The following is a 53,243-nucleotide window of genomic DNA, read 5'->3' on the forward strand; positions in this document are numbered from 1 at the left end:
TTCAAGATGTGAGTGCTAATCAAATGAATTAAGTAGTATTAGGTTAGAATGCATGTATAATTTGCAATGGCAATTAGGATAAGTTAAATAAAAAATTCATTGGAATGTGGAAGAAGATGATTGTCCTTGTTTAGAATCCCTCCATCAAGAGATAGGCAAGCATGACAGAACAGTGTAGAGAGAGGTCTAGCAAAATCAAAAATTGGAATTTTGTCAACTGAGCTGGTCCCGCCTTACAATATGAATCAGTTTCACCACGTATCATGCTAACAACAACTAACTGTCCCAAGCTGCTAGCGAACATTCAGCCCTAGTGGAAAAATTTACTCCAACTAACCAAAACTTTGATGGCTATATTTGATTGTATATGATTTTTCATATATCCCGTGGAGGAGCCAAAAAAATTATCTTTGGGGGGCCAAAAAAAAAAATATATATTTTTGTATGAAATTTAAAATAGTAATGTACAATACTATATAACTCAATATGTGCTATAAATGACAACTAAATACATGTTAATTTTTTTTTGAAGTGCTAAATACATGTTAATAAAGTAATATATATTGTATATTTTAATCAAACTAATCAAGTACATTTATAAATTATAATGCCATACGGTATATAATATATTGATTATTATAATAAAAAATAGTATATTATAAGGAAAATAAAAAAGAAAGCAAATGAAAAGTAAAGTAAAGAAATTAAAAGAAAGCAAATAAAAAGTAAAGTAACATAGGAGCACTGGATAGGGTGAGGGGCTTATGGAAGTTTCAAGCTTGTCTTTCACTTTTTCTTGTTTAGTCTAGTCACACAGAACTTTTATTTTATATTGTAAACACAAAACTGCAGTGGGAAAAGGAAATAACTAAAAAGAAAAAGAAGAAGAAGGCAAATGCCAATGGAGAGAGAGAGAGAGAGAGAGAGAGAGAGAGAGAGAGAGAGAGAGAGAGAGAGAGAGAGAGAGAGAGAGAGAGAGAGAGAGAGAGAGAGAGAGAGAGAGAGAGAGAGAGAGAGAGAGAGAGAGAGAGCACTGTGAGCAAAATTTTCTACATTTGTATGGGGACTTGGTGGTGCAGTGAATCAACAAAGCTGCTGACCTTTAAATTTTTTTACTGTTGTGGTATAAATAAGCCCTAAATGTGTTGGGATGAAAATTAGAATTTTTTTTCCTTTTATTTGTTGAGGTAATTGTTAAAATTCCTATGTGTTCATTTTAAAGATATTGAATGTTTAATTATTATAATTTTTTTGACATATATATATATATATTTGTGGATTGTATTCTATTTTACAATATTTTTATAAAATGTTGATGTGGTCAATCTCTTATTAGTTTTCATCTAGACCCACCATTAATATTATTTTTTCATTTACCAATAATCATTTACCACATAAGCAGTGTGTAATATTTTTTGTAAAATAATTAGTATCTCTAGCATTATTCTTTTATTTAAATGAAAGTTACGTTTTTATATATATATATATATATGTATGTATATTATCGGATATGGGAGCCAAAATGATAAGATTCTTTTAAAAAAACTTCAAATTATTTAGGATAATTCAAAAAAAAAAATTTCCTTAATTTTTTTGAAAATTTTGGGGGGGCCAAGGTCCCCTCAGTCATAATGATGGTTCACCACTGCATATATCTGTATTGAATTTAAATTTTTTTTTTTTGGAAAAGTTAAAATTATTTGTATTTTATTGATCATTACAATCAAATATTTGAATTTAATTGAAAATTTTAATGTATTGCTTCTAAGATGATTTACCAAAGTTTTGCCTAGTAGATCAAATTTGACTATGATTTCTTTGGCAAACACTCGCGCACACATATTTTATTTTAAGTAACATGATTATTTCACATAAAAAAATTTGACACTCCATACACATTATTATGCGTAAAATGTAGACATTAATTTTACATTTTACACAAGTGTGAATAGGTTTGAAATAATAATTTTCTTTTATTGAGAAAAATGCCTACACACCCTCTGAACTTTTTTTTTTTTTGAGAGAGCACCCCCTGAACTTTTAGGCAGTAGCCTTGACACCCCTTAAACTTTTATTTTAGCCAATTTAACACCTAAACTTTACACATTAGCCAAATTGGTACTTCCGTTAGTGAGCTATTTGTTAAGCTAACATTCTAGTCACTTGACAAGCAAGTGGACAAAAAAATTCCATGCCAATTGCAAACGATTGAGAGGAGAGAGAAACTAGACTGGGTTTAGAGAACAAGGAGAGAATAACGGAATAGATGGCATTGTTCGTAATCTCACTTAAGACTGAGTTCATGGTTCAACTGCTTATCACGCCATTCATGATGTTGTCAGAAGGCTGGAGTTGGAGTTGGAGTTGGAGTTGGAGTCAGTTTTCTCTCATTTGTGCAAGAGATAGAAATAAGTTGATTTCTACACAAACAATGATAAGGGATTTTCTGTATCCTAATTTTAATTTTAGCTGATTTCTAACAATGATAAAAACACAAATTTTCATTGGCTTCATCTAATCAGAGATTAGTGATCAACTTGATTTTTGTCCTCCGTTGAGCAATACAAGGCTAGATTAAAATTTTCAATGTTTAATGCTCCATTTTTCAAAATTACTGGTATTGGCATGTCCTGAAACTTATGAAGTTAGAAATTTAATTTCTTTATGGTTCATTCTAGGATAAACCTGTTGTTTATATGTTTGACAAAAGAGCAATATATGATTGACCTGGTCTGGAAAAATTGATCTTCATGGATACCAAGAAAGGATGTGATTAGATCACCTAGAAGCTTCGCGTGGATGTTTGGCCAGCTCTTTCAATTCATGGGGATAAAATCCAAGCAAAAGGAGCTATCCTTAACTCAAGTTCCAAAACACAATCTCCAATACCACAGACCCATATCCTTTCTCCCTAAACTTCCTCTGTATCTCTAATCCTCCTTCAAGTTCCCATTCATAACCACTTGCATATTAAAATCAAATGCCTTTTGAAAATCCGTGTTCATCCCCACTCTCACGAAGACACAAGACTCAAGAAATCAAACTGTTTCTCTCTCTTGCACGAAAAAGATAAACATTGATCACCCATAACCTGGTCGCCAACGAGACCATGAACAACTTGATCGGCGGCAGGACCATGAACTCCGGTACCAACAAGACCACGAACAGTGCCATCTAATCCAATCCTCAATCCCCTAGGTCTTTCTCTAAACTCAACCCAGGTTTGTCTCACTCTCGGCCGAAATAGCCAAATGGCACCTTTTCGCAAATTATGTTGCAATCTACCACTGTTTCAGAAATATATAGGAATCTACCACTTTTTGAATACTTGACTTTGGCGAAATCAAGTTTTTCATAGTACTCGAGTACCATGAAAAAATTTTGAAAATTTTTTCAGAGTATATTTTTTCAAAGAACTTGAGTTTTTGGAATTCGAGTTTCAAAAAAGTGGTAAATTCCTACATATTTCCAAAACAGTGGTAAATTGCTAATTTTTTTGTTAAATAGTGGTAGTTGGCTATTTTTGCCCTCACCTCTCAATTGTCTCTATATCGTTTTCAATTGGCTTTGGGAATATATTTTTTTCCACACGCGTGTCGCATTACTAAAACACTAACTTGTAATCCTATGCATATGCATGAGTATACTTAAAAGATAAATATTAAAATGCATAGTATAATTCTTAAATATATAATTTAAATATTATTGATAGTTATTCTTATATTTTTTTTCAACTCTTTAAAATCTTGTAAGAATGTTATTAGGTAGAATGTAAATTGTCTATTTTTTAAAATATTTTTATGTTCATTAATTCTAGACTCTTTGATTTTTGTTACAATAACTCACTTGAATAGAGGTTGATGATATGGTCCCACATTTAATTTCAAAATTAAGAAATAAAATCCTTTCTAAAAATAAATAATTTAGGACACATGACGCAAAATTGAATTTCAATTGTAGAATCTAATTCGATTTTCTCTAAACTTTACCTATTAATATATATATATATATATATATATGACTTATAAATTTGAATTGTTTTTAATTATACAAAAAAAGGCTCATAAATATAAAATCATTCAAACTCTTTCTTAATTTTATATATAATGTTAGGTATATAATTATGGTTCTTATGATTTATTATGGTTATATATATAATTTTATATATAACTCCTTGTTTTCTACACTAAATTAACTCATTTGACATAAAAATTAAAAAAATATGAGGACATGAAATATATATATATATATATATATATAGATGAGTTCAAGTTACATCTGGTGTAACTCTAAATAGTTACACATTTTTTAAACCATTGAATTTAAGTAGATCTAATGGTTTAAAAAAGACTATAATTATTACAAATATTCTAATTAATTACTCTTGTTTATTACCTTCTAAACCTATCTTTAAACCAAAAAAAAGTTTGACTTCTAACTCTTTCTCTCTTTCTCTTTGCGTCTCTCTCTCTTTCTCCTTCACCACCTCCACAGGAAAAAAAAAAAAGAAAAAAAACACCCAAGCTGAACACTAACAAGAGGTACGTGAGGTGCTCTGTTTCTAGTTTTCCTTTCTTTTCTGGTTTGTGTGATCTATGTTTTTTATTTGGTCTGACTCTTTGTCTCTCCGTTTTTCTCTCTCTCTTAATCCTCCACCATTGCTCCACCTCCACAGTTAGATATTCTGTTAGTAATAATTAGTGAGGTGCTCCGTTGAGTGGGTTTTGTGTGGTATTAGAAGAACCTGAACATACCTTTCAGTATTGGAAGAAAATGCCTCATATAATCACGACTGGGGTTGTGCATCTTTCCATCATAATTCGCTAGAAACATTCACATGAAGACGTGGAAAGCCAGAAAAGATGATCCAATTATCCAAAGCAAGCGTGATGGTTTGTTCTGGCATTCAAAGCCACATAGGTTCCTTTTACATTTGACTTCCACTGCAAACATGAATCACTCATCTAGTTGCGATTATAAAAACTGACCTCTCATTGATAGCAACACGCCAACACCAGCTTCCAATGTTGCTTATCACACGTTATAAGATATGCAAATAGAGTAGCCAAATTGCATGATCAAAATGTCAATATATTGTTAATTGAAATTATAGTCAACTTCATGATTTTAGGAATTTATATTTAATTTTGTGATGCCATTTATATATTGTTAATTGAAATTATCACAAAAACTTGGAAAGTAATCAGAATTACCCAAAAATGAAAGGTATAGCTCATAATCAGAATTACAGAGCACTCTGATACTAATCCGAATCCAATATCACATCAAGAGTCATAAGTGATAAGAGTCATGATAAACATCTAGGCGACAAACAGAGGGCGCATGGCTCTGAACGGAGACCTAACAATGTAGAATAAAAAGGTGAAAGGCAGGAAAAACAGCGAAGCCATGGGTTTGAACAAGCGCCACCACAAGCATAAGGCGGCCACAATTGCGCTCCCTTTTTCCCTAATAAATTAAAAAAGAAGGATGGATTTGGATTTGGAAGTTGGAACCTGTTGAAGCAATTGTGGTAGGCAGCTCTGAGATGGGTTGAGAATATGGCTGTACGCCAGCAACAGCATCATTTTTTGGGTTTTTTTTTTCTTTTTTGCCGGCAACCTGTGGAGAGAGAGAGAGAGAGAGAGAGAGAGAGAGAGAGAGAGAGAGAGAGAGAGAGAGAGAGAGAGAGAGAGAGAGAGAGAGAGAGTCAGAAGTCAAACTTTTTTTTGGGTTTACAGATAGGTTTAGAACGTAATAAATGAGGGTAATTAATTAGATTTTAATTAGAATATTTGTAATAATTATAGTCCGTTGGATCTACTTAAATTGAATTTTTTAAACTATTGGATCTAATTTTTAAATCAAGTGTAACTTGAACCTATCTCATATATATATATAGATATATAGATAAATGACTTATAAATTTGAATTATTTTTAGTTCTATAAAAAAAAAGGATTATAATATAAAATCATTCAATTTTATTTTTATTTTTTATAGTTTACTTATATTAGACTCCTCTTCTTTTACACTGAATTAACTCATTTGACACAAAAATTAAAAAACTTAAATTAAATGGGACACATGTCGCAAAATAAAACTCTAATTGAAGTCCAATTTTTACATTGAATTAACTCACTTGTCATAAAAATTTAAAAACTTAGATTAAATGGAACACGTGGCACAAAATTAGACTCTAATTAAATTTCAATTTAAAATCTAATTGGAATTTCTCTCAGCTTTACTTATTATTATATATATATAGATTAGCTTAACAAACAGCTAACTAACGAAAGTACCAATTTGGCTAATGTGTTAAGAGCAGGCATTAAATTGGCTAAAATAAAAGTTTAATGGATGTCATGGCCACTACCTAAAAGTTCAGGGGGTGTGAGGAAATTTTTCTCTCTTTTATCTAAAGGAAAAATTTTGTTACACACTCGCTAATACACATAATCTTGCAGATGTATAAAAAGAAATGAACTAAAATGGTGACTTAAAAATCGATTGTGACTTCATACTTCAAGTTATGATTTTAGTTCAATTTTGATATGTGTGCAAGAGTGTGTAATACTCACTTGACACCGCTCTTTTCTGGCGCAAAATGGCTCTGGAGACTGTTGAACTCGAACATCTTGCTGACCCTCAGCCTTGAAATTCAATGTATTATTTTGCACAGGGTGTATTCACAATTTCAAATCACCTAGAAATGGAATTGGGGGTATGGACAATTTAGGGCCTGTTTGGTTGGAGATTTCTAGTACCGTTATTTAAAGTGATGTGAAAACTATGGTTTAAAAAATGCTGTGAAAACATGTGTTTAAAGTATTTATAAAGCAAAAAATATGTTTGGTACCATGTTTCAAATAACATGTTTTAGTGTGTGAAAAAACATAATTGTATGTTTGGTATGTGTGTGTGTTTTTTTTTTAAAAAGCTGACAAGTGGACACCTTTGGTTGGAATTGAAGAATGAAGTTTTATGTGTTGTCTAATCAAGTGGGCTCCATGATTTTCAACATATTTACAAAAGTGCTCTTGAGTAATGTTGTTTGAAAACTGGGAAGAGGAGTTTTCTAAATTTAGCAGTTTAAACATCCTAAAATGAGCAACGTAACTCAAAAATTTCTAAAAAAAGCACAATTACCAAATGCGTTGCTAGATTCTAACTGAACTACTTTTCCTTGTGCTGTAAAAGTCCCCAACTAACCTTTGTAACAAGAAGTAAAACCATCGAAACAATGGAATGGATCTCGACTAACAGTTGCCTTGGACAAGATATCACTGTTCTCAAAATTCCTTCTGCTTGCTTGCCTGAATTGGTTTCTTTTTCGTTGGGCTGAAGTTTTTTTTTTTGGAGAAATAAACACACACACATAAGGGAGAGGAAAATGAGTTTTAATACAAGAGCACACCATAACTCTATTCAAAAGCCATGAAACTCTTAAGGGATCGTTGGGCTGAAGCTGATGTACATCATTATGACTTTGTTGTAAATAACAAACCCACTGTTTTAGTCTTAAACATTGTTTCATTACGCTTTCCACATTTTTCCTTTCAATTTCTGGTATGTATAAACTGTTGTTCTTATATGTAATTTACCCAAATTTTAAACAAGTACACCAATTTCTTAAGAAGAATATAGCTACTTGTCACAACTACAATTTCAGAAATTTAAATTATATATATATATATACATATATATATTACTAAAAAAATATCTAAAAGTAGTTAATGGTTACAATTTTCTTACATTCAAGATGTGAGTGCTAATCAAATTAATTAAGTAGTGTTAGGTTAGAATGCATGTATAATTTGCAATGGCAATTAGGATAAGTTAAATAATAAATTCTTTGGAATGTGGAAGAAGATAGGCAAGCATGACAGAACAATGTAGAGAGAGGTCCAGCAAAATCAAAAATTGGAATTTTGTAAAACTGAGCGGGTCCCGCCTTACAATATGAATCAGATCCAAAAGTCTCCGTCAATGCATCACCCCACCACTGACCATGCTAGCAAACAACTAACTGTCTCAGGCTACTAGCGAACATTCAGCCCTAGTAAAACAAATTAACCAAAAATTTGTTGGCTATATATATATATTTTAAAATGCGAACTTTGACAATATTATTAAGAAGAAGAAAACAATACATCATGAGCCACTAACTGCTCAACAAAAGGGGGACAAACTCCTAACCAAATAAAAGAATCTGATAAGGCTTTAGCGTGTTGGGCTAACCCATGCGCTACTTTATTACCACACCGTGGCACAACAGAAAACAATCACTCCTTAAATCTTGTAGCTTGAAGTAATGATCTGAGATCAAGTTGCAAATACTAACAGGAGGGGTGACTGAGCCCGTGAGTGTTGGCTATATTTGATTGTAAATCTATACTACTATTTAAGAAGTTTCTTCTGTTTGAATCGAATATTTTTTGTTTCAAAATACCCTACACTTGGACAAAATTGGAGGACAATTAAGTAAAATTATATTTCTAACTTTTAAACAACCCACTTCAGAATAACTTCACATCCACTAAACTACTACTAAAATTCAAATTTGCTACAATTACTCCTATCAAAATAGGACAACCAACTCTCCTCTTCTTCTTCTTCTTTTTTCTCTACTTTTTAAAAAAAAGAAAAAAAAAAATCTCTTTTGCAAGATCTCCTTTCCCCCCCCCCCTTTTTTTTAAATTTATTATTATCCTAATTCCATCATTAAAAAAAAAAAAAATCTTTTTTACAAGATCTCTTTTTTTTCCCCCTCTCCTTCACGATAAATTGGTTAAAAAAAAAAAAACCTTACTTTTTTTTTCCTTATCCTTATCTCGAAAAACAAAAAATACTCACTCCCTACTTACACAATCAATTTCAATTTCCTCAAGCACCGTATTTTGCTATTGAAATTTTAATAAAATTCTTTTTATTAAAAAATAATAATAAATAAAAACATTAACAATTATCCTTATCCCCTTTTCTCTCACCTTTAAATTAGGACTCAAGGTTTTAGCTTTAAAATCCTTGATTTTAAATAAACTTATCTCCCACTCCTACAATTCAAAATAAACAGTTTTAGGTCAAATAGTTCCCACGTTCACCACTTCCAAATCTCACTTTTTTTTAATAAAAAAAATATCTTTTCTTCTTTGTGGGGTCATGGATTTTGGGATTTGGCCGAGAGCATGTGGTTTTGGCCGAGAAGCATGGGTGGTCCGAGTCCGAGGAGTACTATCTCCTCGGATAAAACTAAACGCAAATTTGGTATAGATCCTAATGATCAAGGATGACCTTTCAGGAAGTTCTAATAATAGCAACGAGCATCATGAACGTACAAGAGGGATAAGAACTCAAAAATATCTAAGGGAAAGCTGCTACCACTGCATTGTTGAGGAAGTGACCCCTGAACAGTATTATGGCAGCCTTACAGCCACCCTAGAAGACTTTTAGAGGGGCTGATGGGACAAGTATCAGCATAAACCATCAACTGTCCACATGTAGTCCACGTGTAGGGTAAGGATGAAGGGAGAGATGTAATATAAATAAGGGTAGAGATTCCAGAGAAATGTGGGATGAAAAAAGGAGAAGAGAAAGAACTATAGCAATCTCAACAACTCCTGTAACCATGGTCATCCAATATATACTAGAACAGAGCTCCTCGGACTGTGCTGAGGACAAACTTTCTCTCACAAACTGGGTTCAATTCTTGTTGGCTCATCATCCACAACTATATTAACTGTTATCCATGCATTAAAACCTAGCTCTTTGACCCACTCTCTACAAATTTATTGTTCTAGGTTCACTAGGCCAAGATTCCTTACATTTTGGGCTTGGTCTAAAAATCGTGTCCTTACAATTGGTGCCGTCTGTGGGAAGAGCTTGTGGGATAGTGAGTACAACGGTTAGATATGATAGGATTAGACCCCCATCAGTAAGAGTCCCTGGGGAAAGCCATTATGGTAGCCAGTTTACTATGTGAGCAAGTCACTACATGAGGCACACAGCTGTTGTCCTAACTTAGCTACCGCTCAGGTCTATACTACAAAGTGCAGATTATACGGGGAGGATTGCTGAATGGGGCACAGTTCTAGGGGCTTTTGACATCAAGTACATGCCTCGTACCTTTGTCAAGGGCCAGGTCCTCGCGAATTTGGTGGTCGAGTTCGTTGAACCTTCATTAGAGGAAGTGGCAGAAACATATGAGCAATATAAAGGGGCTTTGCAGCGGGGCTAGTTCTTGAAGGTATATATTGATATCATCTAATCTTTAGAAGTGGTTAAACAGAACCTTAGCTATGCCGGGTCCTCGGACCTCCTACTTTGGGGAAATTAACACACACTGACATCTATTAAAGTGGTTAAACAGAACCTTAACTATGCCAGGTCCTCGGACTTCCTGCTGTGGGGAAATTAACACACACTGACATCTTTTGAAGTGGTTAAACAGAACCTTAGCTATGCCAGGTTCTCGGACCTCCTGCTTTGGAGAAATTAACACACATTGGCATCTTTTGAAGTGGTTAAATAGAACTTTAGCTATGTTGGGTCCTCAGACCTCCTACTTTGAGGAAATTAACACACACTAGCATCTTTTGAAGTGGTTAAACAGAACCTTAGCTATGCCGGGTCCTTGGACCTCCTATTTTGGGGAAATTAACACACACTGGCATCTTTTGAAGTGGTTAAACAAAACCTTAGCTATGCCGGGTCCTCGGACCTCCTGCTTTCGGGAAATTAACACACACTGGCATCTTTTGAAGTGGTTAAATGGAACCTTAGCTATGCCAGGTCCTCGGACCTTCTGCTTTGGGGAAATTAACACACACTGGCATCTTTAGAAGTGGTTAAATAGAACCTTAGCTATGCCGGGTCCTCGGACCTCCTGTTGTGGGGAAATTAACACACACTCGCATCTTTTGAAGTGGTTAAACAGAACCTTAGCTATGCCGAGTCCTCGGACCTCCTGCTTTGGGGAAATTAACACACACTGACATCTTTTAAAGTGGTTAAACAGAACCTTAGCTATGACGGGTCCTCGGACCTCCTGCTTTGGGGAAATTAACACACACTAGCATCTTTTGAAGTGGTTAAACAGAACCTTAGATATGCCGGGTCCTCGGGCCTCCTGCTTTAGGGAAATTAACACACACTGACATCTTTTGAAGTGGTTAAACGGAACCTTAGCTATGCCAAGTCCTCGGACCTCTTGCTTTGGGGAAATTAACATACACTAGAATCTTTAGAAGTGGTTAAACAGAACCTTAGCTATGCTGGGTCCTCGGACCTCCTACTGTGGGGAAATTAACACACACTGGCATCTTTTGAAGTGGTTAAACAGAACCTTAGCTATGCCGGGTCCTCAGACCTCCTGCTTTGGGGAAATTAACACACACTGGCATCTTTTGGGAAAATTAACACACACTGGCATCTTTTGAAGTGGTTAAACGGAACCTTAGCTATGCCGGGTCCTCAGACCTTCTGCTTTGGGGAAATTAACACACACTGGCATCTTTTGAAGTGGTTAAACGGAACCTTAGCTATGCCAGGTCCTCAGACCTCCTGCTTTGAGGAAATTAACACACACTAGCATCTTTAGAAGTGGTTAAACAGAATCTTAGCTATGCCGGGTCCTCGGACCTCCTGCTTTGGAGAAATTAACACACATAAGCATCTTATGAAGTGGTTAAACAGAGCCTTAGCTATGTCGGGTCCTCGGACCTCCTGCTTTGGGGAAATTAACACACATTGGCATCTTTTGAAGTGGTTAAATAGAACCTTAGCTATGCCGGGTCCTCAGACCTCCTACTTTGGGAAAATTAACACACACTGGCATCTTTAGAAGTGGTTAAACGGAACCTTAGCTATGCCAGGTCGTCGGACCTCCTGCTTTGGGGAAATTAACTCACACTGGCATCTTTTGAAGTGGTTAAAGAGAACCTTAGCTATGCCGGGTCCTCGGACCTCTTGCTTTGGGGAAATTAACACACATTGACATCGTTTGAAGTGGTTAAACAGAACCTTAGTTATGCCGGGTCCTCAGACCTTCTACTTTGGGAAAATTAACACACACTAGCATCTTTAGAAGTGGTTAAACAGAATCTTAGCTATGCCGGGTCCTCGGACCTCCTGCTTTGGGGAAATTAACACAGACTAGCATCTTTAGAAGTGGTTAAACAGAACCTTAGCTATGCCGGGTCCTCGGACCTTCTGCTTTGGGGAAACTAACACACACTGACATCTTTAGAAGTGGTTAAACAAAACCTTAGCTATGCCGGGTCCTCGGACCTCCTGCTTTGGGGAAATTAACAAACACTGGCTTCTTTAGAAGTGGTTAAACGGAACCTTAGCTATGCCGGGTCCTTGGACCTCCTGTTTTGGGGAAATTAACACACACTGGCATCTTTTGAAGTGGTGAAACGGAACCTTAGCTATGCCAGGTCCTCGGACCTCCTGCTTTGGGGAAATTAACACACACTGGCATCTTTAGAAGTGGTTAAACAGAACCTTAGCTATGCCGGGTTTTCGGACCTCCTGCTAAGAAGAACCTTAGCTATGTCAGGTCCCACAAACCTCCTGCTAAGTGTTAAAAAGAGTCTTAGATATGCCGGGTTCTCGGACCTCCTGCTAAGAAGAGCCTTAGCTACGTCAAGTCCCACAGACCTCCTGCTTAGAAGAGCCTTAGCTACGTTAGGTCCCACAGACCTCCTGCTAAGTGTTAAAAAGAGCTTTAGCTATGCGGGGTTCTCAGACCTCCTGCTTTGAGGAAATTAACACATAATGGTATCTCTCTTCAAAGTGTTTAAACTATAACTCAATCATGCCTCGGTCCTCGGACCAGATGATGTGAGAAAATTAACACTTCATGACATCTCTCTTCAAGGTATTGAAACTATAAACTTGATTATGCCTCGGTCCTCGGACCACATACTTTGGGGAATTATCATTCCACAACATCTATTTGTTTCTCACTAAGTGTCAAGATGGGCCTAAGATTATAACCAAATCCTTTAATTGGTAGCTTTGAAAGGAGCAATTCATAGTATAAATATGGGGCACGTGAAACGACACTTCCACAGGTGTAAATTAAAGGATCAAAGCAAAATCAACTCTTAAGAATTCAAAACCCCACTTTTCTCCTCGGACGTGAGGAGAAAACCAGAGTTTGGAGGGGCTATTGTGGGGTCATGGATTTTGGGATTTGGCCGAGAGCATGTGGTTTTGGCAGAGAAGCATGGGTGGTCCGAGTTCGAGGAGTACTATCTCCTCGGATAAAACTAAACGCAAATTTGGTATAGATCCTAATGATCAAGGATGACCTTTCAGGAAGTTCTAATGATAGCAACGAGCATCATGAACATACAAAAGGGATAAGGACTAAAAAATATCTAAGGGAAATTTGCTACTACCGCATTAATGAGGAAGTGACCTCTGAACAGTATTATGGCAGCCTTACAGCCACCCCATAAGACTTTTAGAGGGGGCTGATGGGACAAGTATCAACATAAACCATCAACTGTCCACATGTAGTCCACGTGTAGGGTAAGGATGAAGGGAGAGATGTAATATAAATAAAGGTAGAGATTCCAGAGAAAGGGGGGATGAAAAACGGAGAAAAGAAAGCACTATAGCAATCTCAACAACTCCTGTAACCATTGTCATCCAATATATACTAGAACAGAGCTCCTTGGACTGTGCTGAGGACAAACTTTCTCGCACAAACCGGGTTCAATTCTTGTTGGCTCATTATCCACAACCATATTAACTGTTATCCATGCATTAAAGCCTAGCTCTTTGACCCACTCTCTACAAATTTATTGTTCTAGGTTCACTAGGCTAAGATTCCTTACATTTTGGGCTTGGTCTAAAAATCGTGTCCTTACATTCTTTATCTTATTCTCATTATATAAGCACACACTATCTCTATTTATATATATTTCACGTCTCTTTTTAGGTTCTTTTCATAGATTTCAGGATTTCATCACTTTTTTGCTCACTTAATTTTCATCTCCAATTTTAGAAAGGTTTGTTTCCTTTGACGATGTTAAAATTATTAATTTATTAGTTTGTGTATTTTTGTTTTCATAATTTTTTTTTACTAATCTTAACCCCCCCCCCCTTTTTTTTATCTCTTCTTCTTTATCTCTTTCTCAAGTCTCTTTTCCAATTTATTTCCACAATTTATTGTTTTGATACTCTCAGTCTTAGGAACAGAAATCAACACTTATATCATTCCAAATTTGCACATATCCAATAGAGTAAATTTATTATTCAAAAAAAAAAATCCCGCATGATGTATTATTATAATTTTTTTTTGTGAGGGTTTTTTTTTTTACTATATAAAAATTCAAGTTGTACATATTTGATGCTTTCTTTTCATGTCATTTTTTTATGAACATTTTTTTTCCTATTTTTCAATTAGGTTTGTTTTCGGAAATTTTTTGTAATGATCATTGCTCTTTTTGAGGTTGTGACTTTGAGTTTGGCTGATTATGTAACGGACCAAGTAACTGCCCAAAGTATCGATAATGGAACACCACTTCAATAGCAAATGGAGTATGTTTGGCTATGTATTCATTTATAGAGAGATGTGTGAAAGAATGTTTTGGAGTAGGATTCTCACACTTCTTCTTAGGATGATAGAGTTCTAACTTTATTCAAAATGGTGGATTTTGTTGTATTATCAATAATTTAAATAAATATCGAAATGGTCGTAGTAAAAAAAAATTTGTTTAAATATTGATCTATTCATTTCAAAATGGACGGGGATATGATTGTAAAAAGTTTAGCTCTTCTATCTTTTGGGTAAAATTTAATAATGTGAATCTATTATAATTTGGGATTACTACATTTTCCAATCACAAAATACCCAAGAGTGTGATAAAAAAAAAATATTTCATCTACAAATGCATAACACTCATCACACCCTTATGTATTTTGTGATTGGAAAGTGTAGTAATCTTAAATTATAATAAATTCAAATTATTAAATTTTACCAAAAAATAGAAGAGTTTCAACGTAGAGTTTTTCACAGGGTGTATCCACATTTCAAATCACATCCACTATACCTTTTAATGGAATTGGGAGTTTGGACAATCTGGATTCTACCAGGACCACTTTTCCTTGTGCTCTAGATCTAAAAGTCCCCAACTAACCTTTGTAACAAGAAGTCATACCATCTAAACAATGGAATGGATCCCGACAAACAGCTGCCAATGTCAATTCAGGGTACTTTGTTTTAAAAAGGAAGACCACGGCCCAAGATTATTCAATTCCAGATAGGCAGGAATGGAAAACAACACAGGAATAAGGTTGAACAGGAGATCTCTGTTCTCAAAATTCCTATTGCTTGCTTGCCTGAATTGGTTTTTCTTTCGTTGGGCTGAAGCTGATGTACATTATTACGATTTTGTTGTAAGTCCCAAACCCACTGTTTTAGTGTTAAACATTGTTTCATTATGCTTACCATATTTTTCCATTGAATTTCTGGTATATATAAACTGTTGTTCTTATTCTGGTTTTTCTTCTTCCTATATTTTTTTTCCTCTTGAAGCTGAGGGAGAAAAATTTTACTAGACTATGTAGCACAAAAAGCATATTGGTTGTAAATGAAAGCTTTCCGGGACCTGTGATTCGTGTTCACAGAGGGGATACTGTATTTGTCAATGTTCACAATCAAGGATACTATGGTGTCACAATTCATTGGTTCGCTCTCTCTCTCTCTCTCTCTTTCCTAATTTTCAAGTATAATTTAATTTTGTTAAGAATAGCATTTTGCTTTATTTCTAGATATTTATAACGCTTATAAGAATTTCTCTAGTATACAATAGCCAACAAGAAATTCGCTAGTCTGTTTTTTTTTTTTTTTTTTGAATCAATGAGTCATAAACAAATCAAAGCCTGTCTTCGGACTAGTAGATTATAAAATTTTCATTATATAAAATGTGGGAGAAATTTCCACATCATAATCACATGATGAAATCATAACAGACTAATTTGAATGTATTTAATTTTACTTGTTGGGATTAGCTTTAAGTTAGCCCACTCTCAAATAAACAAAAAATAGGTCACCTAATATTTTATGGGTAAACTACAAAGTTAGTCTCTATTCTTTACATCATATGTTAATTTGATTCCTATCACTTACATCATATGTTAATTTGATTCATAAATTTTTAATTGCATCAATTTAGCCCTTAACATTTTTAGTATTGTATCAATTTGATTTCTGCCATTAAATTTTTAAATAGAAAATACTGATATGACTAATGGCCCAAATAAAATATGTTTTTGCTACGTCAACTAAGACCTAACTGCCATGTCGTATTATATTATATTAAAATTAAAAAAAAACAAACAATATTACTCAGCACGTGATGATCAAAATCAAACACACAAATTCCTCCTTTTTTTTTTTTTTTTGAGAAGCGGTAACTGAATTTCATTAATCAAAAGAATAAGAAAACTTTACAAAGACTCTTTAAGAATAATATCGAAAATGCAGGCAGTTTCTTCTAGTAGGACAAAGGACATTAAAATTACATTTCGAGCTTACAAACTAATAATGAATCGTCCATCAATTTCTTAAATTCAAATGGGTAACTATAAAACAAATCCAATCTTTATCCCATTTATAGTTTCCAAAATTTTTAAAACAAAAAATCCCAGGTCAGCAACAACAATGAAGACTTGGATGAAGAACAAAAAAGGGAGGTTTTTTTTTTTCCTTTTATTTTTATTATTATTATTTTTTAAAGTTTCTTTTCAAGGTCCATCTTAGCCACTCCCTAGCTAGCCACCAAAACCAATCTTAGCCTTATTCTCAAGAAATGGTATTTTACATGGTGGAGTTTGATTCGCTTCAAACTGCCATAGAACTCAACCCACCATTAAATTTCAAGAAGAAATGGCTATGGAACCCACCATTCGACATGGACTTGGTCGTCGATGAAATATGAGCAAAGGGAGAAGAGAGAGAGAGAGAGGGACGTACCTGGTTTTTTTATTTTTATTTTTTTTTTTCAGATTTAATTTAAAATTTTTTTAATGAATATTTTAACTACATGTAATGTATAATTAAAATTTTTTTTTTTAAGTTTATGCTGAGATGGTAGTAGAGGTGAAATGAAGGTAATATTTTATTTTGATCATTAACCACATTAATATTTTCCATCCATCACTTAATGGTAATGACTATTTTGATACAATATTAAAATGTTAGGAACTAAATTGATATATTTAAAAAGTTGAAGACCAAATTGATACTTAACCTAAAAAGTTAGGGACCGAATAAATAATTTACCCTTTATTTATTTGTCAATATCACACCACCTCATACCTTTTAATTGGTAAAATATTTGATCAAATCCAATATTGAACGTCATTTCCGATTTAACCATTGTGCTTATTCAGGGGGCGTAATTAGGACTAGACGCACGCTGGGACAATTCACACTCAGACATGCATATATACTTAAGGGGTAGAATATATATACTTAAGGGGTAATTCTACCGTACTCCTCATTTTTTTTTTTGGGTATGGTAACCATTAGTAGACAACCTGCTATAAAAACATTAAATTTAATAGTTTCATCCTCACATTGCACAGTTTCAATATCACATGTGACAGTTCTTTTGTCACGTTTGGTGGTTCTCTTATTCTTTTATCACATTTGACGGTTTTATCCTCACATTGTGCAATTCCAACATCACATGTAGTAGTTCTTTTGTCACATTTGGTGGTTCCTTTTTTTTTTTCTCACATTTGACGATTTCATCCTCACATTGTCCAGTTTTAACATTACATGTGACAGTTCTTTTGTCACATTTGATGGTTTTTTTCTCACATTTGAGGGTTTTATCCTCATATTGTGCAGTTCCAACATTACATGTGATAGTTCTTTTGTCATATTTGGTGGTTTCCTTATTTTAAGAGTATTTTTTCTACTTTTGAGATTTTAGGGGTGGTTTGGCCATTTTAAGGTTAAGGTTAGGGGTATTTTGGCCAATTTGATGGTTTCATGGGTATTTTAAGCATTTTGGAGGTTTCATGTGGATTTCATTTTGGAGGCTTTATGGGTATTTTTGGAGGTTTTGGAGGTATTTTGGTCATTTGGACATGGTTAGAGTATTAAGAAAGTATTTTAGCCAATTAGGTTGTGTTGAGGTTGTTTTAGTCATTTTAAAATTTTATAGGGTATTTTGGTTGGCTCCACCAACTACTAGAAAGATGACATGTAACCTATCATGTGTAATGCACATGACTCACTTAGTTGGTTAGATTAAGTGAGTCATGTGCGGTGCACATGATAATGACAAATGTCGTTTTCCTATTGGTAGTGGGAACCTAAAATTTTTAACATGTTTGGAGTCAAGCTTTGTCATTTTCTTAATATCCTTTAATAATAAATATCACATCCACAAACACATCACACGCACAAGGGCCATCATTGTGAATTTTAAAGCGCCCACAAGGTATCAAATTCACCTTACATTTATTTTTTTAATTCCTTCTTTCTTTAATCTAATTAAAAGAGGAGGAGGCTCAACGACATCAATATTAAATAATAACAAATTATTGCTATCTGCAGGCATGGAGTAAAACAACCAGGAAATCCATGGTCTGATGGTCCGGAGTACATCACACAATGTCCTATAGAACCAGGTTCAAACTTTACATATGAAGTCAATTTTTCTACTGAAGAAGGAACTCTCTGGTGGCATGCTCACAGTGACTGGACACGATCAAGCATCCATGGTGCCATAGTTATTTATCCCATTGAAGGAACAACTTCTCCATATCCGATGCCTGACGGTGAAGAAATTATCATACTAGGTACATCAATTTTAAATTCTTCCCTATTTAGCACGTTTGAAAATCAAATTAAGATCTTAGGGAGCCCTTTGTGAAGAGTTAGTACTGTAAGGTAACTAACGTGTGACTTGACCATTTGACCAATGACACCATTCACATTTTAAAATTCCAATAGAGATTTCGATTTTGTTATATTTTGTTAAGGGCTTGGGGTAGAATGTATTTTATTAGGGTGAGTCTCATTTTTGTTTAATGTTAAATACATTAAGTATCAAGAAAAAAAAAAAACAAAAAAGTATATCATTATTTTAATTAATCTAAAATCTAATAATGAATAAAATTCAAAATTCACAAAACAAATGAATGCAATGGAACAACCCAAATCCAAAGGCACCATAAATAGTGTGTAGTCAAAAAACTCCATACCCATATTATTTTCCCTAGGTTTTATGTCCCTAATGTAATAAGACTTGTCCATCAGAATTTTCCTTGACCCCTCTCTTGTGCCCTAAGGATTGGTCCTTAAGCTATACATTTATAGCCCGTTGGTTCTTAAGGTACTCTTTTTGTCCATCAGAATTTTCCTCATAGCCCATTAATGTACCTAGAGTAATTCTAGTACTACATATAAAGACATAAGTTTTGCTACAACTATCTTATATGGCAACTATTATCAAAAAATTATTTTATATGGCAACCGTTGACTGCCTATTATTTTTGTTGGGAAATTTAGATCCTAGTTGATAGAATTAATAAGTTTTAAACCCAAGTTGTTAATTAGATTTATTATGAGTCAACCTTGTTAAAATAAACAAACATCAATATCATGCACAGCGGAATAATAAATAAAACAAGATATGATAACCCAGGAAAACCAATGAAACAAACTAGTTTCATAGTAAAAACCTGGGGAAAAACTTTCCCGAAAAGCAATTCACTATAGTATATAGAAGTTTCATTTATAGTACAAAACCTTTGTCCCTAGACTCTACAATCCCCGTAGATAAACTTACAGCAGAAACCTTCTACCGCTTCAGAACCTCTAAACTCTTCAATATATGAACGCCACCAATGATGCACGGATTCCAGTACGTGACTAACTCCTTTGCACGAATCCTAGTATGTGACTAACCCCAACAACTTAAAGAAGATGTTGTTGGCTGCAAAGTTCTTCACTTCATCAACAATGAAGATTAAGAAGCACTTGGTTACGAAACTTTAAGGCACAAAGACGCAGTAACTTCTTACAGAGAGAATAAGGCACAAGGTCACTTTTTGCTTGTATTCTCCTTGTATATTCACACAATGCATATGTGACGGCTTTTAAAATAAGTCTTATATATGTCTAAGATTGTGAGAAAAGAAACCCTGCATAAATATACAAGCATGAGCCGAAAATCAGATCTGGAAATTCTGATTTCGTAAGTCTCGATAGATTCAGCTTCTATCGAGCTTCCTTCATTAAGTCTTGATAGATTTTCTATCGAGGTATCTGTCGAGCTTTAGTGAATAGCATTTCTTCATTTTTTTCTTGGTCCAATCTTCATGGCTTTAATACTTGGCTTGAACAACGTGTTTCTTAAAGTACTAAACCCATCCTAGATTTACCCAATTACAAGTAAAATGCATTTTGTCAAAAGATTAGCCAATTATATAAAATATGTCCTTAACAATCTCCCCCTTTGGCAATCAATGACAAAACCACAACAAAACAACTAATCATGAGAGAAGTCTTAAATTACTTAACTCATAACCACTTGTTGTAATACAAAATAAATCTATCTCTACCACAAACTCTTAAAAAAACTTTGCAAGAAAAGAGTTCACGGCATGATAGACTTTCATAACCTGTCTTTCTAAATCACTTAAACAAAACTCATCAAGGCATCATGTGTGAAATAGAAATAAAGATTGCTTACATAAAGAAACATGTGTATAGAGAGAGAAAAAAAACAACATATGTAGAGGAAGGTGAAGAAGACATACATCATATATATATATATATATATATATATCAAAGATAAGCACAATGTCTGTAAAAATGGTCATAAGACCGTTGTACAATAAACTAAAAGAAGCTCCTAAAACAACAAGGAGTTAAGCACTCCCCCAAACAAGATGAAACACAACTTCCCCTTACAAAAGTATGTATTTCTCCTCTAACATGTGGAATCTTAAAAAGAAACCACATATTCTCCTTCTTTTTGTCATGATTGACAAAAGGTACAAGAAGATATAAAGCTTCACTCGAGAAACATGAAGATGATCAAAGGACACAAGGAATCCATATAAATGCATGAATGTAATGAAACAAGATGCTATGGATGACAAGATAAAAGAAAGATGCAAAACATGTGAAAAACAATACATGCAAGAGGGCCTCGACAGATTGAGAAGCTATCGAGCTACAATCGAGAGAAAACCTAGAAATCTTAATGGATCGAGAATCTGTCGAGAATCTATCAGGCAGACTGAGAGCTCAAAAATTTTCTTTGATGGATTGAGAAGCTGTCGTGGATTTGTTGAGATCACAAGAAGAAGGCTCGATAGAAAGTGTATCTTTCGAGGATGTGTCGAGGAGCTGTCGAGCTTGAAGAAAAGAGGTTTTTCAAGAAGGGAAAAACACATAGAGATGAATGCATAAATCAAGCTACTTATCCAAACATCCAAGCACCATATTAAGCTCTCAAAACTCAACTCAAACAAGATGCAAATCATAGATCCAAAAACACACACACGCTAAACAAGTCTAACAAATATTATTTTTCAAAAACAAGTTAAGACAGTTTAGCAAGCATATATTGACACATGTATCCCTTGTGATGACCAAATCACATTGTACATGCACATGTATCAAAAGTAGCAAAGAGTATGCGTGTTGTGTGTGAAAACATAACAAGTGTGCACAAGTTTCTCATATTATGATGATTTGGGATATGAGAACATCTAATACACTCACACACAATCATAACTGTTTGATGAAGACTATCACATTCGAGGTACATCCTATAACTCCCACATCTCCTAGAAACACACTTGCAACTATATTTAAAAGTATTTTAATTCTTTTTGTTTTTATATTCTTTGCATATTTTTTCTTTTCTTTTTAAGCATAACATGCATGGGCATATAAGGGAGAGAAATGAAATACCCAATTATGTAAGCTTAAACATCACAATTTTGCGATGCCGAAACACATAGATGTTATACATGATTGACAGACTTTAGTGGTGAGATGGTTAATTATGCCTTTCTCTTAGGATTTTTTAGTCATTCCCGTCAAAAAGAGCGATATGAGTGTTAAGTACAAGAGATTACTTAGTCGTACTTATCACAAATATGAGTCACAAAGCTCACTTTCTTAGTTGTGCATTGAGATGCTCATTTAAGTTACAAGATATACAAAATTTAGAAAATTTTATTTCAATGGCCATCCAAGGTACACAAGTACCAATGTACACAAACACACACTGTTTTTGTATTTTTCTGATTTTTTTTAAATAAAATAAAAACTAAACAATCAAATAAAAATAGACAAACAATATGAAAGCATGAAAGAAAGATGTAGATGCATGAAAACATGATTTCAAAAACAGATAAGAAATCAAGTAAGAAAGTCCTATTTTAGATAGAAAGAATTAAAGTAGAGGACAGATAGAAAAGACAATTAAGTCTTAGGCTCATTTCTCACCCACATAACACAAGTTTTTGGCCGTGAAGATGAAAAGATATGTGTCCTAGTATGTCTACTAAAGGATATAGAAAAATTAGAATTATCCTGAAATTGAGTTAAAAAGCTGAAAGCTTTTAATAACTCTCCAAACAAAGGTGTAGTTCCTTGAGAGGAAACCTGTGACCGTTTGGATACTTGATTTTGAGGATACAACTTAAAGCAATCAGGACGAATGTGTCCAGAAACACCACAATGGTGGCAAACATGAGCAATTTTAGGATTACGCAGCACCCTAGAAGGAGGTCTAACCTTAGAGGTTGACAAAGACCTCAATTTAGGACAATTTGACCTAATATGACCAACAATATGACAATGATGACAAATTCAGATTTTTCTTTCATCCTAGGAGGAGTTTTAGACATAAGGTTAGAAATTTCAGCGTTAACATCAAAATTTTTGCCTTTGTCTATCCTAACAAAATTAGCTTTCAACTCTTCGTTATTCCTTTTAAAAGGAGGAATATATACACCTTTTTCCTTTGAGTTAGGCTCAACAAGAAGTTTGACACTAGTTAATTTTTCAACTTCAGTTTTACATTCAACTAGTTGCTCTTCCAAACTCTTAATTTTGTCCTCTTGAGATGAAGTTTGTTTTTTAAATTTCTCATTCAAATTATTGGCTTCATCCAATTTTGCAATCAATTCATCTCTTTCAAGTTTGACCTTTTTAAAATTAGCTTTTAATTTTGCACAACATTTAAGAGATTTCATACAAAAATTATAAAGCTTGTAATAGGCATCTTGAATATCATCGTCATCATTCAACACAAGATTACGCAAATCAACACAATCAAGAGTTTCCATGGTAATAGGAGTCAAGGATCACACTTAGGAAAGTAATTGAATCAGAGTGTACCCGCTCTGATACTACTTTTTGGAAAAATTAGACCCCGGTTAATAGAATTAACAAGTTTAAAACCCAAGTTCTTAATTAGATTTATTATGAGTCAACCTTGTTAAAACAAACAAATATCAATATCATGCACAACGGAATAATAAATAAGACAAGATATAATAACCCAGGAAAACCAATGAAACAAACTAGTTTCACAGTAAAAACCTGGGGGGAAACCTTCTTGAAAAGCAATTCACTATAGTAAATAGAAGTTTTATATCTAGTACAAAACTTTTGTCCCTAGACTGTACAATCTTTGTAAATGAACTTACAGCAGAAACCTTCTACTGATCAGAACTTCTGAACTCTTCAATATATGAATGTCACCAATGATGCACGGATCCCAGTACGTGACTAACTCCTTTGCACGAATCCCAGTACGTGACTAACTCCTTTGCACGAATCCCAGTATGTGACTAACCCCAACAACTTGAAAAAGATGTTGTTGGCTGCAAAACCCTAAGGCGCAAAGACGCAAAGACGCAGTAACTTCTTGTAGAGAGAATAAGGCACTAGGTCACTTTTTGCTTGTGTTCTCCTTGTATATTCACTCAATGCATATGTGACGGCTTTTAAAATAAGCCTTATATATGTCTAGGGTTGTGAGAAAAGAAACCCTACATAAATATACAAGCATCGGCTGAAAATCAGATCTAGGAATTCTGATTTCGTAAGTCTCGATAGATTTTCTGTCGAGGTATTTGTTGAGCTTTAACGAACAGCTTTTCTTCACTTGTTTCTTGGTCCAATCTTCATGGCTTTAATATTTGGCTTGAACAACATGTTTCTTGAAGTAAAGTGCATTTTGTCGAAGGATTAGCCAATTACATAAAATATGTCCTTAACAACTTTCAAATGGATTCACCACTTTTTCTCCACTACTCATAATCTACTACGTGGACAATTATAACAAAAGTTGTAGTATTTTATATAGTCCTAGAATTTTTGGATTTACTTAACTTTTTGTTTGGATGAGTGCAGATTTTAGGTCAACTGCTAGTTTCCAAGAAAATGTTTTTGAAGAGTTGCATTTGCATTCTTGTACTTCTAAACAACTTAGTCTTTGGTTTCATTTCAATTCCTACTTGCCTATTTTCTTGTTTGCATCATTTTGGTATGAGAGTCTAAGGTTATGTTTGGTAACAAATTTTGTTTTCTATTTTCAAAAACTTGTTATCAAAAATATAAAGAAAAAATAATTTTCTTGTATTTTTTAAATCAAAAACATGTTTGGTTAGTTGAAATTAAAATAATAGTTTTTTGAAGAAAACAAATAGAAAATACTAAAATATGTTGTTATTAAGATTTGTACTTTAATGCTAACTCATTAAATGAGACATATTTAATAAATTAAATGCGTGTTTTTATTGATTTTTGAAAATTAGAAACTTAAAACAACCTTTTGCATGTTTTTAGTTTTCTTCACAAATTGAGTTTTGAAAACAATTTTTGTTTTTGGTCCATTTTGAGTTGTCAAACAAGTTTTTAAGTCTAAAAAATAGAATATTGTTTTTGAAAATAGAAAATAAGTAGAAAAAAAAGTTACCAAACATACCCTAAAGTTCTTTCCCTATCCTTCATCTTATTCATCAGCAACCACGTTCTACAGACTGTTTTGTTACACTTGAGCCTTTCCCTCTAAAAGCTAACCAAAATAGCTACCTTTGGATATTTGAAACTATTGTGTGAGTGCAATAATGGTCCTCGATGACAAAACCAGAAGAGGAGGCTTCAGAAAAGCTAATTTTGTGAGATTCAAGATGAACAAGAAACAATCTCAGATTAGCATCCCATGAGAGATCCAAAAATTGAAGCTCTAAGGAGGCAAATTAATGTCTTGATTGAAGCCACAAATAGGTTTCAACTTCAGCTCCAGGGAGAAGATGGAACTGAACATGATGAAAACCATGAGGAAAATCCATTGGGAGACCATTGAGGAGACACATTCATGTCTAAGAACAATATGTGGCTGCCAAGGAGGAATCTAAATGGGAGATGAACTTTGAGGTTGAGCTACAAATTTCCATGGTAGTTCATGGATTAGATTTGCAATGTGTAAAGGGTGTTTAATTACCATGAAGTTCCTGATAACAAGAAAGTTAAGTTGGTAGCAGTCAAATTTAGTGGTAGAGCTTCTTAAAATGAAGTTAAGGGAGCAGTTCTTGCCCTTTTATTACAGTCAACCCTCTATATAGCAATCTGCATAACCTAAGGGCTAAGGCAAATAGGTTCTATTGAGGATTATGCAGATGCATTCTAACAATTAATGCCTAGGGTGGATCTGGTTGAGTCTGATAAGCAGATAGTGGCTAGATCATTTGTGATCTCAAGAACCACATTCAAGATGTTATTTGCTTGCATACTTGTTGGTCAGCAGGTGAGACATTCATTAGAGCCTTGCTTATTGAAAATCAAATGTCAAGAAAGGCACAATTCACTGTTGCAAATGCAAGAACAAGTGGTGCGGCCCTTGGTTTTTCCATGACTTGGAACCAGCCCTTCAAGAAAGTAGAAGGCTCCGGTGCAGCAAACCACAATAGTACAACCAAGGCAGCTGCCAAGAATCAACCTGGTGTAGTATTCAAGTGTTTTAAATGTGAAGAGATTGGTCACAAGGCTGAAACATGCAAGAAACCAATGTTGTCGAAAGGAAAAGTTTTAGTTGAGGAATTTGAAGATCAAGAATGGAATAACAACTTGTTTTTGATCAATGCATTGAAGAACAGATGTGAGGAGAGGATGACATAGTCACTGTGATAAAGAAGACCTTGCTAGTGTCACACAAACTGCAAGAGAAGTATTGCCATAAAGATGAAGACCTTTAGTTTAGAAAACTTTTGTTCATTATATAGCTTTTCCAGGAAAAATTATCCGACAATTTTTGGGAATTAAAGTTTGAGAGAAACAAAAACAAAAACAAAACAAAACAAAATTTTTTTTGAGGGAAACAAAATTTTCTTTTCTTCATTCTAATTTTATTTTTATCCTTTATGGTTGTTTCTGAAAGTATTCATAACCTTCGAGTGCCTAATGGTTAATTGATAAAATAGAATCCTCTAGATCTCTATTATGAAACACAATACATCCTATCACTAGTCTCCAAATTAGGAAAGAAACTTTTGTTTTGTCCTGATTTGGTTAATATCACTTTATTTTACATACATTGTAAATGCAGGATCGTGGTATACTGTAGATGTTAATAAGGTGGTAGCTGAGGACCTCGAAACTGGTGCAGACACACCCCGTTCAGTTTGTTATGTGATTAATGGGCAACCGGGAGATTTGTTACCATGCTCTCGAGGTAAGTTAAAAAAATATGAAGTATATCATGCTTGTAGCAAATCATAGAAATTAATTTTCAAAGCATCACATTTGTTTTTTCTTTATAATTTACTCATAATAAGGAAAAGACAGAAGACCCAAAAATTTCTTTGATTGTCATTATTTGTATGATACAGAATCAACTTACCGTTGGGTGGTAGATTACGGCAAGACATATCTTGTACGGATAGTCAATGCTGCCATGAATGCTGAGCTCTTCTTTGCAATTGCTAATCATAGCCTCACCGTAGTTGGAATGGATGGGAACTATGTGAAACCCATAATCGCAGATTACATAATGATAAGCCCGGGACAAACAATGAATGTCTTATTGACAGCAAACCAATCTTTGAGCCACTACTACATTGAAACTAGACAATATGACTCTGCTAGGCCAGATGTAACAGATTATGATCAGACAAATGCTACGGCCATTCTTATGTATAGTGGCAACTATACTGCCCCAGATTCTCCATTCTCTCCTTCTCTCCTTCCTTCCTACGAGGACTTTCTTAGTGCAGACAGATTTTTGGACCGCCTACGGAGCTTAGCAAGCAAAGAACACCCAGTAAATGTCCCGCTAAATGTAACTACGAAAATGTACATCACAGTTTCTATGAACCAGCTTCTCTGTCCAAATGCATCGTGTGATGGGATCGATGGAAATAGGCTTACATCAAGCTTAAACAACATAAGTTTTGTGAACCCAAGTACTGATATTTTGCTTGCCTATTATAGGTACTCCCACTTTTTTTCTCCTTTCAAAATTATGTTCTTTTTTTATAGTTTGCAAGTACTTGCAGTTTATCATAACCTTATTTCAAAATATGGAACAGGAATTTGAGTGGCATTTATACCACAGATTTTCCAAACTGGCCGCCAACTATGTTTAACTTTACTCAGGATGTTTTGCCAATGAATACTACGATACCAATTCAGGGGACCAAGGTTAAGGTACTAAACTATAATGAAGAGGTGGAGATAACATTTCAAGGAACTGAGGTATTGAATGCATCAGAGAATCATCCAGTGCACATGCATGGGTACAGCTTTTATGTAGTTGGATCAGGTTACGGCAATTTCAATAATGAGACTGACCCCAAAACCTATAACCTGGTTGATCCACTTGAAGTGAATACCGTAGGAGTGCCAAAGAATGGATGGGCTACCATCAGATTCAAAGCAAGTAATCCTGGTAAGCTCTTTAGCTTTGTTTTAAAATTAAACTAATTTAGAAAAGGAATAAAGATTAACGTGATCTTTAACTCTTAATTAGTTTTGTACCACACCTCACCTCGACCTGACTCTTACTTTTGATCTTGGGTTAGTCACTTTTTTTAAGTAAATAATAATACTTATTAGAACACACACGAAAATAATAATAGTGTTTTAAATTGGGTTTATAATACATTATATAACTAGAGTACAACTACAAAAGGGTCTAACCTCTGTAGTTGTAGACTGAGGTTATAAACAGCGAACACTAGACACACACAACCAATGTGGGATAAATATCACTATTTTTTTTTTTAAGTAAACAGTAATATTTATTAGAACACGCACAAAAATAATAATAGTGTTTTAAACCGGGTTTATAATACATTATATAACCAGAATACAAATACAAAAGGGCTTAGCCTTTGTACTTATTAGGCTATCACTTAGTCCCTGTTTTGCAAAAAAGTTTACCCCAATTCCACAAATTTACTTTGTATGTATTGTTAGGAAACATAGTAATTAAACGCACAATATTAAAATCAAGAGAAATATTTCTCTTGTGAAATTTAGAACTGGATTGAATTGCCTTGCTTAAGTTCACAATTTGTCTCATTCTATGGGGTTTAGATCCAATGGTTGAATTTCCTTACTTAGTTTACCAAAAAAAAAAATTTCCTTACTAATAATTAAATAGAAAAAATACACAAAATATTAACGAAGTTAGACAATTATTGTCTTATATTTTTGGGATAGCAATTTAGGATCTTCCACATTTCACAAGATTCACAAGATGCTTGTAAAAGAATATTTGTATATGTAAGTTCATGTTGTGATTACACTATAACATGTTGTACTCTCATGTATCATATTTCACTTTTGGGGGAATAATTTACTATGAGTTGTTGGAAATCAGTGGGCCTTCACACAGTCACACTCTCAAATACTCACACCACTTGAAAGAAGCAATTCACACTCACGCACTCCAAGGAAGCGAGAGTGGAGTAAGAGAGGAAGACAACTTTCTAGTTTTTACTGCTTGTATTTCTTTTCTTTCACTCGTCCTTACAAATTGACGGATACATGAGATATATACCGTATACACCCACATACAACCATAAGTTTTTTTTGTATTTATTATATGACTCCAAAAAAAAAAAAAACTATTCACTCCATAAAATTCTTTCATTGATTTCATATACGTTTAGATCCTCTACTTATTTCAAAAATTAAATTTAACTCTCAACCCCCCCCCCCCCCTTTGAAACTTCATTCTCTCATTATTATTTTCTAAAATAATTACCAAATAGGGGATCAATTATTTTCCACTTATTTACCAAGGTTTTAAATGTTTTACAAAATAGGAACAAATCCACACAGTTTTACAATAGAAACAAATCCACTCTATTTTTTGTTTATACCAATTTTCTTTTACTTTTTATTTTTTTGCTTTGTTCTAATTGATTCACCAATTTCAATTATAAGAATAAATTTTTAACAAAATATAGAAAGCGAAGTGTAAATATGTCATAGTTTGGGTGTTAATTTAACTAAGATGACACTGAACAAAGTAGCCCCTTCAAATCAACATTTATTTTGTGTTGTTTTTGTAAGTAGAACCTAATAAGTATTTTTGATAGAGTCCAATTGAACGTTCTATTTGGTGTCAAAATTTTTAGTTTCAGCATTTTTTGAAACTTAGATCTTTCTCTAGTCCCAATCATCAATTCATCAATTTTTTTTTTGGTTATCAAATTTGATTTTTTTTTAACTGTATATTTATTTTTGGGTGGTGGGGAGTTAGCGGTAGTTTGAGGTTTGGAATTAGATGCTATATATATATATAGACACACACACATGAAAGAATAGTTTTATTTATAGATGAGAATTATTCTAGCATCTACTTATAAGGACAAAATACCATTTTAATTTTATAGATTTCCTTGTTTTAACTATGATAAAATTTGCATTTTAACTTATGATAGTTTTGAATAATGAGTTTGATTTATAGACCTATAGTTTTTATTTTTTTGAGAAACACACACGCACACACACACATCTCATCCCCCTTCCACTATATATATATATATATATATATAGATTTATAGACCTATAGTTGATAGGCTATTTTTTTTTGCTAATTATGCATATGTTATATTATACATGATTCTGTTTTAATATCTATAGTCTGTAAATCTAAGATATTTCACTTTTTGTCAACAAAAAAAAGAAAAAGAAAAGAAATTTCACTTAAAATTCTAAATATATAGAAATTTCACACACACGCGTGCACACACACACATCTCATCCCCCTTCCCCTATATATATATATATATATATATATATATATATATATATAGATTTATAGACCTATGGTTGATAGGCTATTTTTTTTTCTTCTAATTATGCATATATTATATTATACATGATTCTGTTTTAATATCTATAGACTGTAAATCTAAGATATTTCACTTTTTGTCAACCAAAAAAAGAAATTTCACTTAAAATTCTAAATATGATTTTTTTAATTGTGTATGGAATTTTTTTTTCTTTTTATTTATTAATACATACTTATTGATTTTATTTATTTATTTTATCACGAATTTTTTTTACACTAACTTTTTATATATATAGTCTTGAATCTCATTACTTGTTGTAATATATATAAATCAGAAATAATGAAACTTATACTAACAAGGGATGATATGTACTAGGTGTATGGTTTTGGCACTGCCATCTTGATCGACATCTTAGTTGGGGCATGAATACTGTGATGATAGTGAAGGACGGTGGCACACCCGAGACAAGTATGCGCCCTCCTCCAACTTATATGCCTCCTTGTACACTACCCTACATCACTTGGGTTGAGGACTTTGACGATTCTCTGGGAGATGTTAATTGAAGGCGTATATATGGATTAAAATAGGGTGATATGAATAATGATAGATATTAGGTTTATCAGGATTTTAACGAAGAAACGTTGAGTTGTGAAAATTCACATTATGTTAATTAATTGGTGACAATAATTATTTGATGAAAGGAATTAAGTAAAGTGCTCTTTAAGTGTAATATTTTTATATATTCATCAAATTCATTTTTGCCTACATATGTATGAAATCATATCTTACATTGGTTGTGTGTGTTAGAATTTCAATTCAGTCCTTATAACCCCAGTTTAATACTACAAAGGTTAGACCCTTTTGTAGTATTACTCTAGTTGTGTAATATATTATAAGCCTGTTTAAAAAACTCTATATACCAAGGTAGTTGATACCATACCGGTACTAGTCGTACTGGACGGTATGTACCGTACCGGTATGTATACTGATATCGAAATGCCAATGTTTCGTACCGGTTTAAATACCGGCTATGTACAAGATTGGCTCCCTTGCTATATATTACTTTCGTCTTTGTGTGTTCTAATAAGTATTATTGTTTCCTAAAAAAAAGGGATGTTTATCCTACATTGATTGTGTGTGTTAAAGTTTCAATTCTTATAATTCCAGGCTACTACTACAAATGTTAGGCCATTTTGTAGTGGTACTCGGTTATGTGTAATATATTATAAGCCTGTTTGAAAAACTCAAAATACAGATATAAGTTTCATTTTTTTTATGACTACTCGTTGAAGTTAAAAAATTTGAAGGCTTGATCAGACATGACTCCTAATATACAATTATCCAAAAGATCCCGCTTCATTATTTTTCCATAAACGTGGTGTTTAACTTTACATTACTTGAATTTGGCAGAAGTCTTGATTTACGTTGGTGACTTGGACTATTTTCTGAGGTATTTTGTTAGATGTTTTGAATCTATGTAGATAGTTGGAGAATATAAAATTTAATTATAAATTTTACAAATTACTGTCTTATAAATTAGTTTGAAATTACCGTTCGATTCCACGAGCACTTATACCTATGAAGTGACCATCATGCTAAAAGTACATGGTGGTCTCTTGGTCGTGGTTTTAAAAACCAAACTATATTGGCCAATTGAACTAGTTCAACCGGGAATCAGATATGGAACTGGTTCGGTAAAAATTAGAAAACATTGCAAAAATCGGAAAACATTGCAAAACCCCCAAAAAAAATGCTGCAAAATGTTTTGTAATGTTTCTTGCAACACTTTTGAATTCTGAACGCTACAAGAGTTGTGTAGCAATATCCCTATTGAAACGTTTATAAGAAATGCCATAATAAATTTTTACTTTTACAACTTTTGCTAAACCCCTTCAATAAACCCTAAATTTGTTCATTCAAAATCCAATGTAACTGTTTTTAAAACTGCTACATTAGAGAACATAATGTAGTGTTTTGATAGATGTTGTTACTAAAATTTTCAAATTGAATTATAGAAAGCAATATTTCATGTATACACTAATATTCATCCATTATCTAATTGCAATTACTAATCGATGATCAAATAATTAAATTTCATTCACAATGCTCCAAATATTAAATTGACATAAATATTCACATTTCTTAAAATAAATTTATTACAACAAGTTTCATCAATACACAACATAAAGCATAATAACATTGTAAAATTCAACAATAAAGCGCACAATCTTTTCAATTCGTGTCTTCATTAAAAAATAATGATTCTCAGTCACACACTAAATGGAAGCTTGTTACTGATGTTTCTTACCTACAACACAATCACAAAGATAAAGATTTAAAATACGCCATTGATAAAATTACAATATGCAAACTTATCATACAAATCAATCGCATATTTGATTCATTTTAAACAAGTCAAACATTTTTCAACTACAACAATATATTACAAGAACTACATACAAATCAGTGAACTATGTACCTTTACCACTGGATAACAATCCTTGACATGAACTTCTGATGATTGCCTAAACTGCACAATCTTTTCAATTCGTGTCTTCATTAAAAACAATGATTCTCAGTCACGCACCAAATGCAAGCTTATTACTGATGTTTTTTACCTACAACACAATCATAAAGATAAAGATTTAAAGTACGTAATTGATAAATTACAATATGCAAACTTATTGATGAGGAGAAAAATCACCCTCGTCCAAAGGAAGAGAAAGCTAGCTTCATCCATCAAGCCAGCATCGTCCATGTGATGAACAACTATAGCATACATTAAATGAGTTCCCTATAAATGACACGAGTAACAGTTAATGTGCCAGACAGGAAAAAGCGTAACTGATGGACCAACAGTAGAAGACCATTGAAGTCTATTACGTCTCTACATACATTATAATGAATTATTGAGATTGTCTATTTCTCGACGGATGGATTAAACACTATTCAATGCAAGGTGTAACATATGGACATCAATGACAGGTGAAACCATAAAAGACATTCAATGCCTAAGACAACTAAGTAGTAATGTACGTGCATCAACGAATGAATAGCCATTGGCAGACAATAAAAGCTAGCCATTAATACCAACGGCTCCATATCTTATGAATGTAGATATTCATTCAGAAAATGAAGACAAGGGCTATAAAAACCCACACAAATCAAAGGCAAAGGTACACACAACTCTCACCCCAAAAACTATTCTCAAGTTGAATTTTTTTGCAATATTCTTCGATTGAATCTCATTCTAACTTAATCATTGGAGGGTGTTTGGCAAACACCACACCGGTGTATCCATATTTCTCCATCTCATATCTTATTGCAAGTTTGTCTTTGGACGAAGCCAATAATAAGCTTTGTCCATCTATATTGACAAGGAGAGAAGAACATCACCAAAAGCTATAAAGTTAGAGAAGAACGGCACCAATAGGTTCGTCTCTGGATGAAGCCGATGCCTTTGTCCATCTGTATCAACGAGGAGTTCATATTGACTATTTTTTGCATCATCACTTATCATACAAATCAATTGTATATTTGATTCATTTTAAACAAGTCAAACATTTTTCAACTACAACAATATATTACAAGAACTACATACAAATAAATGAACTACATACCTTTACCACAGGATAACAATCCTTGACATGAACTTTTGATGATTGCCCTCTTTATTATCAAACCAAGATATTAATTAGTTTTTGGTGTTGGAGAGGATTGAACCCCAGATCTCTTATTCAACCATTAGAAATTTTACCAGTTAAATCAACTAGAACCCAAAAAAGAAATGGTACATTATTAAATAAATGTAGCACTACTAGACATGTTTGCAACCTAATGTAGCACATAAATAAATAATTCCAACAATGACTTAGAAAATGTGGTGAAAATGAAAATAATAATGACATAAGTTTAATTTAAAAGCATAACATAATCACAATCTGATTTTTTATTTGTTTAGCAAATAAGGCAATTTAAAATTGAATTGAACTAGACATGCAGACTAGAGGTCCAAAGATTGAAATTGAATTAAATTGGCAAGTTTCCACTAGGGATCTTGAATTTTGCTAGATATCCACTAAGGTGTTTAGCTTAGGAAAAGGTCCACTAGGGAGCTTGGACTTTGACGGTCGAAGAAAGAATTAAGAATGATCTTGATCTAAATAGAGACGAAGAATAAACACGATCTTGAACTTTTTAGAAGTCCACTAGGAAAGGGATTTTTGACTTCTTAGAGGCCCAACGATTGCTTTGAAAGTTATGGGGAGAATTTTTATTTTGAATTTTGATGATTTATCATAAAAACCTTTTAAGAAAACATGAATTTTTGAAAAAAAAAAATTGTGAGTTAACTCAAGTTTGACCTACCAACTTAATCAAACTGAGTCGACTCAGTTAGTAAAAGGGGGATGAGGAGGTGAAACTTGGTCCCCCCCATCTTCTTCTTCTTCTTTTTTCTTTTTCTTTCTCACTTATAATCTTATCTTCCACCATTTATAGTTTTTTTTTTCTAACTTTCAATTTCCAAACTCAAAATCAAGCTTAGAAACTTCAATTTTTTGGGTTTCAAGTGTGATTAATTTCATTTTTCTTGAAAATTTTGTCAAAAAAGTTCACCTTTGGTGTTCTTGAAAAACACACTTTTGTGGCTTCCTCTTCTTCACACAATACGTCCATGAAATTATCCTTTTCAAAGAGAGGTAGTTTGGGGTTGATTGAATTGGACGCAATAGCAAGGAAGTCAATACTGTACAGGAGGCTGTACCGGTTTGGCCATTGGTACAATATATTTTGGATACCGGTTAATACCCGTGTACCGTTTTGGGTTTACCGCTATTTCATATATTTAATACACACACACACAAAATCTCTATTTACACACACATACACACATAGACTCTCCAACTTTTAGTCTCATAAATACCTTCCATTTCAACTATTGTCTACTGATTGATATAGCAACCTAAAGATCAACTGGAGATTAAAATTGATGTAGGTAAAACAATTAAAAAAGAAGAAAATGGAACTCTTAATTCAAACACCAAATCCAAATTAAGTAAAGGAATTAGAGAGATCAAAGGTTAGGTGAAATAATGAAATTATCTACAAAATACTTTCATTATTGATTATTATAGAGACAAAATTGCCACAATTACAAAAAAAAAAAAAACACAGCATTTTGTGTTTTGGTCCGGTACAGTCGGAATTCGCCGGTACGATTGGTATTTTTTCCAGTACAAAATAGAAGTGTACCGATGCATTGGTTGGTACGGTATGTACCGGCCGGTATCGCTACGGTATCAACCACCCTGTGCAATAATGATAGAAAATTAGATAGCAGCTAGATTTAGGTCATGATCAATATTTTAGGGAAGGGATAGAGGGAGGTAGGAGACTTGAAAATGTGGATGCAATAAATTGCAAGTGTTTCCAAGGATGCTGGACTTTTTTTAGCGGTGGTCATCACTTGGATTTGTAAAAATGGTTAAATCATGCAAGTAACCACTGAATGAGGGTTTTGAAGATAGTCATAATTGCATTGTATAAGTGTTTGGGTTTTTTTGTTTTATTTATTTATTTGTTAATTAGTAGGATTTGTATAATGTAATTAGGCTATGCTTTGAGAACGTTTTATGAATGGTATTTTTTAGTTTTATTTGAAAGGGTGATTTTAAGGATTGTTGTCATATTTGGTTGATTAAACTTCCTCTTCGAGAATTGAGATGATAATTCTCATATGTTCTCACCATTCTCCCACTTCGAATTAAGAAATTAGGCTTCATGTTGTATTCTCTTAAAAATAAAATTGATTAATTTGGGCATCTAAACATGAAAATTCTTAATTTTTTTAAAACCCAATTTCATCAAAATTGAAAATTTGGAATATTTTAAATTTTAAATTTTTGTGGAGTGTTTAGTGGACATTTTAAAATGAGCAATGCAAAAAATAAAAAATAAAAATATTTCTATTAATTAACTATGGGATACACTCTCAAATCAAATTGCCAACTTAAGAGAATTTGAAGTGTGTCCAAAAAGCTTGGCTTTAAAAAGTAGGTATTTAATTTAATTTTTTTTTAAAATTTTAAAAACACCCAATAAAGTAACTCCGTGTGAGAGGGAGAAAACTGCATCTAATGTAAGATATACCGTCTTGTGCATCATGGCACATGCTTCCGTCCGTGTGTGGTCCACCTCCATGTGAGAGAAAGAAAATAATCGCAAAAATAAGAAATGGTGAGTATGGACTCTCTCTCTAAGCACCGTGCTCTCTCAAGGGAAGAGGAAGTTGATCTTTCAAGAAGCAAGAAGAAGGTAAATGATGTCCATCACATTGATTTTAGTGAAGGTGTTAGTGAAAAAGGTCTTTCTCCACGAAGCAACAATGCTTGGGATTCGCAGAACAAGTCCTTCAAGGAAAAACTGGTAGGAGAAATTCCAGGAGCTTATGCTTAATCATTTGATTTCTACGACATAATAGAGGATGATGTTGAGTCCGATGATGAGGTTTCCAGTTTACACGAGAAGGTTTAGCGGCAGTAAAGCTATCCAAGGAAACTAAACTGCGTATTAGTGGGTCATGGTCGAAAGCTTTGATTGTCAAGCTTTACGGAAGGAATATAGGTTTCAACTTCATTCAGAATAAACTTCAACAGCTATGGAAACCCAATGGGAGGCTTGATTATGTGGATTTGGGGAATGAGTTTTTCTTAACGAGGTTCTCAATGAAGGAAGATTTAGATGCAGTATTGAGAAGAGGTCCATGGTTCATAGGAGAGCATTTCCTATCTATAAGGCTGTGGGAACAATTCTTCAAACTGGAAGTATCTAACATCTCGTCAATCACGGTTTGGGTTAGATTACCTACACTGCCCATTGAACTCTATGACGTAGAAGTTCTTAAGCCAAATGGGGAAGCCATTGGGAAAGTTTTGAGAGTCGATACTCATACCGCCATGGAAGCTTAGGGTAAGTATGCCAGGCTATGCATACACGTTGATGTAGGCAAACTGCTTGTAAACATAGTTCTCATTGGGAAATTTGAGCAAGCTGTGGTGTATGAGGGCATCAACAAGCTTTGCTTCGCATGTGGCAGAATCGGTCACTAGAAGGAAATGTGCCTACACACTGTCCGGTGTGCTGAGCCGCTGCCGGAGAAGGACGCGTCCAGTACTAAGGTAAGTAGTACAAGCCAACGTAATATGCATGTGTTAGGTGGGTGAGAGGCAGGTAGTGGCATGGCAGAGAGTAGTGTAATGGAGCATGGCATGGAAGAGAGTAGTGGAATGGAGCATGGGGAGGACAAGTACGAACCGTGGATGGTTGTTACACGTAGGAGAGGAGGACAAAAGGGGACCACGAAGGGTGTGCAACAGTTGGACCCCACAAAATCAGCCCCAAGCTTAAAGACAAGAGCTTTTTTGGCGAAGGAAAATCCCAGTAACGGCCATAATGTGCGGAATGAGGCTACTAATATGGGCCTTACACTTGAATCCAATATGGAGAAGGCTGGGCACGGTGGTTTATTTTTGGGCCTAAATGTGAAGATTGGGGGATTGATGGACAATTTTGGTTTTCAAACAAAAGCCCATGTTAGCCCATTAGTAAAGGGTAAGAAGGTCATTGCTAGGAATAGGGCTTTAAACCATCTTAACAAAGCAACTGCTAGTAGCAGCAAGGCTTCTTTCACCTCAGCCTCAAAAGCATCTTCCTTTCTCGGCAGCAATGGTGGTGATGCAAGCTCACCTTTTCAATTCTCATCAGCTCCACATGCCGAGTTGGGCAACCATGGTCGAGGGAGAGGTCATGGAGAACACAATTGTAGTATTAGTGGGAAGCTAGGTGAGGAAAGCGCGGGTAATAGGGTGGTCCGATCAGTGCCTGATGGAAGATTAGAAGCAAACATTTCCTTTGAAGGAAAAGAGTGCAAGGCCGGGCTATCTACCATATTGGGAACCACCGTGGAGGAGGTTGGTAGGGAGGGAGATGCCACAACAACGATCAAAGGTCTTGATCTTGCGCGAGAAAGATCCAGCAGAGTCTTTAATGGCAAGGATGGTGGCGAAGATGGAGGAGATAGAATGGAATTTGAGGAGGGAGGCGGAATTCTTACCTCCTCATGATAAGTGCCCACTCCTAATCTCTTTTACCATGAATATAATAGTTTGGAATAGGAGGGGCGTGCTGAAGCCTAACTTTTAGAAACATGTGAGAGAGCTGGCTAGGAATCATTATCCAGCCATTTTAGTACTTATGGAGACCAAGCTTGGTGGAGCTCGTGCAAAGGAAATAACGGACAGACTTCCTTTTGATGGCGCCATTCACACCAAAACAATTGGGTTCGTAGGAGGCCTATGGTTGCTTTGGAATTCTAATATAGTGGAGGTGGTGCAGCTAGCAAATACAGAGCAAGAAATCCACATGGAAGTGAAGGTACTTGCTACTAACCTCTCTTGGATTTTCTTTGCTATCTATGCTAGTCCTAGGAATGTAGAAAGATATATTTTGTGGGAAAATTTAATTAAAGTTGCAGAACTTCATAATAAATCGTGGGTAATAGCCAGGGACTTCAATGAACCCTTGTTGATTGAGGATAAGTTTGGAGGAAGACCAGTCAGCATAACTAGACCCCTCTTATTTAAAGATTGTCTAGATAAGTGCAATATGGTGGATTTGGGTTTTTCGAGACCTAGGTACACGTGGACAAATAGGAGGAGTTAAATAATCTCATTCAAGAGAGATTAGATAGGTTTTTCATGAATCCTAGTTGGTGCCTCTTATATCGGGATGCTAGAGTCTCTCATCTCACTTGATGCCATTTGGATCATTGCTCTGTGCTTTTGGAGACTGTCCCTAGACAAACCACTTTCCTAAAGAGACCTTTCAAATTTCAGAGCTTCTAGCTGTTCGACCCTTCCTTCCCTTAAGTTGTAACTAAGGCATGGAATTAGGATGGGAATCTTTCAACCTCTATAGTAAGATTCACTAATGAAGCGACTCGTTGGAATAAAAATCAGTTCGGGAATATATTTGGGAAGAAGAAGAGATTAATGGCTAGACTTAATGGAATCTAGCGAGTTTTGGCCACCAATCCCTCCTTCTCCCTAATAGACCTAGAGAATCAGCTGCAAAAGGAATTGGAATTAGTTCTGAATCAAGAGGCGAAGTTGTGGGCATTAAAATCAAGAATTAATTGGATGGTGATAGTAGACTGACGTTTCTGCACTTGCAAGAAAAAAAAAGGAATACTATTTCTATGGTAAAAAATGAGGTAGGGGACTGGTTATCAGAGGAAAGAGAAGTCATGAATCATTTTAGAGAGGGGTTTATCAGGTTGTTTTCTACCAACCAAGTAAAGGCTGCTTGGAGTCATAATCTTCGGACTGGCTGGCAGATTAGACTTACAGAGGATGAGAAAAATAGGTTGGATCAGCCGGTGTCAGATGAAGAAATTGTTACTGCCTTGTGGTCTCTTAAGGCCTTCAAAGCCCCAGAACCTGATGGGCTACATGCTGGCTTTTTTCAGAGGTTCTGGCTCACTGTGGGGGATTCAGTTAAAGAGGAGATAAGGAAAATGTTCCTTAGTAGGAAAATACTGGATTATTTGAACAGCACAAGCATTGTCCTAATTCCTAAGATTCAAACCCCGAAGGCCATTAGTAGTTATAGACCCATTAGTTTGTGCAATTCGGTGTACAAAATCATCACAAAAATATAGTGGGAAGGTTGAGACCGTATTTGGATAAATTAATAGGCCCTTGCCAAGTGGGTTTTGTTCCGGGAAGAAGAGGAGTGGATAATACAATCATTGTCCAAGAATTGATCCGCACTATGGGTAAGACTAAGGGTAGATGAGGTTACATGGCATTGAAGATTGATCTAGAAAAAGCCTATGACAAACTGGAGTGGAGCTTTGTTAGAGATATGTTGATCCGGTTCAATCTTCCAGGGAATTTAATTGAGCTTATAATGAGTTGCATTTCTTCGGTCACCACCTCTTTGCTCTTTAATGGAGGGGCTCTTGAGCCTTTTATGCCCACTAGGGGAATAAGGCAAGGTAACTTGCTGTCCCCGTACATTTTTATTATGTGCATGAACTATTTGGGGCAATTAATTTAGGAAAGGTGTGAAGATAAGTCTTGGAGTCCTGTCAAAGCTTCCCGAAGAGGAACAACATTCTCACATCTGTCTTTTGCAGATGATTTAGTCCTTTTTGCCAAGGCAAACATGAAAAATTGTCTAGTAATCAAAGAAGTGTTGGATGAATTTTGCAGCCAATCTGGTCAGACCATAAGTGAAACAAAATCAAGGGTATTTTTTTCTCCAAATGTGGACTAAAGTGATAGAGAAGCTTTGAGTGACATACTTGGCTTTTAGTCTACACCAAACTTGGGAAAATACCTTGGCTTCCCCGTTCAACACAATGGTGGTTCAAACCAGGATTTTAACTTTGTGTTGGATAAGGTTAAAAAGAAACTTGCATGGTGGAAAACAAACCTCCTTTCCATGGGCGGGAGGTCAATTTTAATCCAAGCATCCACTTCTGCCATTCCAGCTTATGTAATGCAATTCAGCCAGCTCCCAAAGAAGATTCTAGATGGCATAGATCAAGTTAATCGGAATTTCTTGTGGAATTCTTCGACTAATAAGAAAAGTATGCACTCGGTGGGATGGAAGAAGGTCACTACCCCTAAGGATGTAGGTGGGCTGTATCCAAGCTGTCAAGGGTAGAAATACGACTCTACTTGCTAAATTAAACTGGAGATTCCACACAGAGAGTGAGTCTCAATGGGAAAAAGTGTTGAGATTGAATTATTGCACAAATCAGCGCTTAAACTCCAGGAATGAAGCCAACCTACCTTGCTCTCGCACTTGGAGAAGCATGAAGAAAGGGGAAGCTGTTCTCAAGAAGGGAATTACATGGGTTCCAAGATATGAAATTAGACTTAGTTTCTGGCATGACAACTGGTCTAAGGTAGGAACCTTAAGAAGTATTATCCAAGTCCCTTTAACCACCAAGTCCAATATGCTTAAAGTTAAGGATGTTGCTAGTTTGGATTGGTGGCATTGGAACTTGCTGCAAATAGAGATCCTTGAGGATATTAAAAGAGAGGTTCAAGCTACCCCAATCTCGTGTGTCGTAAGGAATGAGGATAGAATAGCCTGGAATTTTTCTTCCAAAGGTTCTTTTGATCTCAGAAGTGCCTATCTACTTGCAAGTGAGCCTCTACTTGATCTGGCCTTTCATGGGAAGTGGATTTGGAAGTTAGATACCTTGCCGAGGATCCAAACCTTCATTTGAAAATGCATGCACCAGAGTTTTGGGGTTAGAGAAAGCTTACAAGCTAAGGGGGATGCTAGTTGATAACTTATGCCCTCACTGCCACATTAGTTCTGAATCCATCCTCCACGCTTTTTGGGATTGCCATATTCTTAAGGCATGGCACTAGTTGGGCATCAGCTTCCAGGATAGTGCCTTCTTCTCAGTCAACCTTCAGGATTGGCTTATGTCTAATTGTAGAGATAAGGGGTGTCGAAGCTCAGGGTAGGTTCCTTGGAACCAAACATTTATGTTTGCTATATGGATGATTTGGAAGGGCAGAAATCAGCTGGTTTTTGAGAACAAGAACCTAAAATCAAGCCTAGCCATGGACATCAACCAATGTGCTCTAGAATATTTTCACTGTGTTGGTAAGCCTTTGGTGGCTAAACGTAAAATCCTGAAGCAAGTGAGGTGAGAAAAACCTTGTTGTGGCTGGATGAAACTAAACACAAATGGCTCATCCATGGGGAATCTGGGTTTGGCTGGTGGCGAAGGACTTTTATGAGATGCGAATGGCAACTGGATGGTGGGTTTTGCTAGAAGAATTGGTACAGCAAACAGCTTCACTGCCGAGCTTTGGGCTCTTCAAGATGGCCTCCTCTTATGTCGACAAATTAATGTCCAAGCTGTTGTTATTGAATTAGATGTTAGAGCTATTATGGATGCCTTCAACCACTAAGCTAGAGCTAACACTATTGTGTCTTCAATTATGGATGACTGCAAGTATTTAGTTACTCAGATCCCCCAAATAAGTATTCGACACATCTAGAGGGAAGCAAACAGGAGTGCAGATTGGCTTGCTAACTTAGATCTCATTTTAGATTCTGATTTTGAGGTATTTACTGATCTGCCAGTGGATCTTTTTTCTATTTTGGAGGCTGATTGCCGTAGAATGTATTGCTACAGGTAGTGTACTGAACCTGTTTTCTCTTTTTAGTTTTAATGGAATTCCGTTTTCTACAAAAAAAAAAAAAAAAAAAAAAAAAAAAAAAAAAAAAAAAAAAAAAGAAAGAAAATATACATCTAATACCGAGAAATTATTATTTATTCTAAGAGAACTGTTAATGTGATCCTGCTTGACTAATAATATTATATCATCTATAGAAATGTATGTGTGAGCTTCCTAATCAGTACAGAAAATAAAAAATAAAAAGATAAATTGCAAATTACACCTTTAAAATTTAGAATTGATTGAATTTTATACCCAATGTTTCAGAAACTTGATTTTACACCCTAAAGTTTGCTTCCGTTAGTAATTTATCCTCCACGGTTAGTTTTTGCTGTTAACTGACACATCATCATGTTGACATATTATATTTTTGTCAAATCAACCCAAAATTACGTAGTTTCAATTAAAAATAAGTGGTAGCGATCTTTAGCTCACTCATACCATGAACCTAGACCTCTCTAACCCAAACCCCTTGGCTTGGACTGAACCAAAATAAACCTTCAGCTTTTCTCGTGAACCAAGGCAGCGACAGCGATGAAGAATCTAGGCGATGGCGATGGCGGTGAAGAACTCAGACCTCTCTCTTTGCTTCATATCTTGGTCACTGCCAGTGAGGTGTGTAAATATTCAATCATATATGTGTTGATTTTTTCAATGACATTTTGGGTTGTGGTTTTTGGGTTTTTCATGTTGGCCATTAAAATTGAATTCCTATTATTCGGGAAGATGTTATTTGTATATATGGGTGGTAAAATATTTGAAATTATGAAGCTTTTGAGATATTTTATAATTATGTAAGGTAGGTGTTTGTGAAAATGTGTGTGCCAATTCTGTAGTAGAGACTGAACAGTTAAAGCAATGAAGTTTGAATCATTTATTATTTAAACAAAAATACGTGTTGCCACCTTTAGTTTATTGCTAAAGGAGCTTGAAGAAATAAAGAACATTGAATTTAGAGAATATAAACTAGGAAGTAAATTGGTACTTTTGGTATTACAAATGTGGCCGAATTTCTATAGTAATAGCCATAATATATACTACATTTTGTGCTTGTTATTTGCATATTGGCAAAAATTTGGTCATTGAGTTTGTTATGTGCTTACCATATGGTCCAATGTATTTATATTCTATTATTACAGGTCTCATCCCAAAGACGCGTTGCCGGAAGCAGTGGAGTTGGTAGACATGGAAAAAGAACTAGAGCTAGAAAAGGAGTCGGAAGTGGATCTGGAGTTGGTAGTTTGTAGGACCTTTTATCATTAGGACCTTTGATTGTTAGAACCTTTTGTTTTTACTATTTTGTAAATTGTAAGGCTGCCCATAAGCTTATTAGATGGTATTACTGGACAAAAGTAACCTATTTTATGTTGGTCTTAGGACCTTTTATTATTAGGACCTTTGGTTTGGCAAAATTTTCTAGTCATTGTTTTGTAAAGCTTTCCAATCAGGTTATATGATAGTGATATTGGACATGAACTAAAAGAAGAGTATGGCAGCGTTGGGTATTGAAGAATCTCTATGCATGTGAACCTGAACCAATTTAACTACTCAATACCAAGTTAAAGTCCATTAGTTACTTAATATTCCAATCATATTCCTGCATTAGCAGCTAAGTGATAAACTGAATTTTTCTGCATTACTTAATCATATTTCTTTATAACTTAATATTCCATGTGTTGCAACTATCACCATAAGGAAATGGTATTGTTCACATGCATAGAGTTTTTTCTTCATTTTTGGGTCTGGCACGTGCAATGCATAAGTTTGGTATGGATTGAGCTAGAATTTATTATGTACAGGTAGTCCCAACTATGGTCATGAAAGGTGCATCAGTGCTTTTACCAATTGTAAGGAGGATTATTGTTGACCTTGACTTAAACAAGAGAAAAAGCCACATTTAATAACCTTCAACAAATTTCCATTATAATAAACAATATGCCATTAATAGACAAAATTAAGAGCCAAAATCCATTGCAAGAAATGCATTTCAATTTCCATTACAACATAATAAAACCAATGACCATTACAATTGTCATTACATTAAACAAGATAAGAAACTATCTACTCTCTCAAACTGATTGTCATTACAATCTTTCACAATGACTAAACGACAATTCACCTATACTAAATACAAGTTCTTTCCTTGGTCTTTTTCTGTCACTAAAATGACCACCACAACAACAAACCAACTTAATGCAAGGCAAAAAAGTAGTCTCATCTCTTGCCTTTGATGAACACAATTAATTTCATCAATTATTAACCTTCTCTAATAGCACAATTGTAGCTCCCAACTTGTTAGCCTTTCGTAATAATCCAGGGTTAACTTGCTTTGCTCTGTCTTCACGATTGCATGAAACTTGCATTTACATTTCACCTTATGATTGCTAACTGCCTCCAAAAAAATTCTAGATTAGTACAAAACAGTGCAATCAAGGTTGACCAGAAAAAACAGAGAACATTTATTAGATCTGGATTAGATAAAATCTGCTCCCTCAAAAAAAAATTATTTTTAACCAGTTACAGTTATTAAAGATGAGATATAACACAAGTAGTCACACAGCAATGTAAGATATGATTATGTATCATCAAAATTTTCTCATAATTACTACATGCCAAATATGCAAAATTGTCAATGCATCATCAAATAGAAGTACAATAGAGCCAAATCAAATATCAAAGTTCAAAACTTTACATTTTTACCAAAAAGTATTTTCCATTATAATATACTCAACTCAAATTGTCCCTCCACCTTCGGAGCCTAGGATTTCACATTATAATGCAAAATGTCTCAACACCAAGCATGTTCTTGTTCGTCATAGTATTCACAAGATCCCACATGATCTAATATTGCCTAATCTTTTCCAGAGACTCAATTATGGTGTGATAAGCCCTGACATTGTGCATGTAATCTTTGCCAGAGACTCAATTACCAATATGCTTCCTAGTTTATATTCTCTAAATTCAATGTTCTTTATTTCTTCAAGCTCCTTTAGCAATAAACTAAAGGTGGCAGCATGTATTTTTGTTTAAATAATTAATGATTCAAGCTTCACTGCTTTAACTGTTTAGTCACTACTACAGAATTGGCACACACATTTTCACAAACATCTACCTTACATAATTATAAACTATCACAGGGACTTCATAATTTCAAATAATTTACCATCCATATATACAAATAACATCTTCCCAAATAACAGTAATTCAATTTTAACAACCAACATGAAAAACCCAAAAACCACAGCCCAAAATGTTATTGAAAAAATCAACACATATATGATTGAATATTTACACGCATCATTGGTAGTGACCAAGATATGAAGCAAAGAGAGAGGTCTGAGAGCACTCACAGCAGTGGTGGTATATTGGTATATTGGTATTTTTTAGCTCTTCAAACACCAAAAAGCATACTCCAGCAGTGGAGCTAAATCTATTTTTTTTAGCTCTAATGAACAGTGCACATCTATAGATAGATGTGCACTGTTCATGAGAGCTAAACAAAAAAAATATTATTTTATTGTAGTTGGTGTTGTGAATGTTTTTTGAGCTGTGGGATATATTATTTTATTGTAGAAGATATATTATTTTATTGTAGAAGATATATTATTTTATTATGATGTTTATATTATTTTATTGTGTTAAAAGCTAAAATAGATCCACTGCTGCAGTATATGTGTAAATATGTATAGGTAAAATAGATAAAATAACTTTTAATAAAGCTAAAAAATTAATTTTTTAGCTCCACTGCTGTGGATGCTCTGAGTTCTTTGCTACCACCACCATCGCCTAGATACTTCACCGCCGCGACTGCCTGGGTTCACGAGGTGAGTTGAAGGTCTATTTGGGTTCAGTCCAAGCTGAGGGGTTTGGGTTAGAGAGGTCTAGGTTCATGGGGTATGGGTGAGCTGAAGGTCTATTTGGGTTTAGTCATCGTTTATTTTTAATTGAAACTGTGTAGTTTTGGGTTGACTTGGCAAAAATAAATTATGTGAGCACGATAATGTGTCAATTAATAGGCAAAAACTAACCGTAGGGCGAATTGTTAATGAAAGTAAACTTTAAGGTTTAAAATCAAGTTTCTGAAATATTAGGGTTTAAAATTTAGCCAATCCTAAATTTTAAAGGTGTAATTTGTAAAATTTTCAAAATAAAAATTATCAGATAATATTATATTTATATAAATAATAGTATTTTATTGATTATAACTTAAAAGGCCAAGAAGGATTACATCAGTCTAGTCTAACAGACCTAATAATTTCTCGTTTAATGCATGGTATACCACCTTGTCACAGTACTGCACATGCTTGGATCCTTTCATCTCCAGACCATGTGCCATGTGTGGCACACTCATAAGTCCTTTTATTGTATATGCGGTTCAAATATTTCGTGCTTCGAGCCATTAAATGTACACATGGTTAGTAGTTACTAGCACTAAAAGTGGTCTGATAAAAAAAAAAAAAAAAAGTGGTCTGATTCCTTTTTGCTTTTTTTGAGAATCTAGTCCGATTCTTCTGCCCTTAAAAAAAAAAATAGTTCGATTCTTCTGTAACTTAAAAATATTCTTCTCTCTTTTTTTTTTTTCTTTTTCTCTTTCCTTTTCATTTTTATTAAGGAATACTTGTAAGTATTCTAAACTACCAGCTTCTAACAAGATTTCTTCTTCCATCTACCAACAAGCAGTTCAAATATCCAAATATAGATGTATGAAGGTTGTTTAGATTGTTATATATATATATATATATATATATATATATATATATATATATATATATATATATATATATATATAACGGACTTGACATTATTTGATTGGCCTAACTAGCATATATAACAAGGCAGGTTTAGGTTGCGCTTCACATATACATGAGTATCGAACATGAATAGAAGAACTTGAATCAAAATCTAAATTATTCAAAACTTTTAGAGGGTTGAAATGACAATTTAATTAATCTATATATCAAGAGGGGAGTGTAAGATTGTTAGGTACAATACATACATTCCAATATAACCACATGAAAGGGGGTTTAGACTTTATACAGTTTGAAAGTAAAACACGTGCCGTTTTTGTATTGGATTGGCAGGTAAATCACGTGCAAGTTCGAATCACATGCCTTGACTATTTAAGTGAGACGGTACAATCAAATTTTAGCATCTTACATATGGTTGGACTTGAACCTCTTGCAATTATTTAAGTTCACTAAACAGACCACGTTTACATTTTTTGTAACACTTTCCCGTTTGACTTGTTTATAATATATAATATATATAGCTCACATACAACGTAAATTTCACCAAAGAAATCATTGCCGTTCTGAAGAGAGTGAAACATGAATTTAAAAAACAAAGAATCTCTGGTTCTGTGCTTTCTGTTTCTTGTTGCACAGTGTCTTTGCATGGTCGAAGGCGAAGTCCATTTCTATGACTTTGTTGTAAGTACTTACTATATTATACTTGCCTTTTTATACCTCGGCTTGAAAATCACTAAAGAATTACCTGTACTAGTAAATTAAGGTGCTTTTGCAATACTGTGGGGTTGAATACATAAGCTTGCCTCCCGGGTTGGAGAGTGGAAGCTTGATGTTTTTGTTGGTTACATCAATTAATTAAGGGTGTATGCTTCTTTTGCAGCTTAGAGAGGAAAATTTCACAAGGTTGTGTAACGAAACAAGTGTGTTAGTTGTAAATGGTAGTATTCCAGGATCAAAAATACGGGTTCATAAAGGAGACACGGCCTATGTTAATGTTCACAATCAAGGATATTATGGGTTGACCATTCACTGGTAATCTCTATTCTAACTCTATTTTTAACTCTCTCACTACATAAACACGACTATGTAATCACATTATCATCCATATACGTATTCTTGAGTGATATTTGGTTTAAGTAATCTAGTACTCTCTGGCATTCATATTCTGGTAAATATGATGCTAGAGGATACATAGACTTATGGTCCATTTGGATAGAACTTATTTTGCTGAAATTGAAAACTAAAAACTGAAAACATTGTAGCAAATAAGTGAAAAAACGTGGATGATAATTTAGGATATACAAATACTGTAGCTCAGCTGAAATTACTGTAGCATATAAATACAACATTTTTTTCCCCTTCCTTCTTCTATTACTTCTTAGAAATCCACACACCGTAGCCTCTCATTCTTAGAAATCCACAAGCTCAGAAATCCTCCGAGCAAACTTCATTCTCTTCCTTCCTTCTTCTATCATTTCTTAGAACTCCACAGCGTAGCATCTCTATCTGTCTCTCTCTCTCTGCGCTCGTGAGAAGCTTTCATCTATTCCGATCACTCCGCTGCCTTATCGTAATCCATGGGTCGCCGCAGCTCTGGAGGTCAGTCTTCTCTTTCCTTTTCTTCAAATCTCTGTGTTTGTTTCTTTCGAAGCTGTTTTGATTTGTTTTCAGCTTTCTATTTCTCTGTTTCATTTCTAGGGTTTTAGTCATGGTCTTGTTTGGTAGCTGAGAAAATTTATGGCAAGATAAGTTAGAATAACATTTTCCATTTTTTTCCATTCTTACGCCCAATGGATTTTTGTTCCTTAGGCCGGGTTGGATCCATAGAAGTAATACTAATCTCCTCTACTCCTAATAGTTAAAGATAAGCACCAATGATTATCTATAATTTTATTTGAATAATGACTTGAAGGAAGATAAACTTAAACTAATCTGAAGTCAATTCGAGATCTGCCCATGTGTTGGTCCCTTGCCTCGTGCATCCGTGCAGTCCATGAACCATAACAGATGTAATGTGACTTTTGGGGGAAAGCTATTGAAGAATGTGGTGAACCAGAATGTTTGAATTTAAATTAATTATGCAGAACAATGATGAACCAGCAATTAAAACTTTTTTCATAATAAGAAGTTTCATATATTTTGCTATAACCAAGTACTCTTATGTGTCTATTGGGCATGAAAAGATGTTTTAGCCAGAAGATATGCATATTTCTATCCCATTACCATTTCTATTCTTTACTCAGGACTCTATGGACAATCTTAGTGCTAAGACATAGTTGGACCTTGAATATAACTAATACATAGATTCTTATCATTTTCATTGATTGGATCATTGCAGGAGAAGAAGTAACTGCTCATGAAGAGGAGTCCCATCCTCAACAGTTCAAAAAGCTAATTTTGTTCTCTGGAAATGATTATTTGGGCTTGAGCTCACATCCAACCATTAAAAGGGCTGCTGCGAAGGTGTGCTTGATGATATTTCTTTTAAAGAAAACTTTGTTAACACACTCCTAAAACATTATGAACTTTATTGTAAATCAGGCAGCCCAAGAACATGGAATGGGCCCAAGGGGTTCTGCTCTAGCTTGTGGCTATACAAATTACCATAGGCTACTTGAATCATGCTTGGCAGATCTAAAGAAGAAAGAGGTAAAAATTGTATTACTATAATTCTGGCATTTTATGTGTTTTCTTTCTCCCTCCATCTGTGTTTGTTCTTATATATAGCCATTTCTAAATAAAGCAGACTTGATCACAGCAATAGAACTCAAAAATATAGGAGCATATAAGAAACTCATAAAACGTTGGCATAAACTAGGGAGTTGGAATTCTACATTTATGTTGATTTGGTTGCAACGGTTATGATTATGTATGGGTTTGCAAAATGTAATATGGTTGGTTGAAACCACAGATATCAATAACATGGTATCCTTGCAGGTTTAATACTTTTGGTTTTGTTTTTATGATAACAATCTGTCATTCATGCTTTACCTTTTCTACTATTTCAACAGAAAAATAATGAAGTCTTGAGGATCATTGTCAACAAAATTATTTTAGATGATTGATAAAACTTATCAAAACCACAGCAAAATATTTACAGCACAAACTAAGATAAATCAAGTAGCTAAGCTGCAAACTAGACCACCTACTTTACATACACATGGAACTAATTATCATGAGAAAACAGAGCAATTTGAAAATAAAAAACAGAGTTAAAAAAAGCCAGAAAGATCACAAGCAGGGAATCCCCACCCTCCAAATACAACAAAGCACTTGCTCTAAATAGTTTTAGTTATCTTCTTTGGCTGCAATCTATACCTGACATTGTTAATATAACTTCTAGCAAATCCTCTTCAGTTAAGAATTTTCCAACATGAATTTTGTGGTCCTTTTCTCTCCCAATACCATAAACAGTAGCTGCCAAGTTAGCCTGGCAATGGTGCTTTTGAAATCACCATGAAGCTTATCTGTAGCCCACCAAACTTCAGCATCCTATCATCCCACCATTTTGTCATACAAGCACCTTCTACAAATGGCTGACCAAATCCTTCTAAGAAGGGGTAATAAGAACAAAAAAAGTTCTCTCTAGATTCCATTCTACTCCTGCAGAACTGACACAGTAGGCCTTCATTGAAGCCCTCAAGCCCCACTTAACCATTCTTTCCTTTGTAGCAATTTGATCTTGAATCATCATCAAATTGATAAAAGCAGACCAATCTTCATCATTTAACGTTTAACTTGATTCCTTTAGCTCTATGCACTTCCCAAGCATAACCACAACTGAATACCCCATTTGAAGTAGTAGTCCATAAGATTTTATCCTTCCCACCATGAATTCTAACTAGAGCCCCCTGAGTTTGAATGAGAATCACATTATCTGATCCATTTCTCAACATTAATATTATTTATGTTTATCTTCTAAACTTTCTTGTGACTTCATTATTTTGAAAACTAACGTTTCAAACATGTACATGTGCATGTGCACGTACATTGTTATATTTTCAATCTATTTTTATTGCAGTTTGTTTAGTATGGATGGGGACTTTGCACCAATGGTCGAAATTATGGTTTATGCATATATTTTGACCGTTGGTACAAAAAAATCCAAATTGCAGCTGTTATATTCCCTTGGAGGTTGTGAAGACTTTGATCGGAAAAACCATAACCTTGGAGGTTGAAAGCTCAGACACTATTGACAATGTCAAGGCTAAGATACAAGACAAGGAAGGTATCCCACTAGACCAACAATGGCTTATCTTTGCAGGAAAGCAACTTGAAGATGGAAGGAGTCTTGAGTATTTCTATGTTGGTGCTTTTGGGTCTTTGTCTATCTGTTATCAGTTTACTTGCCATTTTTTAATGGCTCCTAATATGTTCTAAACTTGCTTTAATTTAGTATTGTTTGGTTATGGTCGTGGTATCTTAAACTCGTTGAATGGCCTTATATTGGTCATTTTATTAAGTAATTTGAATAAAGTTTATTCTTTCGTGTATCATTTTATTGTTCTTTATTATTTAGTTTTTGTTGGTTTAGACTTTAGAATTTTATCTTTGTTTGTCATGTGTGATTAGCTCAGTTCTGCCTACCAACAATACAAAAACAAATGGTATTACATAAAAGAAGTTTGGGCGGCTTCACTTCTGGTCCGCACAAAAAAATTTCCATAATGTTAATGGCATTTTCAACCACACCAAAAATACTAATTGTGACAAAAATAATAGTCACCATAATCAGTTATGGTCCGCACATATCGATGCTGTGATACTGTCACGAACCTCTTTCATCTCAGGTTCGTCCAAGATTGATATCATATGTGCCACGAGATCGTAATAACCACTCTCACTAGGTCCAGATGTGCCCCCTGTAGATTTGAAACGTTCGACGTCATTGTTTATCTCATGTGCTCTAATGAAATTGTGAAGAACCATTGTAGCAACAATGATGTACGATTGAGTGCGTATATGAAATTGTGGCATACTTCTCAAAATTTTCCACTTATTCTTCCAAACTCCAAAAGTTCGTTCTATGACCGAACGGAGTGATGAATGGAGATAATTAAATCTCTCATCTGGAGGATGCAGCACCTCATGAGGCTAAAATTCGGGGATGTGATACCTCTCTCCCTTATATGGTGCAAGGAACCCTTTCTTCATAGGGTACCATGAGTCAACTAGATAATACTTTCCTGCAAATGAACACGTTTAATACATTAGCATTTTCACTACATTAATACATACTTTAATAATGTAATTAAATTACATATTTACAAACCAGTTGGAGCTTTTGGGAAGTTGTAACTCTCATTGTTGAGGCAACTAAAAAAAATCCTCGTGTCATGCGCTGACCCTTCCCATCCAACACATGCGAATGTGAACTTCATGTCAAAGTCACATGCGCACATGCAATTTGTTGTGGTGATCCCCTTCCTGCCATAGTACGGGTGTTGCTCATCAACTGGTATGACCACGGGGACGTGGACCTCATCAATCGCACCAATGCAACCTTAACCATTGCCATAAAAATTAATCCATGTGAAATGAAATACGTGATATGAACATAAAGATAATTTTAATAAAATAAAGTCAAGATACGAAATTCACAAAGTACCTTGAAATGTGGCCAATATCGACTTGAATGCTGAATATGCTCTGGCACATCTCGAAATGTACGATCAGCAGGCTTGATAATGTCCGCTGCCATAATGGTGGCTAACAATGTAACTACCTTAACCATGTGTCGATGCACTGTCTCACCTGAGTGCTGAAATCTATCCTGCACTAATCTGTTACCCTCAGCATGACTAAGTACCACCAATGTCATTACTAGAGACTCTTCCAAGCAAACTCTTTTGGTATCGTTATATCCATACTAGCGCAATGTATTACACAATTGTCGAAACACATGGCTT

General features: G+C 34.5%; 1 protein-coding gene and 1 long non-coding RNA gene across 2 annotated transcripts; both read left to right on the forward strand.

The window, feature by feature from the left end:
* Nucleotides 1–15,253: 15,253 nt before the first annotated feature.
* LOC142607943 (laccase-14-like) lies at nt 15,254–31,044 on the forward strand. The gene is made up of 7 exons (XM_075779635.1): nt 15,254–15,413; nt 15,553–15,704; nt 18,589–18,833; nt 26,615–26,740; nt 26,898–27,498; nt 27,597–27,955; nt 30,690–31,044. Exons 1-7 carry the CDS (start codon nt 15,288–15,290, stop codon nt 30,875–30,877), a joined length of 1,797 nt encoding a protein of 598 aa, XP_075635750.1. The 5' UTR covers nt 15,254–15,287; the 3' UTR covers nt 30,878–31,044.
* Nucleotides 31,045–42,954: 11,910 nt separating this feature from the next.
* Nucleotides 42,955–44,175, forward strand: LOC142622227 (uncharacterized). Its single transcript, XR_012841880.1, has 2 exons — nt 42,955–43,201; nt 43,726–44,175. It is a non-coding gene; the product is annotated as an uncharacterized LOC142622227 (long non-coding RNA).
* The last annotated feature ends 9,068 nt before the right edge of the window (nt 44,176–53,243 follow it).

This window comes from Castanea sativa, chromosome 1, assembly GCF_040712315.1.
Source record: "Castanea sativa cultivar Marrone di Chiusa Pesio chromosome 1, ASM4071231v1".
NCBI classification, from domain to species: Eukaryota; Viridiplantae; Streptophyta; class Magnoliopsida; order Fagales; family Fagaceae; genus Castanea; species Castanea sativa.

Excerpts from the sequence above, each read along its gene's own strand:
- LOC142607943 (XM_075779635.1), top strand. The coding sequence starts at position 15,288 with ATGGAAAACAACACAGGAATAAGGTTGAACAGGAGATCTCTGTTCTCA. Across the intron at positions 15,414-15,552 it reads TACATTATTACGATTTTGTT|CTGAGGGAGAAAAATTTTAC; the intron begins GTAAGTCCCAAA and ends TTCCTCTTGAAG. Across the intron at positions 15,705-18,588 it reads TATGGTGTCACAATTCATTG|GCATGGAGTAAAACAACCAG; the intron begins GTTCGCTCTCTC and ends TGCTATCTGCAG.